Raw genomic sequence first — 72089 nt, 5'->3', positions numbered from 1 at the left:
GCAGATGCGGCAGGCAACCTTACCGGAATCCTTCAGTCCTAAAGCGTCCCCGGTGGTGCCGCTGATACAGCTTCAGCTGATCGACCCTCATCAAGGTGATACGCTGAGTGGAAAAGCGGCGATGTCAAAGGCGGTATCGGGAGCTCAGCGGGACGCGAGCGGGCTGAACGCGGAAGCCAAGCCAGCAATAGCAGACCGCGAGGACGCAAGCGTCAAAGAACTGGTTGCTGGGCAACCTCTCAATACTGCGGGAGTCTGCTCGAATCAAGCAGTACAGAGCACAGGAGCAACGGAGGTGAGCGAAGGGGGAGTAAAGAACGCCGGCAATGTTACAGAACAGCTAGAAAGGCATAATAACTTGCAGATGCTAGACGCACTATTAAGTGTGGAGATAGGGCCGCAGAATAATAAATCTTTGCAGCGCTCTGACCCGAGCTGGGGAAGTACCCAGAACCTAGGAGATCAGCAAATGCTTCAGTATGACAGACACAATGGCATAAGTGGAAGAGAAGACAGAAGCACGAGGGGAGGTTCCCCAGAATTCTTTTCAGTCAATGAGGGTTCGGACTCTACAGATATCAGTGAACATGAAACCGAAGAAGAGGGGAGCTGCGCTGATCAGACTTCCGATTCTGATACAAGTAAGGGCTCCAGGGAACTAGAGACTAAAAAGAAAAAGAGAGTTGGTAGTAAAGGAGACGGAAGAGGGTCTAGGATTAGCATGAGCAAGAAACTATCATGGGACTACTCTGCTACATCAGAGACCTATCAGGAAAATGACCAGGAGGAGGGGGAAAAGGATGGGAGGCAAAAACCCCAAACTGTAACTCTTGAAATGCTGTTTGGAACTTTGAAACAGATGCAGTCTGAGGCAAGAGCGGAAAGCCGAAGAGCAAAAAGAGACACAAAAAAACTTCAAGCTTCGCTAAGAAGAGTAAATAGAAAACAGGAAGAGGTTGAGGGGAGAGTAACACAAGTTGAGGAAAGGACTAGCAGAGTGGAAGACGAGGTATCAGAATGGCAGACTTTTAAAGAGGACCAAGGAAAAGTGGTGGAAGACCTACAATGGAAGCTAGAAAGTTTTGAAAACCGCCAAAGGAGAAATAATGTGAGACTTCTGGGATTGGAGGAAGGACGGGAGGGGCAGGATCCCAGAGGATATGTGGTCAAGATATTAGAAGAAGCCTTTCCAGAGTCAAAATGGCACTGGGATATAGAAGTTCAAAGAGCCCATAGATATCCTCTGTTCGTTAAGAAAAACCGGGGGGAGCAAGAGAATCCGCGACCAAGAGCAATGCTGGTCTTCCTAGGTAATTTCTTAGCTAGACAGGAAATAATTGATAAGGCTAGACCTGATTCCAGAAAAACAGCTGACGGTAATACATTTTTCTCTAGGCCAGATTTTTGCCATGTTACCGTGGAAAGAAGGTGGAAATTAAGGCAGATGATAGGTCCCTTCCAAAAGCAAGGTGCAGAAGCTTATCTATTGTTTCCTTAAAGGCTGAAAATAATTAGGAAAGGGTATACTAGGATGTTCACGTCTGAGATAAAAGCAGCGGAGTATCTAGCAGAAATCACGGAATTAGACAAAGGAAAGGAGAGTAGAACTAGAACTCCACCAAGAACCCCTGTAACCAGCCCACCAAAGACCCCGTAGATGGTAACATCAAGCAAAAGCATATACAGATAGGTTCAACAGATGAGAAAACAGGATAGGAGAGAGTAGCGACTCTGCAGACTACAAGGGCTACACATAGGCCAGGATTGGCCTATTTGCCTGTAGCAAGGGGGGGGGCTCTTAAAGGGAGGGGGGCAGTGGGGGGGGGGAAATAAGCACGTAGGTGGTGGACACAAGCACAGTGTATGTAGGAGAGTAAAAAAAGATGTGTGGTGCAAGTTGTACAATAGAATAGCAATAAAAAATATGGGAAAGGAAACAAAGAACCCCGCTGAATGTTGCCGGTATAGGTATTTACAGGAAGTTGGAGAAACTATGAAATATAATGACCTGTAGAATAGTTTCAATTAATATTTGTGGACTTAATGAGCTAAATAAGAGGTTAAAAACTGCTTCTTTGTTAAAATCGCTAAAACCTGACCTAGTGTGCCTTCAGGAAACACACATTGAAGGAACCAAGGCTTATTTACTGGATCCGCTTGGCTTTAATGTCTTAACAAAAACTAATCAGAACACAAAGACGAGAGGGGTGGCGATTCTGGGTAAGAGACAGGATACATTGGTCAAGAGGAAGTTGGAGGATCAGTGGGGCAGATGGGTTATAGCAGAATTAATTTACAGGGGGGAAACTATCACGCTTGTTTCGGTTTATGGGTCTACAGGAGATGATCCGGATATCTTCCAATTTTTAGACGTAGAACTTGCGCAATGGCCGGAGCCCATTATTTTCTGCGGTGACCTGAATATTCATGACGCAGATAGTAGTTTTTTAGATCCTGGAAGGAAATATACGGGGAGGAAAAAGAGGACTTATAGAGCCTTAGCGGATATGGCAAGGAATAACTCGTTGGAAGACCCATGGTTAAATTGCCATCCAAATATAGATGGGAGTACTTTTTTCTCAGCCCCTCATGAGACATTGGTCAGGCTGGATTATTTTTTAATTACAAGAGGTCTGATAGATAGAGCAAGAATAGAAAAGGAACCAAGGATCATATCAGATCACAGCCCGTTAGTTTTAACCGTAATAGTTGGGCAAAGGAGAAATAAAGAACTGAGACAATGGACTTTTGACAGAACGTTGCTCCAGGATCAGTCCTATAGGGAGAGAATGAGTAAATGGATTAATGAATACTGGGAGTTTAATAAAGGTACATCATCACCAGGGATAGTGTGGGATGCTTTTAAAGCCGGAATAAGAGGAGAAACCCTGAGCTATGCTATTAGTGCTCAAAGAATGTTGAAGGAAAAAGAGGAGCAAGATAATAAACTAATTTCAGAGGCAGAGGAAGAACTTATGACAGCCATACATACACAATCTCCAATTGAGCAGATAGTATTGAAGATAGTAGCAGCAAATAAAGAAAAGGCATATGAGCTTAGCGAAAGAGTTGGTCACATTATGGCTGTACGAGCTAGGCAAAGGGATGGGATGTCTGATATTAAGGAGATCAAAAATTGTCAGGGAACTAAGGTCAAGGATGCAGAACAGATCAGAGAGGTTTTTAAACAATTTTACACGGAGCTTTATACATCAGATGGTCACGAAAGAGAGGAGGATATAAGGGCATATTTGAGCGAGATAGAGCCCTCTGGGTTAGCAGAGGCTGATAGAAAAGGGTTGGAAGAAGTATTCCAGGTGGATGAATTGATTGAGGCTTTGAGGGATCTACCGTCTGGGAAGGCTGCAGGTCCGGACCAGATTCCGATAGAATTCTACAAGGTCTTTCAATCCTCTCTCCTAAAAGAAATGTTTGAGGTGATGTTGCTAGCACAAATGGGTGAGTCTGCTCCAGAATCTTGGGGTGGCGCAGACATTATCGTTATACCAAAAAAGGGCAAACCCAGTGATGCCCCGGGCTCTTACCGTCCCATTACTTTAATGAACGCTGATGTCAAGGTGTTCTCCAAAATTCTGGCAAAAAGGTTATCCAGGGTAATTGAATCATTGGTTATTCCTTCTCAACATGGATTTATTCCAGGTAAGGGAACAACTCAGCATACCAGACAAGTGATTACGGCATTTGATGTAGCAAGCATCCTAGAAGTCCCAATGGCAGCGGTGTTTCTTGACGCCGAAAAAGCGTTTGATAGGGTCTCTTGGAGGTACCTATGGGATGTTTTGAGTTGGCATGGTATAGGACCAGGCTTTATAAAGGCCCTGCAGACTTTATATATAAACCTGATGGCCAAGATAAGAATCAATAGAGGCTATTCAACAGCAGTTAATATCCAGAGAGGCACAAGGCAAGGATGTCCTTCTTCTTCTTTGCTCTTCGCTTTATATCTTGATCCTTATATACGCAAGTTGGAAAGTAATGAGCAGATTCCACCGTTAGTTCTCAATGGTTATAGATTTAAGTCATTAGCTTACGCGGATGACGTCGCCATCGTGACCGCAGTACCTACGGTTGCCATTAGGGCAATTGAAGATGAAGCTGAGAGATTTGGTCAGTTTTCAGGATACAGTTTGAACATTACTAAAACGCAGATCGTCAAAAACCAGTGGGTAATATGTAATGATGACAGAGTGACGGGTATGGCAACTTACTTGGGGGTACAAATCACAGCAGAAATAGATAAGATTGTTAAAAAGAACTTGGATCCTTTGATAGCTCAAGTTAAAAGAGATCTGGAAAAAATGAACAATTTGCACTTGTCACTGGTAGGCTGTACAAATATTATTAAAATGATGATTTTACCTAAATTTTTGTACGTGTTTAGGGCTGTACCCTTGTTGATTGAAGCCAGCTGGTTTAATGGTATTGAGGCTATTTGTAATAGGTTTATCTGGGCACACGGTAAGACCCGGAGGGCCTATAGGTATATGACACTTCCTAGGGAAAAAGGGGGCTGGGGTGCACCAGATTTCCGTTTATATTATATGGCTACGGTTTTGCAATATATACAAGGACTTATTGGAGGCAATGTTGATGATGTAAGAATGCATAATATGTCTACGGAGGTCTATGCTGTTGCACTAGGGGTAAATGCTCATAATTGTTTTTTAAAATGTACAGATTATAGTTACTTTAAGAGAACCAGATTTAAAACTGTTAAGGCGGCAGTCACGGTATGGAATGCTTTCTTAAAGAAAGCCAAGATGGGGAGGTATAATAGGTATGTCTCTCTGATTAACAATAGCTCATTCCCAGAGGAAATATTTGCCGATTACACAATGGCAGAGTGGGCTTTAAGGGGGATTACGCAAATAGGCGATCTATTTTCTCAGGAGGGTTTTAAGCAATTTTCAGATTTAAGAGACACATATGGTATACACAACAGGGGTTTTTTCAAGTACTTACAGATCAGAAGTTTTTTTTAAAACAAAGTGGGAGGTCCAGCAGGCTTTAACAAAATAGAAATAATGGAGAAAATAAAGCTGATGGGGGATTGCACAATTAAGTCCTTTTACGCAACCCTGCTGAAAGAAAAGCAGGACGACTTAGGCAAATTCAGTAAGAAATGGGCAGACAAACTAGGAGTTGAAAGTAACTTGTTTTTCGATTCTTTGAACTTAGGATGTACAATATTATGTGCAGCCCCGTTACAGTCCCAACATTACAAAACATTATATTTTTTGTATTTCACGCCTGCAAGGATTGCAAAATGGGGGGGGGAATACAGGAATTAACTGCCCCCGATGTAATGCGCTGGAAGCAGATAGTATACACATCTTTGCAACATGTCCCCAAATACAAACATTGATTAATGAGATTGAGGGTTTTTTGGCAAGGTCTATGGGCATTGTGATTTCTCTTACACCAGCTTGGATTATGTTAGGTGTGTCTGATCGGGAGCAGGATCAGTATGCTGAATTTCTGTTTGTAATAATGGCTGTTTATAGACTGACAATAGCCAGGGCTTGGCTAGATAAAAATCCTCCGAAACTGCAAAGTTGGTTGGCAAATACTCTGTATGCATATAATATAGAGGAAAAAATGTATGCTCGAAAAGGGAGGAGAGGAAGACGTCTGGGGAGAAGAATTTGGGAGCCATTATGTAAATGGAAAGAGTTGCAAAGAAAGGACAATTAGGCGTGGGAGTGAGAGAAAAATGTTGTACTCATTGTTATTGTCTGCGCTAGATTCCTCTGTATGTTTAAAATAAGGTGTTAAATTAAAAAAAAAAAAAAAAAAAAATGAAAACATAGACGTTGTGTTGATAAAACGCCAATGCACATAGCCTGCACGCAAGTTATGTAGCGTCCAGCCTAATAGCAAAATAGAACGTAGTTGAGACTGGCCTTGCATGACCAAATCTTGTTCCATAATGTCTATGGCAGAGGATACAATGTTGCCCAATGAATATATCCTGGATGTCAGAGTCGTTAACCCATTGTCGACTACAGCGAGAGATTTCTCTAAATTAATACTATCAATTTCTCATATTCTTTCGGCAGCGTCTGCTTGGGTAACCTTCCATATTTCATTATAAGCAGCATAGATACCGGCATATATGAAACGTTTTTGACGCAGTTTTCTTGGACCTTGCAAGAAATCCTTAAGGTCTGCGCCTTCTTTAAGTAAAGATAAGTGTTGTTTCACATCCTCTAGTGTAGATTTCTGGAGCCAATCAAGGCCCAATTTTCCTACACTGTATGTTATTACTATCCCTGAAGCTGTCTCTGAACACAGCGTGGGTCTGGCCTATTGAAAGTAAAACCCTGTATTTTGTTCAGGAATCGTTCTTGACAGATGTTTGTGTCTGTGGGCCAGAGCAACCATTTTTCCCATTCAGGATCTGATGTTGTGATGTAAAATAGTATGTACGTCGACCTCCCCCTGTGTAGTGCTATTACTTGAAGGTGCAGGTATGGACGGAGTGTTTATGTCTTTGATCTTGGCTAACCCACGGTAAGACGTTTGTTGGACAGTATCATTCAAAAACATTATTTGCTGTGGGATGATATATGCTCTAAACAAAGCTTCTATCCCCTGCACTTGCCAATCTTTTGTAACCCAGACAATTTCTGTGTCAATTGTGTCTTTTCAAAAGTCGAAACCCTGTCTAGACAGTTGGGTAATAAAGGCTGAAACGTTTTCTGGATTGGATATGTTGAACCCTGAAAAATATGGAAACTTCATTGCAAACGTTTTTGAGCAACCCTTTGGTGGTGTAGGACAATGTTCTCATTGGCTATACATAAACACATCTCTAGGTGTTGCAGATTTATGCAAGAAATGATGACCATAGTGGTTGTAACAATAAAGCTGTTCATAGTCTGATAAACCCTCTAAATAATCATGATTAGAGAATGCAGCTGATTTTCCTACATCAGACATCATGTTATTAACAGTCTCGAAGTCCCAACCATCAGAAAAGGTATTAGAGGTAATAAAGTCACTTAATGAAATTTTAAATAAGTGTGGAATCTTCAAAAGTTCCGAATGGCCGAATATGTCATATTCAGTTTTGTCCCAAACTATACCGTCTTGTATAGGAACGGCTGTGATGTTCACTGATGACAAGTCTCTTGCTTCACGATGGAATGATTTGTGTGGTTTCAGAAGCAAGTTCACTTTTTTACTGGCTGTGTCCATTTGAATATATCTTCCATTTATCAGCATACTCATAGTCATTACTAAAGCTAGCCAAAGCAGAAAGAAAAATATTTCAGAAACTATCCATAGTTCAATCCATGGTGAAACCAGATAAGTCTTTTTCAGGAAATGAACAAAGTCTTCCGCTTGTTCTGTGAAAGTTCTTTGTGCTGGCGTTATTTCAGGTTCCCTGGGATCCCCAGAAAATGCATAAAAGTTAATGAAATAGCCAGAGGCAGTTCTGTCAATTGTTGGAATTGCATCAGGATTAGTTGAAATCGATGGAACCAGTTGATCACGTGTTACATTGGTGTAGACAGGTGTATCAGGATGAACTGTTAATTATGTTTCAAGAGGAATAAATTCCATAGCATTGTTGCTATGTCCTTCATTTCTCACTTCTGATTCTTCAAAGGTGATGAGTCTTTCAGTTGGAACCTGCTGGATAGTAGCTAGAGGCGTGCGTCTGCTATTTGGTCGGAGTCCACATGGCCTACTGCTTAGAATCGGCCACATAGTGTGGTTTGATGAGGTCGATGGATACAAATCTTTTCTCCTTTTTTCCAGCAAGGGGTGGCAGAAGTACTGTTCTTGAACCGTGGATGGGTAGGACAGGGGCTGGTTGTCTGTAAGAAGGCCCAAATTCCTTCTTATCTGTGATCTTCTCTCCGACTAGATCCCCAAGCCTTGTGATCCAGACAGGCCTTGCTGGGACGGCTGGATTTCCCCCACTGGTGGTTGGCTTCAGGAACACGTTGCTTTGTTTCGATCTTAGTTCATTTAAGTCCTGTAAAACAGCCAAACGATCATTGATGTCAAAAGGTTTATTTTCCACCACTGTGCCTTTGTAATCGAGATCTGGGAGCCACATTCTTGTCCCAAACAGGAACTCATATAGAGTGAGACCCCCTAGAGAACTTCTTGGCAAATTGTTTAATGAGCGTTGGACCCCATAAAGATGTTTGACCCACCCATCACCCGAACCTAATATCCTAGCTGTTATAGACTGCTTTATGTCCCGGTTTTTCCTTTCCACAACAGAATTTCCCTCAGGATGGAATGGAAAGGAGTGCCGCAATGCTACGCCCAAACTGGCCATGGCTTCTTTGTAAGCTCGAGAGCTAAACGAGGACCCTGGTCAGAATGTAGTGTGCCTATTGCGTATGTGGCGATAAAGACTCGCAAATCTTTTATAACAGTTCTTGCGTCCGCCGAGCCCTGAGGCCACATCCATAGGAGCCTTGACTTAGTGTTTAAGGGATCGTATTTGTCCAACAGAACACCTGCGCATAGATAGTCTAATGCTTTCTAACAATGGTGTCTATAATGGGCAAACTCCTTCGTACTCTGGTGTCTGATGGCGTTCTGCATTACGCTGTCTATTGCATTCGCTGCAGTTATCGATGAAGATGTGAATCAGTGTATTCATACCAGGCCACCAGTATATCTCTTTTAATGTTAATATGTTTTAGAGATCCCTGATGTGACAGTCCCTCCTCAAGATGTGCTTCATAACTCAAAGCTGCTCTACGTTCCATGTTTGAAATTACCCTATCCCCCACTCCAGGGATTCGAGCAAATGGAACGCTGTGTGCATCAATCATATACGAGTATTTGAGTGGAAACTTTTTAGGTAACGCTGCACCGTTGCCTTTGTTTGAAGCATTTACAGCCAATAATATCGCACTGTTTTTTCTCGTTTTTGAACGAGTGATCGCAGCTACGGAAGTCGTTTGCACCCTCTTCGCGGCTTCATCAGCCAATGAATTCCCTGCAACGTGAATACCATCACGTTGATGACTCAGCCTGTGTATCACTTGTGTGCTTTGTAGTCTGTTTCGCAACTGAACTACTTGTTCCCAAAGCGTTTTATGCTTGATTGTGCCACCTTTTACATCTTTGAAACCATTTTGAAGACAATTCTGTAAATATTCATTATATGATTGAACACAGTAAAAAGAATTGCTCACAATAAGTGTGGGGAATTCGCGATCTGTATTTTCAAGTGCCATTTCGAATGCTTGTATTTCAGCTTGCTGAGCTGTACAATCTCCTAGAGATTGTGTTTTTGTGACCATTGGTTGGAAGATACCATTGCGCATACGACCTTTAACGATCACGCATGCTGCACTGTAAGCTTGCTTACTTTCCATAGCGGGTTGTGCAGATCCATCAGTATAAATTATGAATTCGTACTGGTCAAGAGGCAGAATTTTGTGGGCACACGACATTCATGTTCATATTGCAGGAATGCTTGTGTTTTTAAATAAGGATCAAAACATATTCAACATCTGTTGCAGCAAGGGAATTAACCCATTATATCAAATCTTGGATGTAAAGCTTTTGCATTAGGAATGCTCGCTTTTGTAACTGCCTCTAAGGCTGGTACTGGAGTCACGACAATTATGTGTTTCCCCTGAGCTAGAGCTCCTTCTTTTACTACGGCGGTTTGAACTGCCATCAGATTTTTTTCTGTTGATAGAAAGTGCATTTCCGCTTGAGTATACAAATGAGATTTGTATGCAATTGGTACTTTTTCACCTTCATTAAAAGTTAAGTAGGTGGATCCACATTGACCCAGAATGCTTCGGATCAGTAAATTGTGTACGTTTACGTGTGTTTGTAAGTGATTTGTTGCTAACAAGTCAGCTTGAAGTGAATGCAGGATATCTGTGTGTTCCTGTGTCCAATCTTTGATTTTGAAATCGGGTTTGATTAATTCGTAGACAGGTTTAACCCTTTCTGCGTAATTTAGAATGTAAGTTCTTCCAAAATTTAAGAAACCTAGAATTGACTGTAAGTTTTTCAGAGTTTTTAGAGGTTGGAGCAGGGCACACTTTTCTAAAAAGTTAGCTGCCAGGGTTTTACCTTCACTTGAAAGCTCATATCCTAGGAAAAGGACATTGAGGTGGGCAATTCTAGATTTCTTGAAATTGAATTTGTAGCCCTCAGAGGCGAAGCCCAATATAATGATATTTATCCTGTTCGAGTGCCTAACCAGGTCATCGTCTGTCAGATAGATGTCATCGACATATGACAATGCCTCATCATCATAAACTTGTAGTAACTCTGTTACTCTTGCTGAGAATAACCCTGGGCTGTTCTTGCACTCTTGTGGGAGTACACAAAAGTGACGGTGGGTCCCCACTATTGAGAAAACTGTTAAGTACCTACTTTCAGGTGCTATGTTTTGACAATAGAAACCATTAGAAATGTCTAATATGGTTTTATATTTTTTACGCACAATGTTATTCATTAATGCTGTACTATGTGCATTTTGCACTGCAAATGTTTTGTAACAAGTGTTCACATGTCTGTAATCCAAAACCAGATGATATGTATTGTCTGGTTTGGATACAGGAAACAAAGGATTGTTCATTGAGGAGGTGCATGTTTCAATCATCCCTTGGTATTCAAGTTGATCTAAGATCTCCCTAGCCTGTTTTTTGGCTTCTTGCTTAATTGGATACTGCCTTTGTACAGTAGTGTGGTGGTGGGCCTCAGCAAGGCCTACCAGTGCTAGGGGTTCGCCCTTCTTGCACAGAGTCCTCAGACCATAGAATAGAAGTTGGTACAGAAACTGGAATAGAAAATACAAGATTTATTAAACCTCATGAGGTGGAACTACATTCACACAGCACCCTTCGGTCATATATGAAGTAGCACACTGAATGGAAGGAGCTTGGTCCTTTTATACCCACACAGGGGCTCAAATGAAGGCGGTACAGGTAAAAAATGCTGGTTTTAGGTACATATAAGGTCATACAGAAAATGCACAGTCAACAAGTGGGAGGAGCCTACAGTTGCTAATTCTGGTGAACACATCCTGACAGTTACAGACTAACTGCAGCTGCATGGACAGCTGCAAGCTCAACTGAGCATATGCGAAGGTGGAAGATGCTAAATATAGTTTGTATTCAGGCAGATTTCAAGAGCAGTTAACAGAAATGTAGGACAGAGCACATGGCGAGCACATGGTAGCACATGGCAAACAAAATGGCTGACAGAAATACAAAATGGATTCCACAAAACGGACAAGATAGTCTCTAAATGCAAGATGGCTTCTGCTAATGCTAACCTAATCACTGCCAAATTACAACAGATGACCCTTTTAGCATTAGCTGAAGACAGTCGTTCATCTGGGGTAATCAAGATATGCATCCTGTACATTGATGCTCATCATCTCAGTGATCTCTTTATTTAACATTTGTTGTACTTTTATTTCTGCAATATTTATTTTGGCAGGTGTACAAGCAGTGATGCATATGGAGCAAAGCATAGGACCACATTGTATACATACACAGCATGTATATAGTATCATCAATACTATATACATAGATAGTCAGTAGCTTCCAACCCCAAGTGATAAAGAGTGTCCATATCCAGTTCGAGAATGTCCATGTACCAGTCTCTGGGCAAATTTCTGCAGAAATCTTATGCAGTTTAGAGATTGAATCATATACTAAAGGCGAGTGATCCGGAATGAAGACACTACTGCTGTTGCCAATGATGCGGCATGCACCACCTCGATCAGCCAGAATCACATCTAATACCATGTGATTCTGGAGTGCTACAATCCTCGCAACTTGCAGCTCCTCTGTAATGTTCCCAAGTACCATAGCTGTTTGATTGGTGACAGATTCCACAACACAAGTCAATCGCCTTATCTTTCTGCTATTCAATGCAGCACCCACAAAGAAGAACAATCCTAAGTTAAATTCGACATATTGTTGTAGAGCAGTGTCAGTTTGATCCACTTCATCAGTACTTATTGTCCTCTTATTTCTGTTCCTGGAAATGTCATTGTACAATTTGAAGTCGAGGTGATATGACGCAGGTGCCAAAAACACAGGGGGCAATAGAAAGGACACATAGCAGATTCCTGACCACCCAACAGGTAGTTGATAGTATCCCTTATTTCCACACACAAAATAAGTATTATGTGAAGACGTAAAACTGCTGTTATTAGCACCTTCAATGGTCAGAACTATTGTACGCTCACTCCTTCCTACTGGAATTCTCCCAACACTACTAATACATAAATCTGCTTTAGCTCTAGTAACAGAAATCACAAAAAGTCCATTGTTTTTAATATTTCTCATGTTCGTAAAGACATATGGTGTCGAAATATTGTCAGGTTGATACTCTTCCCATTCCCATTTAGTCACTTAAGCTTGAGGATAACCATCTGCATCTGGATAGTATACTTTATTAAGATGGAAGTTAATCCCACCTACTGAAGACTTTCCGGAAGCAAACAAAAGTGCATACTAAGCTTGACATGAACCATTATGGGAAAACGGCAGAGGAATAAAAGGTGTTCCTCCTTTCTTTTGATGTGCAGGTATCATCACACACACCCAACAGTTGGTGGTATTCGTGGCATTATGTGTATGATGCAACCTTTGAATAAAAGTGTTGTTTAAGTAGGATTGTCGATGCTTCTGCTCATGGTACGGAAGCGTGAAGTAATGATGTTCCACTGGCGCTGTAGTAGTGGCATCAAAAAGCTGTAGAGCAGGAGCCACTTTCCCAACAAACCAGGTGATTATTGCCATAACCACCAGAGCAACAACAAACCATACAGCACAAATGATTCTTTTGTTATGCATTTTAGCAATAGTGATAATTGATCTTTCTACAAACTCGTTGAAACAATCGTTGGAGCTCTTATTCCTGGGCAGCCGTTGATTTCTTCACCACGGGCCAAGATGGGTGTCACTACACTACGCAGGACTGATCCCCACCCCCTTGCCACATCGGCGTTCCATTTCACTAACCCAGGGCGGTAGCTCAACCAGTCTTATTCAGCAAAGCAGATTCTTTCCTTGGTCTCAGCTGATATCGGGATTCTCCAGCGATCGTGTTGTCCGGGAGAACTTCCGCTGATTCGTCAGGTGAGATAGCTTGACCTTTCTCCATCTCCAGAATCTCTCGATGGTCGGTCAACGCAGCAGGTTCCAGCAAGGCAGGCGACACACGTTTGCAGTGTGTGCTATGGACCCAGTTCTTCTTGTTCGTCACTCGAACTGCTGTCCTTGTTGCTAGAAGCACCTGCACCGGTCCTCGCCACCTCGGTTCTAAACTGTTCGATCTGTCAAAGACCTTGACCATCACATGGTCGCCAGGGCGGAGTTCATGGGTCTCACCTGTAGATCTGTCAAGAAGAGCTTCTCGAACCTGTTGATGAATAGAGATCAAACTGTCAGTTAACAGTGCCAAATAATCATTCATCAGAACACATGGAACATCATGTATGGGGTGTGGCTTAGGAACTCCCCAAATTTTCATTTATTTATAAAGTTTTATATAGCGCGGACATGACCCACGGTGTATCATAGCATTTTACAGTACATAGTTATCACAAGTTATACATACAATCGGGAATCGCATATAATACAAATGAGGTAGACATTGCTGTTTGATTAAAAGCGGTGGCAAGTAGGATTCAAAGAGTTAAAGGTTTAAGATGATAATTTGTTCATGAGAAACATTTTCGCTTCCTTTTTGAAGGTGGTAAAAGAAGGGATTCTGCGTAAGTCTGGGGGAAGGTTGTTCCAAATCTTCGGTGCGATACCTGAGAAAGCTCTGCACCCAGTTCTCTTTTTGTGGAAGGATTGAGGTTTTAGTAGTAGTGAGCTTGCGCTTCGCGAATGTCTACCACCTCCCGACCGTTCTAGCTTTTGGGCCAAATAGCTGGGGGTGTTGCTATGTAAGGCTTGATGTGACATGCAGGAGATCTTTAGTTGTATTCTCGACTCTTATGGTAGCCAATTCAAAGCCTTCCGGGCCAGGGTGATGTGGTTATTTCTTTTTATTCCGGAGGCCAGCCTGGCCGCAGCGTTAAGCGATGCCCTTATCGGTGCTAGTTTGTATTTTGGAAGACCGCAAAGAGTGGTGCTTCCATAGTCCAGTCTTGGTAGTACTAGGGCTTGGACCGCCATTTTTAGATCAGTCTGTGGGAGGAAGGGTTTAAGTTTCCTTAAGATACTCAGCTGAAATTTGGCTCCTTTGGTAGTATTGTGGATTTGTTCCTACATATTTAAATGTTTATCAATGGTGACTCCCAGGGATTTTGCAGAGTCTATGATGTGAGGGGTGCAATCAAAGGAAGTAAGATGCTTCAGCCATAGGTCTATCTTGGGTGCATTATTGGGAGGGGAGATGAGGAGGAACTCAGTTTTTTTGGTGTTAAGCATGAGGTGGTTGCCATTGAGCCAACTTTGGGTATTATGAAGAATGGCGTTGAGGGCGATGAAGTCATCTGGCGAGGAGATTTTCAAATAAAGTTGAGTGTCGTCCGCATATAGATGATATAGAATGTTTGCCGAGCTAAGCGCATTAGATTAAAGAGAATAAGTGATAATGTTGATCCCTGTAGGACTCCTAGTGTGACCATGGAAGGTTGAGAGAATGATTTCTTCAACTTGATTCTTTGGGTTCTGTTGCTTAGGAAGGAGGTAAACCATTGTAACACTGGACCTGTTTGGCCCATCCTTCGTTCAAGTAGAGACAGTAGATTGTCGTGTTTAACCATGTCGAAGGCGAAAGATCGGTCAAGAAGTATCAATAGGCAGGATTCATTGTGATCCAGCATTTTTAAGATGTCATCCATTATGTGGGTGAGGCCTGATTCAGTACTGTGACCTTGACGGAAACCGGATTGGTGTTTATCTAGGAGGTTGAAGTTCTCGATGTGATTGCAAAGTTGAATTTGTGAACAATTTCCCATTAACTTTGCCAGCGTGGGGATGCTGGATATAGGTCGATAGTTGTTGAGGTCTGTGGAGAGGGAGTTGGCTTTCTTTAGTATAGGTGTGACCTGCCCTATTTTCAGACAGGCTGGTATGGAACCTTACCTAAGAGAGGCGTTGACAATTTTTGCCCATAGAGGTAGAATAGAGGACTTTATCATTTTTAATACAGATGGGGGTAGGGGATCGGAGAAATGATTGGCAGGGTTGATTGCTAGCAGGATGCTATAGATTTCTTGTTCAGCGATGGGCAAGAAGGAGTGCCAGTTGGCATTGTTCTTTGGAGCTCCGGTCGGCAGGCAAAAAAGGTCCTTGATCTGTGAGTAAAGAGTTTTTCTTGGTCATTGGTCTCCCAAAGACCACTTCATATGGGGTAAGGACAGATCGTGAATGTGGCACCGATCTTATGGACAACAATGCCAAGGGTAGTTCATCTGGCCACTTCAAAGACGTGGAAGCCAGTATTTTTGCCAACTTCAATTTCAAAGTAGCGTTGTACCTCCCCACTAATCCTGCTGATTGTGGGTGGAAGACTGCATGGAATTTCTGCTTGATCCCTAATCCTTTCAGGACATGCTCAACAACTTGCCCAATAAGATGAGGTCCGTTGTCACTCCACAAAAGTTTACAAACACCATATCTAGGGAAAAACTCCTTTAGAAGCACCTTCGCTGTGGTGAGAGCAATAATATACTTTGTAGGGTATGCCTATATCCATTTACTGAAGGCACATACCACCACTAGGACGTATTTCAGATTATTGCAGCGTTCAAGTTGGATGTAATCCATCTGCAAAACTTCAAAAGGTGCGGTTGGTGTAACAAACCCTCCTGTAGGAGTCCGTGTCCCTTTACCAGGATTATACTGCCAACAGATCAAACAGGACTGTACTACTCTTTTAGCTGTGCTGGCAATTTCAGGATGCTCCCAAACTTGCGTAAGCAATTTAGTTATTGCCAGAGCTCCAACATGTGCCAGCCCATGTGCCATTTGAACCATAGGTTGTAAATAGGCTGCAGGCAATTTCCATTTATCCATGTCTTTGTTGTGCCAACAACCCTTATCGTCCAATATTCCTTCTTTAGCCCATTGCTCAAGTTCTGCTACAGAAGCAGATCTCTGTACATCTAACACTTCCTGTCTAGCATCATGCCATCGCTCAGCTTGAGACTTCACTACATACATAGAAGTAGTGCTTTGTTGCATTGCAGTCTCACGAGCTACGCGATATGCAAAGGCATTACCTTGTCCTATCTTATCAGTCACTTTCTTGTGTGCACTACACTTCACAATCGCTATCTTCTTCGGATATGTAAGTGCCGTCAAAAGGTTATGTACTAATTCTCCATGCATTATCTGCATCTCGTGGGATGTAAGAAAGCCTCTTTCATTCCAAAGCAGGCCAAAATCATGGGCCACTCCAAAAGCAGAGCGGCTATCTATATAGATGTTCACACACAAGTCAGTGCTAAGCTCACACGCTCATGTCAAAGCTATTAGCTCAGCTGCTTCAGCCGACTTCTGAGGTATGCGAGCTGTTTCCACTACTGTCTGAAGTGTCGTAATTGCATATGCAGCTGAGGTCGTGCCATCTGGTAACTTCAAACAGGACCCATCAACCCACAGTTCCCCATCTACATCTGAAAGGGGCGTATCTTGCAAATCGACGCAACCCTTTGTCTGTTCCTCAGTAAGGAATATACAATCATGAGGCTCTTTTGATTGAGATTCAGTCACAGGATATGGCAACAAAGTAGCTGGATTGAGTGTGGCACACCTCTTCAAGGTAATATGAGGTGCTAACAGTGTCAATTCATATCCTGTCAGGCGAGCACTAGTTAAGTGTTGTGTCTTAGTCTGATTCAAAAGGGCATCTACTGCATCTACTGGGGTACTAGAACCAACAGTTTGTGTGACAAAACTATCCCTTCACTCTGATGTATGGACACAGCTGTCGCTTCAACTAATCGGAAGCACCCAGGCAATGCACAAGCAACAGGATCAAGAACTGCAGAAAAATATGCACAGGGGAGATGCTTATCACTGTGTGTCTGTACTAAAATTGACAATGCACACCCATCTTTCTCGTGGACATAGAGTGTAAAATCCTTCGTGTAATCTGGTGTGCCTAACACTGGTGCAGAGCAAAGAGCTTGTCTTAACTGACAAAAAGCATTTTGGCATTCATCTGTCCATGGAAGGGGGATCATAGTGTTTTTAGTTAAAAGTGCTAGCAGGGGTTTAACAATGTGTGAAAAACCCAATATCCATTGCCTACAAAACGTAGTCAAACCAATGAATGCATGCACATCTTTCTGTGAGGAAGGTACTGGTGTGTCTAAAATTGCTTTAATGCGATCTGGTGTCAGTGCACGGCCCTCCTTAGACAGAAGGTGACCTAAGTAGGTTACCTTCGTTCTACAATATTGCAATTTTTTCTGTGATACTTTATGGTTGTGTGTAGCAAGAAAAGAAAGTAAAGACAAAGTACATTCTTCACACTGCTCAGGCGTATCGGCTGCCAACAAGATATCGTCAACATATTGTATGAGAACCACCCCTTTAGGTAAGACAAAAGAATCAAGTTGTCTCTTCAGTGCTTGGCTATAGATACTAGGGCTCTCAGTGTACCCTTGAGGAACTCTACAAAATCTGTATGATCGATTATTCAAAGTGAAACCGAACAAATATCGGCTATCAGGATGAATAGGAATCGAGAAGAAAGCCTTCTTCAAATCAATTACAGAAAATGTAGTTGCTGTTGGAGGGACCATGGTAAACAATGTCGTTATGTCAGAAACCACAGGGTACTGCGGTACTACAATCTTGTTAACTTATCTCAAATCAATGATAAATCTGTAAATCGTAGTGTCAGTATCTTTTTTCAAAATGGGAAGAATGGGACTATTGCAAAGATTGTAAGGAACTACTTCCACAACCCCCACTTTAATCAAATCATGTACACTGCGTGTGAGTGCTTCTTCTCCTTCTCAAGAAATTTTATACTGAGGCAGTCTTGGCAATGAAGCACCCTCCTTGACACTAATATGCACTGGCGGAATAACCATTTGCCCTACATCGGTGTCTGAAGAAGCCCACAAAGTACTAGGGAGTGAAGCTAATGCAATGTCCTCTTTAACAATACAGGATCTCTCAATCACAGGGTAGTTGTCATTCAAAATAACCCGTACTCCTTCCGGAGAACATCGTATCGTAACCCTGAAATATTTGAGCATATCAAGACCTACAATAATATCTGGTGTGTTTAGAGAGAGCAAAAACGGACATGGAGCAGTAAACTTATCAACATCGAATGCAAGTGGTTGTGCCAGTGGGCTACGGGAAGGTGTTCCATCGAAACCCTACTGATGTAATAGTTAAGCCAGACAGGGGAGCCCTAGGAACCAAGTGTTTAGACAAGGCTCTACGAGTAGCTCCTGTATCAACCAGAAACTGATCAGTAGAACCCAAAACATGTGCTGTAACATAGGGACCCCTCTGATCTACTGGAACTTCAACTGATTCCTTACCCCATCCTAGGCAATCCTATGCATAAGAAGAATCTTGAAAATCAGACGGCACATAGTCGGACATTTGATATTGGTTCCATCTATCAAAAATGTTAAACCCATCCTGTCCACGTGTATTAGCATCAAATCTAGCACGATCATTCATGCTTCCTCCAGGCCCTGGATATCCTGAACAATTTCTCAGTTGTCCCCGACCACGTGGACTCTGCTGAGCACGCAATACTGGACAATCATAAATCCAATGTCCACATTTCTTGCAATGCACACTGGTCAACAGACAAATTCGAACGAGTATAGGAAGGAAAGGACGAACCATAAGATCCACGTCCACCTCTATCATTACCTCTAGAAGGCTGACCATAAGCCTGAGCCAACATGACCTTTGTTTAAAACTCTTTAGTCTTTTTATCCTCATTACCCTTCACTTCAAATTCCTGGCGTTCAGAATACTGAGCCATAGTCAAAAGAGAACCCGGAGAAGAGGTAGTCCATGAACTTTCACTGGTCTTTAGGCGACTAGCTATTCCTGGCAAAAAGTTTGCGGCATATTTATCGACGAACAGATGTCTACCCGTGTCATCTGAGCCATAGTCAAAAGAGAACCCGGAGAAGAGGTAGTCCATGAACTTTCACTGGTCTTTAGGCGACTAGCTATTCCTGAATTCAAGAATTACCGCCCCATCTCGCTTCTCCCGTTTCCAGCCAAAGTCATCGAGAAGACCGTCAAATGGCAGATGGCCGCCTTCCTCGAGACGAACGGATCCCTCGACCCCTCACAGTCCGGCTTCCGAGCCAAACACAGCACCGAGACAGCCCTCATCGCCGCCACCGATGACATCCGAGCCATGATGGACAATGGAGAAACAGCGGCCCTCATCCTCCTAGACCTCTCCGCGGCATTCGACACGGTCTGCCACCGCACCCTAGTACGGCGCCTCAGCAACATCGGAATCCAGGACAAGGCGCTGGAATGGATCATCTCCTTCCTCGACGGAAGAACACAGCGAGTCCGCTTACCACCGTACAAGTCAGAGGCCTCCGAAGTCATCTGCGGCGTCCCCCAAGGATCATCCCTGAGCCCCACCCTCTTCAACGTCTACATGAGCCCCCTCGCGGCCATCGTACGCAAACACCACCTCAACATAATCTCCTACGCCGACGACACCCAGCTGATCCTCTCCCTGACCAACGACCCCGCCGCCGCCAGAGCCAACCTGCACGAAGGGATGAAAGAGGTAGCCGAGTGGATGACGACCAGCCGCCTGAAACTGAACTCGGACAAGACGGAGGTCCCCATCCTGGGCTCCTCACCCTCCGCCTGGGACGACTCCTGGTGGCCTCCCGCCCTAGGCACCGCACCCAAACCGAAAGACCATGCACGAAACCTGGGCTTCATCCTGGACTCCTCCCTCTCCATGACCAGGCAAGTCAACAGCGTCTCCTCGGCGTGCTTCAACATCCTACGCATGCTACGGAAGATCTTCTGGTGGATCCCCTCAGAGACCAGGAAGACCGTCACCCAGGCCCTCGTCACCAGCCGACTGGATTACGGCAACGCCCTCTACGCCGGGACCACCGCCAAGCTCCAGAAGAGACTCCAGCGGATCCAAAACGCCTCAGCCAGACTCATCCTCGACATCCCACGATCCAGCCACATCTCCGGACATCTGAGAGACCTTCACTGGCTCCCCGTCAACAAGAGAATCACCTTCCGCCTCCTCACCCACGCACACAAAGCCCTACACGACCAAGGCCCGAGCTACCTCAACAGCCGAGTCAACTTCTACGCTCCCAAACGCCACCTCCGTTCAGCCAACCACGCCCTCGCCGCCGTCCCCCGCATCCGAAGAGCGACTACAGGAGGAAGGTCCTTCTCCTACCTGGCCGCCAAGACCTGGAACTCCCTCCCGTCCGACCTGCGCCTGACCCAAGACCACCTCTCCTTCAGGAAGAAGCTGAAGACCTGGCTGTTCGAGCAGTAGCGGCACCCCCCCCCCCCAGCGCCTTGAGACCCTACGGGTATGTAGCGCGCTTTATAAGTGTCACTGATTGATTGATTGATTGGCAAAAAGTTTGCGGCATATTTATCGACGAACAGATGTCTACCCGTGTCATCTGTTAATGACTGGCCACTAAAATCGTGGAATGCCTCTTCAAAGCGTGTGAAGAAGTCAGAAACTGATTCACCTGCTTTTTGCTTGCAAGACCCAATCTATCTTTTTAGGGGGCATAATCGGTTTTAACTTAACTAATATACCTGCCGGAAGATTTAAAATTAACTGACACAGTTTCTGTGCAGGTTCTCTGTCTTCATCTAATTGCTCTAAATCTTTCCATAATGCTCCAAATGTCGCACGATCATCAACTTTACGCACAGTTCTCCACATATCAGGCGGTAATATTTGTCCAAAAAACAGATCAATATCAGGCAAAGTCATTGTACAAGAGCTAATAGCACCCTCAACTTCCTCATAAAAGGCTGCTGGATTCTTTCGCGGATCAGGTAATGCAGTTTAAAGGGCCATGACGTCTACTCTATTCTAAGGAGTGTAAACCCAATTATAAATAAAATAACCCTTTGCATCTGTAGAAGTCTTATCATCTCTTGTACCCATTCCTTTAGGAGGAACATATAAAGGTGCGGCTTCCCGCATGGGTTTCACATTAATTACAACATTCTTATCTGTTTAAGGAGTGGAAGTTCATTCCATGCTGATCTGGGATGTTTGTGCAGCTGCGTCTGTTGCCTTTTTCTCCTCTCGCAAACGGGCTGCTTCAACATGCAGTTTAACCAAGTGTCTGATCGTGTCAGCCATCTGGGAGAAGACAAAAAGACCTTCACGTAGTTGTTTACAATCATTTGCTACATCATCGGGCTCCATTTCTACCGAATATTTCCTGAACCGTTCAATAACCTCTGCGGCAAATGTATCGGTAAAATATATTTGCTCCCTTTCCTGCTAATCTTTTATACTATCAAAAAGTTCAGAAGCAGTGGCAGTACTACGAACGGCTTTACGCGCAACCAATCTAATTTCAGACGCACGCCCAGCAGATAATATTGAGCAAATTTCTGGAGCTTTGTCCTGGTCTGTAGGAGAGTCCTCATCCAACTCATAAGGAGCAGAAGGAAGAGTATATGGAGGTGGACAACGATCTAATAAGAGAGAATCATCTTGGGTTTTATTAAGAATATGATAAAGAGGTCTGCGAGCAGCGTATTGGCAATTTACCTGTAAATAAAGCTCCCTATCTTCCCTCTCTTTAATTTCTTTAATTTCCTTATTTTTCATTTCCAATGCTTTCGCATGAATGCTCTTACGTTGTTCTTTTTCAATCAAGGCTTGCTCACGCTTCATTCGCTCACGCACTTCTTTCTCCCACATTCGCACACAGTCAAACATATCTTGCCTAGCCTTTCGCTTAAACATTCGTTGTTCTACATACTGAATCTTTCGTAAATCAAAGGACCCATGCATAGGCAAACGCAACTCAGGATACTTATGAGTGTATTTATTCCATCACGTGCTGTACATTATAGAAGAAATACCATACTTAATATACATGTCCCTATTAGGCGTCTCCTCCGGGGGTGGGGGGGGCGGTTGTGCTTCATCGAGTCTCAAACTGATACCTCTACAAAAGCAACACATCCTACGAAGTGTGCTAAAAACAGGCATGCCAAAAATAGTTCAAAATATGCAGTATTATAATCAAAGTAGCGCTTAAGGTACTCTTTGTATGTTGCGCCGTTCAAACAAATTTAAATAGAGAAAAATCTCCTCATTACCTGCCTATATAAATTGTAAATCATATATACCTTACAAACAAATACTAATATTGGCCAATCCTTCAAATCAAAAGCCACAGTAAGTGTTACTAAACTACCTTACCAATCCAAGGCATCAAAAACCAACAGCAAGTGCCGCAGAACGACTCTTACCAATCAATTGGTGTCCAGGTTCCAACTGCCAAATTCTCAAATGGACCAAATGGTCACTGCACGGTGAATCAACAGAAGAGATCTCAGTCGAGGACCGGTACCACCTGGATGGTCAGATCAGAAAGAAAGGAAAAACGCCGTGGTTGCCAAGACTCGGGTCTCCTCAGGCAGCGATCGCGTCCAAAGCGAGATTCCAATCCTTCGTCTCGATCACTCCCTCGGGCATCCGAGTCGCCGATGAGCCCCATGTTGGAAGCGCCAATTTGTGGTGGTGGGCCTCAGCAAGGCCTACCAGGGCTAGAGGTTCTCCCTTCTCTGCACAGAGTCCTCAGACCATAGAATAGAAGTTGGCACAGAAACTAAAATAGAAAATACAAGAATTATTAAACCTCATGAGGTAGAACTGCATTCACACAGCACCCTTCGGTAATGTATGAAGTAGCATACTGAATGGAAGTAGCTTGGTCTTTTTATACCCACACAGGGGCTAAAATGAACGCGGTACAAGTACAAAATGCTAGTTTTAGGTACATATAAGGTCATACAGAAAATGCACAGTCAACAAGTGGGAGGAGCCAACAGTTGCTAATTCTGGTGAACACATCCTGACAGTTACAGACTAACAGCAGCTGCATGGACAGCTGCAAGCTCAACTGAGCATGTGCGAAGGTGGAAGATGCTAAATATAGTTTGTCTCTAGGCAGATTTCAAGAGCAGTTAACAGAAAGGTAGGACAGAGCACATGGCAAGCACATGGTAGCACAGGGCAAACAAAATGGCTGACAGAAATACAAAATGGATTCCACAAAATGGACAAGATAGTCTCTGAATGCTGGATGGCTTCTGCTAATGCTACCTAATCGCTGCCAAATTACAACAGTAGGTTGATTTTTTAACTGGATCTTGTGGTCAAGTGATTCCTCACCCATCCTAAATTATTTTTATATAATTCTGGGGCTTGGGCAACTGCCTATTTCCTGGCATAAGTATATTTTAAATGTCCTGGAACATGGTTGGAGTAGGCTGGCATAATGATGTCTTCACCATGTGGGCACTCCCTGATAAATTGTGGTGGCCAGTCCTGTTCTGCTAGTAGTATATCATAACCCTTTGAAAGTCTCTCCCAAAAGAGTGGTTTCTCTTTTCTTGGTATGTCTCCCTCCATCCGGAGTATTATTTCATATAACTTTTGTGGAGAACTAACCCTGGTATCTACAGTCTCTACTTGCATGTACTCATTCAAGTCCACTGTCTTCAGAAGTTCCTTCAGGTTCTGGCGAGCTATTGTAACTTCTGCTGCACTGTCCAGTGTTGTCTGAGCCCATCCTCTGTTCTTGAGCTGGGTTCTCAGAATTCACGGCATGTCTGAACTTCAGACCTGCTACCTTATTCTTGGAGAATTGAGGTTTTGGTTTATTTTTTTGAACGCGTTGATCGTCTTTAGACTTCACGCGTTCTTCTCTTTGGTCTGACCGCCCTCTTCTTTCAGATGTCTGTGACGATATCTGAAAGGTACGAGAGGAACGTGTATCACTATATTGATTCCTGTCAGGTTTTTTCAAATTATCTTTATTTCTGTGGTTATACCTCCTTTCAGAGGGCTCTTTTTGAGAAGACCTACCTCAGGATTGAGAACGTTTCTCTTTTGAATTTTGTTTATTAGTTTCCCACTTCTTTTTAGAAGTTGTAGGATTTTGTTTAATAAAGTCCTTTTCAGGACCTCCAGACAGTTGTGTCTTAACTGTGCAATTTTATTAACTCATCTAGTTGAGTGAGTAATTCATCGTCTGACATCTCTTCAATGTCAGGATGTGTGTAGCCGGCTAAAATCGGCCATGTTGCTCCTGGTCTACCTAGTGGACCGAGCCTAGTAATGTTTTTGAGATGTTTTAAGGCGCCTTTAAACCAGAGATCATGCTCCTGGTATGTGAGTGGAATTTGAATATCTTCGAAGGGAATATATTCCTCAGGTGGATCATCTTCTTTGTAGAAGTGAAACACTTTTGTTACTGGATTTGATTCTGGGAATCATATCCATGAATAGAATACCTCTGTCTGAAAAGATTCATGTGCCTCTAACATGAAAACTGCTCTACCACCTCTTGGTGTTAGGCCATGTTTTATAACTTTTAGAGTGATGGCTCTCCTTATATGTGGATGGATAGGAATCGCATCCTCATCGGTTTCATTAAACCCGATAGTATCTACAGCGAGATGTAATGCGTCGTCCACTGGAGCAGCCTCAGCATTAACCCCGTTATTCGGACTTTGTTTTTGAAAAATGGAGAACCAATTTCAAGGGAACAAAGATAAGGTGGACAATATTTTGGACCACTGTATCCTTCAATGTTGAACAAACCAAACAGCTAATAAATAGGATTTTCGTCCTACTCAGCTATGGCGGATATTAACCCTACCCACTCCAGATGTCTTATGGAGTGTTATGAGTAGGGGTCTCTGATAAAAGCATGACTGAGTTACTTCAGTATCTAGCGTTAAATTAGTGCCTTACCAAACCGCTGGGTGCCATATAGTGTAGTTCCTATTTCCCTTATAGGCTCTGCACATTGGAATAATATACACTATAGTTATTGCATAGGACTGAGGTCAGTATGCCTCTTTCGAGTATATTAAACTTAAATACTTTGTGTGCCAGCTAACTCAGAGGTTACTAGAAACTTCTCGAATAAACAAGAAGGGAGTAGTTTCTGACAACCGTATAAACATGACAACTTTGTTTCCCTTAGAGTCGGAACAGTTCTCAGAATTGTGGAAACAATAGATAACCATTTCACTCAGTCAATCGTGCATGCTTAGTTTCTTCAGAGTTACACAGAAATAGATAGACAGGCATTTCAATAAAAGGATTTATTGAACAGCCTTATTTCTCGTGCAAGAGATATGAGCTGTTACAATCGTAAAACAGAATGCAAGATATAAAATGTACAGCGTGAGCAGTAAGAAGAAATAATACTTCAATTGCATGGTCTTTTAGCTATGACCTATATTCATATAAACATACATAAATAACACAGACAAAAATGTGAATACTCGTCTGGTGCTTCTAAATAGTTCTACCCCAGTGTACCTAACCTAAGTGAAGTACGAGATAAGAAGTAGGTGCTGTTTTCTATATTATGGTGTATACTAAGTTTGTATGCCAAGAGTTCCTCTAGGTTCTAGTCTGCTCCATCCCTTAGAATGAGAGAGGCAGAAATCTCTTTCCAGATCTCATTTCCTAACACCCCGCGAAGGGATTCAGGACACTGGAAGCTGGATTCTCTGTGAGCAGGATGACAGCGTCTGGTCAGTGCGTCAAGTGGGGACTCAAATTCCTTCCTAACTTGCCGCGGCGAGCCGTATCGAACTGTGTAGCCAAGCCGTTGGTTTGCCATGGTAAGTGAAGGTATATTTATACCTGGAAGGTGCCTAGGAATGCTAGCATTGAGGTAAAGTCGGGCAGAGGAAGACGTCATGAATGAACCCCTAAGGAATAGTTGTTCATGCATAATAAATGAGTTCTTGGAGAAATCAATAATCCAAGCAGGGAAAGTCCCAATGGCTTAAGGGTCTGGTTTCTAAGAACTCATTGTGATGTGGGATGGACAGCTGTAGGTGACCATGCCTGTATTTGGATAGCATGGCTGATGCCTAAATAAGGACTGGGATACTATGCCTAAATAAGGACAATGTGAGTTGTGCCTATATAAGGGCATAATTCGGGAAACCTATGTACAGGTATCTAAATCGAAACACAACACCGCCATCGTATCATAATTTTACTTGCGGCCATTCCGCTGGTCGATCTGCATTTTTGGGTCTTCCCGCAGTAATTCCGGATGCCGTGGATGGATTTTCAGCTTTTCCACACATTCCCGGCGGAGTTTTGTTGAATCTGTCCACGCTGTCTGATTTTTCTAGTGGTGCATCCTAAACTGACCGCCGGGTTTTCCGCAGTACATGGGGACGTTTTTTTTCCGCTGCCACGGCAGTCGGAGTGCTTTTCCATCCACCATCGTAATCAACCCCTTAGTCTTGGAAAATTACGATTATTTTCTCTGCAGATGTTATTTCCGCTCAAGGTTCACCCACAGCCCCAAGTATAGGAGACTTCATGCATTTGAATACGAACATGTAATCAAAGAGAGAGGGTTTAATACATAGAACACAGTACATGACACTTACTCTAAAAGCCTCAGGGAAGCTGGTAACAGTTCTATTGGTGGAAAACTTTCCCCAGATGCCTAGGTCGAAAAGGATACAAAGTGGAACTGGCTGGCAAAATCACTGAATTTTTGCAAGTTGCTATCCCAAATATTTGGTATCCCACACTAACGAAAGTCTAAATATTACCTCCTGGAATACTGTGCGGAATAAAATGCCAAACCTAATGGCGAATCTCATTGCCAGTTTGAGGGCTGATATTTTTAGCCTCCATTAGACAGGTCATAACTTAGCCATTCACCTAGATAATTATTTCCAATGAATTGACCAGCTACTCCTTCAAGCAGCAGCCATGTTAGGGGGGCATTATTATTAAGGATGGCACACTACTGGTCATATGCCTACATTTTGCATGCCTCTAACTTAGTTCTTGACATAAAATACATTGGGAATGATATTGTATTCAACAGTAGTTAAAAAACATGGCTGTGATTTCTATATATGTCCTGTTTCAAAGAACAGCAAGCTGGCCAAACAATTGTTTGTGATAGTGCCCACATAATTGATAAGGAGGAGGAGTCACGTTTCTTAAATGTGGGGTATAATGCCCCACATTTAAATACTTAAATGCCGAAGTATCTAACTCAGCAGTAGAAGAGTGTGAGATTCCAAGATATTGGAAACCATGACCTTTCGGGGTCCATCCTTTCCAGAAGCAAATAAGGTTGTCTCTCAGGGAAGAATACTATTAGAATTTTGGTGTAAAAATGAATGTATCATCACAAAATGTAGAATTCCCAATGATTTTTGTCCTAAGTACACTTATAATAGTTATTCATATAGGTCAATCCTTGATTAGGTAATTACATCCTATATCTCTTTTGGGTTATTGTCTAATCAAAGAGTCATTGACAACGTCATACGCAATCACAATATAATTTTGTTAAATATAGATATATTGCATGAAGAATCATCCATGTGAAATGGTATACAACCTTTACAACGAAACTTTTACAACGAACTACCATTACAATGCAACTTTTACAACGCAAACTATTACAACGCATTGCTCTGGGGGGCGCTCTAGGATAGGGAATAGGTTAATTTACTATCCAATAACCTTCCCTAGTGTCCACGGGGACTGGAGTTGGAATAGTAAATTAAACTATTCGCTATCCAACACCCAAAAGCGCTATGCGTTGTAATGGTATGCGATGTAAAAACCGCGTTGTAAAGGTATGCGTGGTAAAAATATGCGTTGTAACGTCATATATCCATGTGAAATAACAAGGGGACTCTCCTAGAGTTGGTTAATAAGAACGGGAGGTCATATTGGGATAGAAAAAGCCTGGTTGTCATAAAGACTCCTTAATAGGGCAATCAAGGAGGTAAGGTGTCTCCGTCAACCTACTAGATACATTTTTGCAGTGGACTGGAATATTTGCCAAGCAGAAAGAAAGTAGTTCCAAGTCTAATGCTTGCAAGTTCTGCACAAAGTATCACCCCTCCAGTAATTCATATTTTACCCTCAGAGGTACAACGAGGGTCTTAAATTAGATGACAAGATCCAAATATCTATTCTACTCATCTGCAAGGGAAAAATAATTAAGATACTAAAGGAAAAAGATGAAGACATAAATTTTTAATTAAACAAAATAAAGATGCAACTGTTTATCCTGCAAAGGGCTTATCTCACACCACAGGTGATACACCGTATATACCCCAATGCCACACCAGAATGTCCTCGATGTCATACGTCGGAGGCAGACCTTAATAACATGTTCTGAACGTGCCCCGCCCTTGTGGACTTCTGGGTGGAGGTTCTACAGGGCCTCCCACACCTTTCTGAGCGTTCCACCAGGCATACCCCTGAGGCATGCCTTCATGGGCTCCTTCCGCTTCCTAAGAAGGCAAAGGTGTTACGCTTTTTTATAAATCTCATTTTCATGCCTGCCAAGAGGCTTATCACACAACGATGAAAATCAGCCAAGGCCCCACGTAGAGGGAAATGGCGGGAAGAAGTTATAAAGTGGGCTCCTGCTGAGAGGGAGGTACTGCATCAGGAAGAATATAGGGGTTGCGGAGAAAGCCAATATCCTTGGATTGTGCTCAAATGTTAGAACTTTTTAAAACACACTACACGGATGGCTCGGATGATTGATATGCTTTTGTACATGGTTATTGCCCCTTCTCTCATTCCCCCCTCCCCCCTTCCCTCTCACTTCCTCCCCCCTTGACCCCTCCTTACTCGGAGGGCTCCATGACCTGCCCTGCTCCCCCCGAGGGAAATCAGAGTGGACACATAGTTCATAGTAGAATGTTTCTTTATTGTTATTTCTTTCATTAAATCACATATTTTAGACGTTATTATAAGATAATTGGTAAGGCGATTGGATTGTGAGCACAAACTTTTTTGTACAGATATGCAGCACACATATTATTGACTCTATCTAGTCTCGCTCATAATGTCTACTCCTACAAAATTGTATACATACATTTCTATTGTGTAATGATATTCTTTACAGATTTGCTTTTGGACACGTTAATAGACCGTTCAACATTGTATCAATTACTATATGTACGTACTATTTATGCGGTCTGTGATGCTGTACTTTAGACTGTATTAAAATATAAACTTAATAAAATTCTGTGTTAAAAAAAGAAATAAAGATGAACATAAATGGATCACTCTAAGGAAGTATCAAACAACAGCGAGAAGCTCTGGTTTCTAATTCCGGAAGCCTGCGAAGCAAGCACTGAAGCAAAGTCTAACACAATCAGTAACAATAAATACATCCAGGCCTTGTTTGCCCAAAACAGCAAATCAAAGGAAGCAAGCTATCATGGAGAGTAAAGCCTGATGTTTCCAACATAGTCTTTGGGCCACCCACTGCACGTATGATTAAATCATAAATCACCAACATGCATGGCTCTGCATGGCCTAGTAAATCCAGAGCAACACATGGTAGCACCCTCAACATGCACCTCTAATGACCCCACATATTACATCACTCGTCATGTTCTATGACATCATTTATAATGTTGCTGCAACATTTGCAATTCAATCATTTATGACAACACTGTGCATGGTGAGAGTCCGAGTTATAGTTACCTTAGGGCATGAGTTATAATTACTTGCAATAACTATAACTGGTGAAATTCAGTAGTTTTGTTTATTTAAAATGGTATGTGTTAACTGATATTTTCACCTAACTATAGCGTCCCTTCAGTGCACCACAATTTCAACTTAACTGGGGAAAAGGGGTGCGGCACTGCGGGACGTTGGGAGCGGTCCTGCAGCCCAAGCCTGGAGGTGGCCTCATGTGGCCTGTGACCTCCCCTTCCCCCATCTCTTCCTGAATATTGGTGACGGCCTTTCGGGCCATGGCAGTGATCTCTGGGGCATAAAGTAGGTGCGGGCCCTGTTGGTGAGTCCCGTGACGGGGTGAAGACAGACGAGTGGGCAGCGGACCTGGGCCAGCAGGGCTGCGGTCCCTACTACAGTATGTTGCTGGCAAATATGGCGGCCTGCTGTGAGACCCTAGGGGTGAGTGTGGGTGTTGTCCTCTGTTGGCACGCAGATTGGGCATACCAGAACGGAGAGGCCGGGAGGTGCAGAGGCAGCCCTGGTGCCTCAAAGTTGAGAGCAGCATTTTGGACTCCAAGTCTTCTCCCCTCCCTCCCCGTCAATCTGTCCATTGAGGGTGACACCAGAGCACTGGAGACCCAGGGGGCCACCCCTACAGTAAGGACCTACACCCTATAGCAGACCCAGAGAGCAGAATATATGGTGAACAGATCGCTTTGACTAGTGTAGGAGAGCAGAGGCCTGCACCTGCCCATCAAGACTGACCGGATAGAGGTGGAGAGGGTCCCTGAGGCACTACACCCGAGGACCTGGAAAAGTGCCGAAGGCAGTATTCACCACGAGGGGTCAGGGAAGACGGAGGTCCCTGAAATGACTAAGGGCCTCCCACAGAAGCCCACTCAACAAACCAATTTAGATAAATTTGCAGTGAAAATGTCGATGTCTGGGCTGAGGGCCTGGAAGACCAAGGCGTCTGCCTCACCAGGGGACCATCAGAAGGAAGGAGAACCTCCATACGAACAATAATGGTGGCCAGTCAAGAACTCAGGGGCTCAATAGCTCCCATAGAACCTAAGCTGGATACAGTGACGGCAGAGGTCAACCTGCTTCAAGCAGACTTCCCCAAGATATCCAAAAGGCTAACCATTACAGAACTGCAAATGGACGGGCTGCTTTCCACAACGAAGCGCCTGGAGGAACAGGTACAGAACCTAATGAAACAAAGTGGGATCTTTTCAGCCAGCCTGGAGAACCAGGGAGGGAGGTCGAGATGCAACAACATCAGATGTTGGGGGTCCCGGAGGGTTCAGAACGCCCCAGTGTGGACTTGTTTCTGGAGAACTTGATCCTAAACTAGCCTAAACTGAAACATTTGTCAAATGTTTTCCCTGTGGAGAGGGCCCATAGGGCACATGGTCCTCTGCCAAAATCAGGGGCCCCCCTTACATGATCATTGCCCGAATATTGAATTATAGTGACTGAGATGCAATCCTACAGGCTGCCAGGACACATGGAGACCTACGCATCGACAGCGCGGTGATCCGCTTCTTCCCAGACTTTACCCTGCAGTTTCAGCGCCAGCAAAGAAGCGTTGATGAGGTTAAGAAATCTCTACGTGCAAAGGGCCTGAAATACATGATGCTCTACCCTTCCAAGCTCCAAGTGATCATAGATGGGTAGACATTATATTTTGTCACTCCAGAAGAAGCATGGGGCTAGCTGGAAGGGTGGAGAGTGGTTGGCAAGGGGACTGCGGGCAACAGGTGGAGGGACAAGCTCAGGTGCCCAGGAAAGAAGAGGGCTGCTCCCCCCAAACTGCCTCAGAGATCTGCATCCCCTTGGGAGGAACACATGAGAATCTATAGTGAGAAATAAGTGGGGGAGAGATGGTTACTGGGTCCGGGGTGAGGGGGTGGGATATGCCAGGTGAAAAGATTCATTTCTTTTTTTAAACAAGTCTTTATTGAAACATTTTATGATTTTTCACCCTTAGTTTTACATAAAATCCAGAAAAAAACCAAAGCAGAGATGAACTCCGCCCCCCTCCCCCCAGGCATGAGTATATACAAAATAAAACACGGTAAATGATATATGACATTTTTGTGTCCATATTGTGACAATCATTATATTCTTTTCCTGTACACATTTAAAACATTTTTATTTTGACATAAGTAAGTTATATTATCACACCAGATTCTGTATCCAACGTCTCAGTGGGTCCCACATTTCCAGCCCCATTCTTTGTCTCCTTCTACCCTTCCTCCGATATATAGCTGTTTCTAAATTATATGTGGCCAAGAGTCTCGCCCGCCATTGTTGAATAGCAGGAGGATTGGGGTCTAACCAAGCTGTGGCCAGGCATATTCTAAATACTGCCATAGCAATAAACATGAGCCCTTGAATTTCTTTTGGACGTGTATCTCCATCTAGACCAAGTATTAATTCTGCTGTCGTGGTTTCGATTTTTGTATTAAGAATTTTGGACAGAAAGGTGGAAATTTCCCTGCGGACTGTGCCCAATGTAATACATGTAGCAAATATGTGTACGATGTCTGCCTCATACTGCATACAGCGTGGGCATTCCATGCCTCTACCCATCTCCCATTTAGCGATCTTCTTTGGGGTATAGTATAACTGGAAATACGTTTTTTAATATTGGGCTTGGAGATTAGCCGACATTAGCCATAGTTGGGATGCCTTAAGTGATTTCTCGCAAGTTTCTTCCGCCACATCCAATTTATCATGCCAATTTGCTATAGATTTTTTCAATGTCGTCTGATAGTGCGGATGTTAGAATATCGTATATTACACCAATCTTTACAGTGGTAATTAGATTTATTGTTTCAATTATATGTTGTTTTCTAAACTTGGATGAGCCTCCCCCTTTTTTCATTAAGAAGTCTCTAATTTGTAAAAATTTAAAGAAATCTCTTTGGTTTAGTCCAAATTCTAATTTTAGTTACTCGAATGACTTGAATCCTGTATTGGAGTAAAAATTGCCACACTGGGTAATCCCTGCCCTTTGCCACCTTATCATGCATGCGTCTCTAATTGTTTCTTGGAGATTGGTATTTCCCACTAAAGTTGTATAATAGGAGAATCTCCCAATGCCCAAGAGTTTTCGAACATTGTTCCATGCCGAATATACACCCCTAAGGGTTTTAAATAGTACTTTTTTAAAGTAGCAATTATAGGTTAGTCGCCAGAGATGTTCTTTAGCTTCATTGCCTAAAATTAATTCCTGTGGTGTTGGGATCGCTCCCTCGTGTTCTGTGGTCTTTTTTGGGGTGAGCAATATATTGCTATACTTTATTATCGTGGCCCACCAATACACTTTGAGATTGGGTAGTGCGAGGCCGCCTCTGTCTTTTGGGAGTGTAATGTATTTGAGTGCTCTACGCGTTTTTTTGTAATTCCATATAAACTGAGAGAATAGGTTATCTATGTCCTTATATATTTGTGGGATGAAATCTAAACATATGGTCCTAAAAAAGTATAAAACTTTAGGAACATATAACATTTTTATGGCATTGCACCGTCCCACTAGGGTCAGATGAAGATTGTCAATTCTACGGAGGTTTTTCCTGTTTGTTTTATAAGAGGTTCCAAGTTAAGTTTGACCAGATTATCTAGGTCTGATGTTATGTTCACTCCTAGGTACTTGGCGTTGGTAACTACCCGGTCTTCCTGATATGTGATCTTGCTATTAACAACTATCTGGGTTTTTCCCTGGTTAAGCTTGTACCCTGAAACCTCCCCAAATTGTCTGGCTTCTTCTTCCATCGCTTTCACTGCTTCGCTGGAATCTCCTGTGACTATTGCTATGTCGTCCGCATAGGCTAGGGTCTTAGTATTACCGTTGATGGTTTTGATTGGTGATATTGCCAGATTTCATTCTAGTCTAAGAATAAAAGGGTTAATAAAGATTGTGAATAATAGTGGAGAGCACGGACACCCCTGTCTCGTCCCTCTGGTTACTCTAATATTCCCAGACATCTCCCCGTTTTTCATGATCACCGCTTCTGGATTTGTATAAAACATACCGGTAGCTTTAATGAATTGGTCACCAATACCACTTTTTGACATTGCTGTCCAAAGATACTGCCAGGAGACCCTATCAAAGGCCTTCTCGGCCTCTAGAAGTATCAAGGCCATAGGGTCTCCTGCCACTTCTGATATATTGAAAAGTGTGAGGACCCTCTGGATATGGTCAGTGGTGGATCGACCCGGAATGAAACCATGTTGGCGTGGCGAAGTAATTTTATGTATATATTGCGCCAATCTGGTTGCCAGTAGTTTCGAATAGATTTTAGAATCGCAGTTAATTAGTGTGATAGGGCAATAAGATCCCAGTTGTGTAGGGTCTTTGTTTTTTTCGGGAATACTACAATTTTTGCCCTAGCCCATGAGCCTGGTGGCTTTCCCCCCAAGAAAATATGTGTCATTAATGTTGTTATAATCCCCTTCAACGGTTTATGAAATTTAGCATAAAATTCCACTGGGATCCCGTCCAGCCCGGCTGCTTTCCCGGGGGCTAGACTATTAATTGATAGCAAGATTTTGCCCCATTCTGGACTTATCGCCAAGCTTTCTTGGTCTTCCTCCGATAGTCGGGGTATAACAGACTGCTCTATATACTCCTCTATTTTTCTTTGATTTTTATCAGTTTCCTTGTATAGATCTTGATAGTAATCTTGAAACGCCCTTCTTCTCCCTATTGGGTTTTGTATAAGACCTTTTTTGGGGTCGTTAATTTCTTTCATTGTATTGGCCATATTTTCTTGTCTTGTTCGTACCGCCAAGTGATGCCCTACTTGTTCGCTAAGTTCATATATTCTTTCTTTGTTCACTATAGCTTTATCGACTGCCTTTTTAGTAAATATATCGGCCACATTGTTTCTTGCGATAGCCACAGTGCCCAGTGTTTCATCGATGTTGTGCCCCTCTTGTACTGCCCTCATAAGGTCTTCCTCGGCCATTACTAATCTCTTCTGTAACGTTTTAATTTCCTGTTTTGCCGCACGGTTAGGATTAAGGGAGAATCTTAAGGTCTCCCCCCTAATTCTTGCTTTGAAGGTATCCCAGACTATTTCGATTGGTGCACTCCCCATGTTATCCTCTAGGAACTCTGGGATCCATTTGTTTAAATATTGACAGTACTTTTCATTTAGAAGTAAGGCCCTCGCGAAAGTCCATAAATTCTGACTATGGTCTAGTCCTTCGATATCAATGCTGAGTATCAGTGGATTGTGGTCAGATAAGACTCGGGGAAGTTTCTCTATTATGCATTTTGATAAGATTGTATGGGAGATGAATATATAATGTAGCCTGGCCAGTTTAGTGTGTGGGTGGGACAAAAATGTAGAACCCGGATCGCTGGGGTGTTTTGCTTGCCAACAGTACCTAGGCCATGTGTGGTGCATAATTCTTGGAGTATGCTAAATGCTCTGGGTTTCCTTCCTTTATATGTGAAGTCTGGCCTTGATTGTCAGTCCGAGGGTAGATTCAGGGTACAATCGCCAAACATGATAAACGAGGGTGACTAGTGAGCTCATTCGTTTAAGACAAATATCAATAAGTCTGGGTCATCTGTTAGTGTCCCATATATGGAACATATTGTTGCTTTCTTTCCCTGGCCATATTGGCATTCTGTTATTGCCCAGCGCCCTAATTTATCGGCTGTAGACCCGATGAACTGAAGCCCCCCTCCGATTGCCAGGATGGCTACCCCCCTTGTCTTTGTCGCCTGTGTTGTTGATATGATCAGTCTGTATCCCATGTTTTTTAGCAGTTGTTGCTGCGACCCTTCCACATGTGTCTCCTGCATGCATATAATCTTAGGACCCATTTCCTTGAGGCCAATTGCCACCCTTTGTCTTTTTTTCACGTCATTAAGGCCACAGATATTGATCGTTAAAATCCTTAACTTAGCCATTTTTTGCATAATTCTGATTCATCCTTACACCAAATTTTGTCTTATGTTCTTCGTTTCTGTTTGTAAGATTATAGCATGATTGTGTCATTTTCTTTTTTAGTTTGAATCCTGATGCGACTATGATTACCCATGTTGTGTTTTGCTTGTGTTCTCTTCCCTCCCCTCCCACCCTTTCCCTCCCCCCCTTACCACCCCTTAAGGCATCCTGAATCCCGGGGAATCCAGGTGTGGGCGTCAGTCTAATCAGTGTGACCCAGCCCGCCCCGCCCCTCGCACCCCGTGTGCCAGACATATAATACGAATAGGAGTGTGATCTAAATACATCAGCAGTCTATAAATAGGAAAAGATTCAAATGACAGAGTGGTAGTAATACATCACTGGTGGATGTGGGGGGGACTGTGCTGGGGGGCCGGAGACGGTCGGGGCTAGCTCCTCAGTTTGAGGGGATTGTCTTTTAACTATAAAAAAAAGTTCTTATCCAACAGGTAGTAAACCGGGTGGCTTCATCACATCTCGCCATTGTATGCTGAGTTTTTGGTGACAGGCACTTTGCATGTTTGTGAAGTGGGAAGTTTGAATTCCACTGAGCAGGGTCGCGGGAGTTGATGAAACTACCATTTACACTAGTTAGAACTAAGGTTCACCACACTCTGCCTGTTGCAAGTGCACTGTAAGACATGGATAAGACTAGGTATAAAGGGTCTGTTGGGGTGGCGTGGGGGGGCTCAGAACTTCATCTAGAGGTACACCACTTAGACGGTACAGAAGATTGCCTCATATGAGACAACGCTGAGCTTGAAAATCTGGTCCTGGAATGTAAATGGCCTGGGGAGCAGTATTAAGCGTACACTGATCCTGCAACATTTAAAATGTCATGGCCCAGACATAATACTAATACAAGAAACACACTTGAGAGGCCATCACATTAAGGCATTAGAATGAATAGGCTATATTCTAAAGGGTCACCCAGGTTACACCTCAGACTAGTGGGGGTAGGAATCCTGATTAAAATATTGCTACCCTTTATCTCCCGAAAAGTGTGGAGCGATGACAATGGACATTATGTAGCTCTTAACGGGACCTGGAATGGAGTAGATCTTAACATTTGCTCCGTTTATGCCCTGCCTGAACTCCTGTCCCTGAACCTTCCAGATATGGGAGTTCTACCATTCAGACTACCCACAAGAATACTCCTGGTAGGGATCGACTTTAATGTGGTGCTTGATCCCCAAATGGACAGAACCAGTACAGGAGCAGGAGGATAGGGAGGGGTACAAGACTCTCACAGTTTACAGCAATGGGCATGTCAAACCTCTGGAGGGAGTTAAACCCACACACTCGGCAGTGCACATATTTCTCAACACCACACGGCAGTCTATCCAGAATTGAGTACTTGTTTACTCTTTGGGTACCAACTGCCATGATTCAGGGGAGCAGGACAGTTGGCTAGAGGAATATCGGACCATTCCCTGGTGAAGGGCCAACTACAAGGCCCAATGATAGATCAACAATGCCCACCCAGGTTGGATGCCTGGTACTTCAAAGCCAAATGCACAAGAGATAACATATGCAAGGCAGCAAACTTGTATTTTCAAGAAAACCAGGTGTCTGTGGACTTGGCACGGACTCTATGGGAGGCTTTCAAAAAAGTGCTGAGAGGGTGCACTCAAACGATAATAGGGGGGTCAGAAAAAAGACTCCTGACAGCAATGTGCCAAACTGGGAAAGGAGATCCTAGAAATAGAGGGTAAAGTGCAAGACACAAGTCAAGAAAGATACAGACACCAGTTGCAGCTCTACCAACAGGAGTTGAGAGCATTGATGGAGGGCCTAGTGCTTAAACACGCTTTGGCAAAGCAGCAGCATCTTTACATCATCAGAGGTAAGTCAGCCAAGCTCTTAGTGTGGCTGGAGTCACGCGACAGGGAGAGGTCCTGGGTACTTGAAGGGAAGGACGCAAATGGGACGGTTAATTCTACCAATGTGGGAATAGCTGAGGTCTTTGCTTCTTACTATGAGGCTTTGTATGCCTCCCAGACCTCAATAACCAATTTGGACTGTGTGGACTTCCTGAAGGACGTGGCACTCCGACCGCTAACTGAGGAGGAGGTGGCAGCCCTAGAAGTTGGCTTGTCCAAGGAAGACTTGCAAGTTGCATTGAGGGAGATGCAGTTGTCTAAGTCACAAGGACTTACTGGTTTGTCGATTGAGCAATATAAAGGCCTAGCAGGATTGGTGACCAAAGCAATGCTTGAGATGTACTAGGAAGCGCTCCTCAAGGGTTGCCTCCCAGTGGAACAGAGGATGGCAACGATAGTGATCATACTAAAAGATGGGAAGCCACCAACTGAATCCGATTCGTATATACCATTTCTCTGCTTATCGTGGAAATTAAGGTGTTGGCCAAAAGTTCGGCCACCAGACTGCGAATGACTCTCCCCGATAATACACCTCAACCAGTTGGGATTTGATCTCTGAATGAGCACATGGCTTAACTTAAGACGCCTCTATGTTAAACTACATCTAACTGGACCCTGCACAGATACACAAACGGTGGCGATGGTTTTAGACGTGAAAATGGCATTTGACTCAGTGGAATGGGATTACATGTTTGCAGTCTTGGAAAGATTTGGTTGGCCCCAAGTTCAGAGCCTGGGTCAGACTACTTTACACGGCCCCTAAGGCCAGAGTAAATGGAACAACTTCAGGCAGTTTCAAGCTTCATAGGGGCACCAGACAGGGCTGCCCAGTATCGCCAATGCTGTTCTCTGGCCTTCGAACCCCTAGTGGCAGGAATCTGCCGAAACCTAATAATCTGAGTCATACCTGCACCAGGAGAGTGGGAAGAAATAATCTCCCTGTATGCCAATGCTGTGCTACTGTACATGGCACGACCCAAGTACTCCATAAATAGAATAATCCAAAACGTCTGAATATTCAGGGAATACTCTGGCTACACAATCAACAGGGCTAGATCAGTGATTTACCCCTTATCGGGGGAGGCCCTTGCTTGCCACATGACTGCTTGGCCCCAGTGTGCTCAAACGGGTTAAAATACTTAGGAATATATCTAACGCGTGACCCACGCAAATTCCTTAGGCAGAAACTCAACCCACAACTCAAAAGACATAAAAACAGATGCAAAGCACTGGGAATCATTTCCATTCATGTTGATGGGCAGAGCCTCCAAATATAAGATGATGCCCCTCCCAAGGTTACTCTATGTAAGGCAGAATACCCCATACAAGATTCTACCAGCGTTTTTACAGGAATTCACCAGACAGTTTGTAAATATATGTGGAAAGGGGTAGCTCCATGAATTGTGCTGGCTAAACTACAGAAGGGGGTGTGTGATGGAGGAATAGCGCTTCCTGATGTCCAAAAATATTACTGGGCCTCACAATTTCTGATAATAACCACTGGGTATTCACAGACCACGAGGATCCTGCATATAGAGTAGACAGAGGGTGAATGGTCTGGGGGGATGGGAGAGACTACTGCATGGTAAGATGGGCTGGGACGACTGGCCACAACATACAGAGGTCGTAGTACATACATGGCACAAAGCTACCACATTTCTGGTCTGGAGAGGTAAACCAGACTCTGCTGTGGTACAGTGCACTCCTGCCTCAGGTAACAGGATTGGGTGGATTCCATAAATGGAGACTTATTGGCATAGAACACCTGGGTGATGTCTGGAGGAACCGTACATGCATACACTTTCATGATCTGCAAAAAGAATTTGTTTAGTTGATTCGGAATGATTCTGACACACTCAGCTGGGACACTCACTACACTGCCACTTGCCAATGGGGGAGCATCTGCCTGATGCCTTGCCACTAGAGGGCAGTTTCTTAACAGAGGCACTGTCACAGAAGGGAGAACCTCTAATCTGTATGAAATTAACCAACAATTCCCCCAAACTACTAGGCCCCCTCAGGCAGACATGGAAGGGCGATCTGGGGAAAACACTAGATGATGGGAGGCTGGATGGATGGAGGGAGACCCCCAGGCCGCTCGGGGAGATCTCCATCAGAGTGAGAGTCCGATTGGTCTAACTGAAGATCCTCCATAGATCTTATAATGCACAGGTCCTTCTCCACAAAAGGGGGAGAGCGTATTCCCCAATGTGTGGATGGTGTGGTGGGGGTGAGGGGTCCTTCTATCATACGTTATGGGACTGTAGAAAAATTCAATATTACTGGGCCCAAATCATGTCGATAATGGCGAGGGTAATGGGAGTGGAGATCCCGGTGGAGCCTGAATTTCTCCTGCAGGGAATAAAAGGGGACCATGACTGGCCTAATACATGAGAAATTTGGCTTAGATTAGCAGTGGGGTTGCAAAACGTAATATTGCAGGACATGGAGTGCGACAGTTACCGAATATGTCAGTGATTGGGAAGACAAATCTGGATTGGTTTCAGAGGGCTGAACAAGTGGTCTATTCAGCTAGAGGATGCCCCAAGAAGTGGGAGAAAGTGTTGGTGGATTTGAGTGCTTACAGGGGTTAGGGACAGGGGAATGGTACAGCCGTAAAAGCTCCTTGATAATCTGTATGGATCATGTACGATATGTGGAACTGTGATGCCAAGAGAATACACATGTGTAATACACATGTGTATTGACCTAATTATGCTACTCAGAACGATATGTGAAGCCTGCTGTTTGTTTATCAATAAAAATAATTTAAAATCAAAGAAATGAATAAAATACCAGGAATAAACAACAATGTTTATATTAAAAATCATTTCTACAGTTATTCTTTTATAGTCTAATTTTTACGCATGGACTGATTTTTCTCAAACTTATGAATCATGAAACGGGTCAGATGTGATGAAACCTTTGACGTGAAATAATAAATCAGCTATTGAAGTTTGGAAAAGGTGACAAAGTTTGCAAACTCATAACATTTGCTACCTTAGACAAACTCTCAATGCGACATTTCCATGTTATGTTGTTATGGTATGTTATGTTATGTTATGTTATGTTACGTATGGTATGCTATGTTGTTATGTTACGTGACGTTGCGTTATGTTATTTTATGTTAGTGGATTCGGAGAGAGCAGCTTATAACCTGTGAGGGTATCCAGGCGCTAGGAGGGTGTTATCTGAGTCTGGCTGAGGATGATGGAGGTACTAGTGTACCAGTTGCCAAACTAGTTCTTTGGCTTCTTTTGGAATTCCAATGTGGAGGTCCGAATCTGGAGGGGTAGGATGTTTCAGGAATTCGCAGTAAGGTGGGAGAAGGATCGTCCTCCAGCTCTGCTTCTACATACTTGGGGTGCGTGGGCAAGTGATCAAGAGGCCGAGCTAAGATGGCTGGAAGGTTGATGGAAATGGAGGTGGTGGTTGGGGTAGAAGGGCCCGGTGTTGTGCAGTGCCTTGAATTCATACATGACTGTTAGACCTGGCATCCATGGCTTGGTTTCCTCTGACCTTTTAATTCAGACCCCTGGTGTTTGCTGTCTTTAGGGCTCTGGTTACATTACAACTGCTAACCAGTGCTAAAAAGCATGTGCTCTTTGCTTTAAACATCGTAACATTGGCTTATCCACAGTTGGCATAAGTAATGTACTTATAAGTCCCTAGTAAAGTGCACTACATGTGCCCAGCGCCTGTAAATTAAATGCTAATAGTGGGCCTGTAATACTGATTGTGCCACCCACTTCAGTAGCCTTTTGGACATGTTTCAGGATTGCCATTGTAAAGCCATTGTGTGCAGTTGTAAACTGCCATGTTGACCTGGCAGTTAACCCTCTTGCCAGACCTTCATTTTTAAAACATTTAAGTCACCCCTAAGGTAGGCCCAGGGCAGCCCAAAGGCAGGGTGCAATATGTTTTAAAAGCAGGACATGTACTTCTAAATTTTACATGTCCTAATATTAAAAACGCTTACAAACATTTTCCACTACTGCAAGGCTGATCTCTCCTATAGGTTAACATTATTTTTACCTTATAACTTCTTATATGTGTAAATTCACATTGGGAAGAGATGGGACCTAAAAGGTTGATATCTCTTTTAGGAAGGTGGGAATCTGTTGCAGTACCCCCCCCCCCCCACTTTTTGCCGGGCTACTGATGCACTTTTTTTTGGTGTGCCCTGGGTCCCTGCCAATCAAGTTTGCAGGGCCTTTGTTCTTTCCCCAAAACGAATCCAATTGGTATCTCTGGCCACAGGTCAGCCCGGGTAGATGGTACCACAGGTACCAAGGGCACTGTGACCAGGGAAGACCTCTAAGGGCTGCAGCACTTATTGTGCCACCCTTAAAAGCCCAGTACCTTAACACACACGCACACTGCCTTTGCAGGCTGCATGTTGTGGTGCATGTGAGAAGTTAGCCTGGTATATGATGTCCACTATCCTAGTGGGCACCTTGCACCAGTACAAACGACCCTTATAGATGGTAGGTTGTAAAGTCAACCTTATAGAAAGCCATGCTAGTGGTAGCTGTGGAGAGCAGCCTTCAGGCTCAGACTTAGAGGCGAGTTAAGCAAGTTGTTTTACCAATTATTATCTCTTGAATGATCAAATGAAAGCAAACCACACGAGGTATATGTCAAATATATATGTATTTAACTAAACACAACCCCTCTGGTCTCTTTATGAGGTCAGAGGTAAAAGTACAATACAAGGGTTTTAATTAGCATACAGTAAGTTGCAGAATATACGTTTTGCCTAGGAGCCTCACAAACCATATACTAAAATAGTGGTATGAGAACCACGTGAGAGTTAGAAGGCAGGCCTAGGACCTGTAGAACCGCTGGATGCAGGAGGCCCACGGGGGACACTTGCAGTGTCTAAACACAGCAGCGGATCACCATTGACTTCCTAGGGAGAACAAACAAGTTACAATTTTAAAGATTAAGGGCACCTAGAGGTGAACCACGACAGAACCCTTTTAGACTTAGACACTTCAAGAGTCAATACCCACGGGAGCACTCGAGTTATCTCACCCACGGAAGCCAGGTGTATAGGTGTCTTTTGATGTCGGGTTTCGTCGTCGAGTCCAATGGAGAGCTGCGAAGAAATGCTGCAGGCGACCAGAGAAAAAGTGTCCGGGTGGATCCAAGGGTGGATCGGAGATGTGAAGAACCTGAAAGCAGAGGGGACAGAGACTGGGTCACTAGCCAGTGACCAGGATGGTGAGGAGAAGAGCCAGCCGATGTCGGGTGATTTCAGGTAAAAGAGGTGAAGCTTGACTCTTCAGCCACGAGGACCAGGAGGTGTCAACGATGACCAGGAGCTGAATTCGAGCTGTCCCACAAAGGATGTAGAGTGCTGCAGAGTCAGAATCTGGATTGGATCCAACAAGCCTTGGCAACAGCAACCCACGCAAGATGTTGAGATTGACTTCGGTTAAGACCAGTAAGATCTGAGGGACTCCTACTTTGGAGAGGAGTGAGAGCCCATCTGGAGCAACCAGAAAAACTCAAGAAATCAAAGATGACCCTTCGTGGGGGCTTGCTAGCCAACAAACTAGGAACCGCAAAGGGGCCTTAAGCGGAAATGCATAAAGCGGACCCACGGGACACTCAGGGAGTGTAGGACTCTGAGCTTCGGTGCAAAAGGTGCTCGGAGCAGGGTCTTCAAATACCCCAATGCAAAACTTTGGGACACTTTGGAAAGTAGGTGCAGTTGCAAAAATGCAGGATATCCAAGAGTTCTGGTCCCACGTCTCTCGTGTCCGCTACAGGTCTCAGCTTTGATGGAATCGCAGGTCAGCATCAGAGATGTCTGGAAGTCTGTGTCCTATGTCACAGATTCTTCAGGATGGAGCCTCAAAAATGCAGACTGGCAAAGATGCTTTTCTTGCCTGTTTGAACAGGGTGGTCACTCCTTGACCACAAGAGAGATTTCTTCCATCTTCCAGTCAATATGGAATGTCAAAGGTCCAAGATATATGTTGCAGAGTTTCATACAGGGTAATCTAAAGTCCTAGGGACTGGGCTCCTCTTCTTATAGTAAGTTTCGGGGTTGGACTAACTCTAGGGTCCCACCTATGGGAGGACCAGGGGAGAGGGTGGTTACACCCCTTCCCCTTTGTCCGGTTTCGCACCAGAGCTGGGGCAGAGTGCCCCAGCAACCGGTATGAACTGGGAAATGCATGGAGAACCTTGTATGCCCCAGGCAGTGTCTGAAAATCATTCACTGTAATGCAACCCACCCTGCCCCAATACACTAAAGCCTGTCTGGGGAGGTGCTAGCACCTCCCTGGACAGGAAACCTATTGTCCAGGCCTCCCCTGATGGAGTCTCGTCCAGCAGCAGGAGGGCAGACTCAAGTCTGTGGCAGCAGCATCCATTTTGTGATGCTGAGGCTCTTTTAAACTTTAACCGGGTTTACCAGTAACTACATGTCTTCTCCCTCTAGAAGGGTTGAATGCTATCCCCGCCGCCAGGTCTGGCGGGGGGTAGTATTTCAAAGTGTTTGACACCTTACACAACATGTTTTGATAAAGCCAAACCAAAGTTAGCATTAACCGCGAGGATTATAATTAGGCTGTGGGGTTTTAGGTTTAAACCTATAATAACGGATAAAACCCCACTGAAAGAAAAATAGCCCTCAGTGGTAAAAACATATAAACACTGAAAAAACACCTGGACAACCACAAACTAAATGCCATTCAAAGAAAGGAAAAAGAGAGTGGAAGTCACGCTTTTCTTCCTAAAGGGGTCAATACAATGTAACTTTGTTATACAAGTAGCAGTAAGAAAGACTGGCTAACATTATTCTGCTTGAGTTTTGTTCTTTAGGGATGCCACTAAAATATTGTTTCTTCTTCCTTTTACTTTTTCAGTTTTGTGGTCTTTGGTCCAAAGATGCAGGGTTTAGTTTCATGTTTTAGGTCTAGTTTAATTATTTTATAAACTATAGAGAATCAGGAAATATCAAACTCATATTTGATACTTTGGCTGCATTTGATTCTTTCACCGATAGGTAAAATGGCTGGTTTCATAAAAGTAAAAACCCTTGATACATCAGACCATAGTTTCTAGTGGGTCAGTATTGATAGTAGGTGAATTGCCAACACCTCAGGCTTTAAACATTCAATGCAAGGTATAGTGACAAGTATATATATCACCAAGCATCTGGGATAGTGGTGAAAATATGACACCAGACTTTTGGAAAACATGGAACACAGTGTCACTTGTAATGCTCTGCAAAAAAGGTTCTTTCCAAGTTCAACAAAGATTGGAGTGATATTGTTTGTATTTGCAGTGATTCAGCTACGTATATAAAAAAGTTGTGTGATGACCTGTCAAAATTGATACCCGAGCTGAAGTGATTCCCTGTAGTAGATCCTTGCCACTTGTTAGATGGTATGCTGAAAGCATCTTTGCAAACTTAAGAGTCAATGAGGGATGCTATTGACTTTTTAGTCCATTCTGGTGCACTGGTTTCTAATCCACAGGAACTAAAACCCATATATTTATCATTTCGTGCTTTATGTGGCATCAAAGAAAGAGTACCACCAGAAAAAAAGCTCAAAGAGCGATTTCTGTGGGATGATTCACTATCAAAGAGAAGAAAGTCCTTCTTTGCTTATTAATAACCCCTCACTCACCGACCTGGTCGGTGACATGCTTCATCATCGGGGCCACGTTGATGGCCGAGTGCCATCAAGGTGTGCTTCAACACCTGAACTACAGTGGAGCTGGTATGTGAGTGATGAATGTGAAAAAAGAAGTAAGTGAGTTAAAAATTGTCCTGGTATGACTTATATGAAAAAACTTTATTCTTAAGACTACTGGACAATTGTAAAATATAAGTGTCGATACAGTTAAAGGTATATTTATGACCAAATGTATCTGGAGAGTATGTGGCGGGTCTACATGTTTCAAACCGTAATAGGAATTACCGGTTTTTCTTCAGGACCAGATCAAGGAAATGGGTGGTCAGGGTACACTAACACCCTGCCGTGCCTGCATTTCCTTGTGCCTCGGCAACAAAATTCGTGATGCCAGGCGAAAAAACAAATAAAGGTATAACCCGGTGGTGGTTTACCTAAAAAGACCTGTGCAGAGAAAAATAATAATCACAAACAAACTCGTTACAAGCCTGCAACGTAGTGAAGTGACGGAGTCTCATGTCTTCGTGTCTCTTGAATCATCCCATACTTAGATTATATGGTTGTACTATAGTGCAGTATTTCAGGGGTGCACAGTGCAGCTCAGAGAGTATCGTAATTGATTCTTGGCGCAGAAGAACCCTCAATATCTACCTTGCACACCTATCAATTGTAGTGTGCTATTTGTGGTAGTGATACTACATTCTTTATTCATTCACACGCATCCCAATACTATCGGTGCATGGCTATACAGCACTCACGACATTTTAGGTGAGGGGCATAGCGATGTGATAACTGTTTCTTAATTTAACATATAACAATACCAGACAAACACAACATCGAACACAAAGTAAAAGATGCTTACTCCTAATGAAGGGTCATAGGGCAGCACGGGATGAGGGAGGGGAGGCCTGGGTTAGAAACATATTCTGTAAGGTAAGGCATACAGAGCGTTAGAGTTAATGCCGCTTGCCCGTTGAGGAGAATTAGGGGGACGCGAAAAAAGGGCCGAGTCACGAGGCATAAAGGTCCATGTAGCCCCGGGGTACGGCGAGTCTCTACTTACAGTTTCGCAGGTCTAAGGCAGCAGTGTACCTATGCGGCCCCTCCACGCGCCCGTGACCGGGGTGAAGACGGGCCCGGAGATAAGAGGGCCGCCATCGCGGATGTTGGGGGCGTGGCCAGCCTCGCGTGGTGACGTCACGCCGTTTACTACGGAGGCCTAACGGGGACATGAGTTTCCATAGTTACATCGCCCGCTTTCTGGTGTTTGCAAAACAATACTAGAGAGAGCGTCAAATCACCTGCAATCTGGTGTTTACAAAGATACGGGGAGAGCGTTAAAATTAATTGGTGCAAAGGGAGATGGTCAGAGGGTGGTAGACAATAAAATAGGTGGTTGTTATTCCAGAGATATGTCTACTATTTCAGCGATATGTCTACTATTTCAAAAGGAGCATAATCAATAACGACTTGTCCTGACTAAGGGTGATCAGGCAAGAATTGTTATACAAGGGAAAGGGCTGCTGAGTGGAAGGCTGGGAAAAGAACTAAAGGGAATAAGCAGCCTGGGGTGTCACAAAGGGCCTGGGGCACTGAAGGCATAAGTGAAGGCCTATCGATGATTACAGAACATTGGCCCATTGTATATTATCGTTAAGACCATTAATATGTGTGGACAGTCTGTACACCCATCTTTGTTCTTTTTCATAAAGACGCTTCTGCAGGTTTGGCCCAGTTGGCAGTTGTTCGATGACAGTCCAAACCATGTCGTTTGGCGTGTGATTCTTCTCCAGGAAATGGTCAGTTAATCTTGTTGCGCTTTTTCTGCAGCGGATGGTACTGTGATGTTCGCAGATCCGTTGCTTTATCTTCCTGGTGGTCATTCCAATATATTGTTTCTTGCAAGTACATTCAATCAAGTAGACAACATTGCAGCTATTGCAGTTTGTGTGTGCAATTTGTCTCCATTCTTTACCTTCTTCCAGGTTCAGTGTCTTTGTATTCCTCGTAAGGTGGCAAACACAGCACTTGCCGCAACGATAGTGACCATTCACATTGGGGAGACCCCAGATCTCAGTAATAGATTGGGTGATTGGGACTGTCTTTATTTTGGGTCTGGTTTTTACCAAAGTGTCCTTCAGACTCTGTGACTTTTTGAAGGAAAAAAGAGGTTTCTCCCAGTGTAGATTTCCAGAATTTAAGATCGCCCAGTGTTTATTTATACTCCTTGTCACCTGGTTGGATATTGCGCTATATGTGGTCACGCAAGTCAGAGGTATGGAGCTGTTAACTCTTGATCTTTCTTCCAGGAGTACCTCTCTTGGTTGATTCCTAGCCCTTTTCTGGCATTTCTTTATGATCTTGTTGGGATATCCACGATTCTGCAATTTCTCTGATAGATCAGTGGCTTGTTCCTTATATTCAGATAGTTTACTACAGTTCCTTCTCAATCTGAGGAACTGTCCGTATGGGAGATTTTCCCTGAGTGGACGCGGGTGAAAGCTCTCAAATCTTAAAAGGTTGTTTTTAGCAGTTGGTTTGTAATGAGTACGGGTCTCCAAACGGTTGTTCTCCTTGCTAATCACCACATCAAGGAACACAATTTTCTCCTTGTCATAGCAGTTGGTAAATCTCAAGTTGCCATCGCAGGTGTTAATCCAGGAGATGAACAGATCCAATTGCTCCGTGGGTCCCTGCCAAATTGCTAGGACGTCGTCGATATACCGCTTCCAAAATATCAGGTTTTTGCGAAAGGGGTTGGTGTCACTGAGGATAAATTTCTGTTCAAAGTCATGGACATAGAGTCCGGCCACGCTAGGGGCAAAAACACTTCCCATTGATGTACCCCCTGTCTGTAGATAGAGGGTGCCTTCAAATTCAAAGTAGTTACATTTCAGAGCCAGTTTTGCACATTCCAAGATGAAGGCTCTTGGTGTATTGTGTGGCCATTCAGTGTTTGTCAGGGTGTCCTCAAGGACTCGGATGGTGTCATCCTGAGGTATATTTGTATAAAGGCTTTCTATGTCGAAGCTCAGAAGTATTGACTGCTCGTCTACCCTTAGGTTTTGTAGTAGGTTTAGTAGGCTTTTGGTATCTTGTAAGTAAGTTACTGTATTTTGAACAATGGTTTTCAAGAAAAAGTCGCAAAATCTTGATAGAGGTTCCAGTAAAGATCCAATACCTGATACGATTGGGCGTCCAGGTGGTGGTAGTCTACCCTTATGCATTTTTGGAAGGATATAGAAATAGGGAATTTTCCCTTCAGTAGTGCATAGATAGTCCGCTTCCTGTTTTGATATCTTGCCAGTAGCTTCTGCAGATTCTACTAGTTGTACGATTTCTGATTTCAGATCACTAGTAGGATCCGATTCCAACCTCTGGTAATGTCTGTTGTTGCTCAAGAGTCTAAGGCATTCTTCACGATATGTTGTTACGTCCATAATCACCAGACCTCCGCCCTTGTCTGCAGGTTTTATTATTATAGTCTCACAGGTACGCAAGTCACTAAGAGCTCTGTTTTCAACATTGCTCATGTTTTGAAATTTTGTAGTGTTCTGCATCTTTTCGACATCGTTATAAACAGCCTGTTCAAAAGTGATTAGTTCAACAGGAGTGGTGTGTGTGGGTGGCGTGAAGGTAGATTTCACTCTCAGACCGGTTTCATTTTCAATCTCATTCTTTCTAGGAGGGCCCTGTTTTTCAAAAAAGGATTTCAGTCTTAACTTTCTGACACCTATATATATATATATATATATATATATATATATATATATATATATATATATATATATATATATATATATATATATATATATATATATATAATACAAAACTGCCCAAACAGTGAAGACGCCACACCACTGAGAGTTAAACGCCTGGAAGCAGGAAAAGTTTGGGAGCAGAGAGGCCACACAAACTGCAACTCCAACAACGTAGTTTATTTGATAGTCTGCCCATGTGGCCTCAAATACGTGGGCATGACATCGAGAAAGATCAAACTGCAGATAGGAGAGCACCGTAGCAATATCCGGTGCCGGAAGAATACTACTAAACTAACGAGACACTTCCTGGAAGCCAATCATACACCGAATGATGTCAGTTGGACAATTATTGAACAGTTGAAAAATGGTTCAGAAGCACAACTTTTTGAAAAAGAACAACGGTGGATATACCGTCTATCTACGCATAATGTGGGCGTAAATGATGCAATATCGTGGGGTTCTATCCTCAACAAAAGATGAAATAGTATTGATTATGGGTTGCCTAATTTGGGTTTGTGGCGGAAAACAGCATCTAGTGAGCTGTAGTCCCATATGACATGAGATTTCACTTGCACCACATTTGATACTAGGATGTAACACTACCTGAATGAGTTAAATTTAGAGATAATTGAACCCTTCCTCTCAAAAATATAAACGATTTTCGTTTATTCATCTTTTTGCTTTCCATAAAAATAATTTTTCTTTCACATTCGCTGACTAGATTTACAGAGTTCAACAAAACGGGATAAATTTAGCTCATAGAAATGCATTATACATCCACGATGATGTTCAATCATTGTGTGATTGTAGAGTGTGTTTTTAATAAAGCTATTTTGACCGCGGGAGGTCACATGGTGCCGACAGAGTGAGGTTCACTTTAAGATTTTAGATAGTTGCGATCCCGTGATCACGACGTCCTAACGTTACAAAACGTCTATTCCGTAAACAACTAGCCACCATTCGGGGCATGGATGTGCACTTCGTAGGTCTAAAGCGGGGAGACGTCCGTTTGACAGTGAGTACAACGTTAGAGTCAGAGAGTTGGACGGGGTACGAGCACTATATATATAACATTTTTTCCGAGCAAGTCAAGATTACCGGTTTCTTTGGGGTTAATTTATCGGACAATGCTCGCTTGTTCGGCTGTTTCCCCTACCCTTAATCTTTTAATTTTAATTTTAATTACGGGCACTGAAGATATAACATCCCTTTTTTTTTTTTTTCCAGTTTGTTCATTCTAAATTTCCAACCCTTTTTCTAGCTTGCAACGGCCATGAAGAATACCCCTGCCATGTACCCATGAGGTATTTACAACAAGCCTGATAAGTAAGTGGCATATTACTAAAGCACGATGTTTGTGTTCCGGGAGAATTTAGCTGATAATGAATGCAATTACGATACCCCATATAAAATGGCCTTTCCTCACTTCCTCGTAATGATGGCTTTTTAGACAGCTGGCACATTCGTAGGTCTGATTTTAACTGTTACACTAGCACGAAAGTTGCGTGCTTAGTGTAGTTTCTTTGACCATAAAGGTGGGAATGCACCCAGTATGTTCACAGATGGTGGACAGTCAAGACTTTTTCACATATAGATTAATGTGTGAATGTTATATTCCACAAAAAAATACAGGTCACGTTATGGCATTTAAACAGTGGTTCTATCAGTCCTATGACGCTGTTTGAATATGCAGTTTTTTAGAACATGGGAGAGTTCAGGTTTATGTGAAAGAATACTAGAAGCATGGCGAGTACGAAGTGATGATGTATGGGAGTCTAAAACCATGATGCAGTTTTTGTTATCATTGATATGAACTCTGTCCCATACAGCAGTTTTGTCACACTTCACTCTGGCCTTTCTGTTATTAGAAATGTGTTTCTCTTTACAGATACGGATGTATTAACAACAACCAAAGAAACTCATGGAGGAGTAACCGTGAGTGGGTGATCTAACCCCCCCCCCCCTTTTTCTAGATGATAGCGAGGATTGGATACACGTTAGAGTGTGTCCTTTTTCTCTGCTATTAAACAAAAGAATTTCCTCTTTTTTAAGAGTTTACTTTTTGGGTCCTGATGAATGCTTGAGTGACTGTGGCTCATTTGTAAGCAGAAACATGTTGACCATATTTTAATTTTTTTCATTGAAAGGACACTAGGTTTTCATTGTCATTTCCTTAATATGTCTGCTCTTTTCACATGCTTTTAATGGAAGCAGGCTATCCTTCTATTAAAATTGATATATGGAACTGCCGATCTTCCTTTTAACTTTGCACTTGCACTGTGGGCCCTAATGGGGGTCCCCCCTCTTTTTTCTGTTTTCATACTTGGAAAATCCAATGATGAAAATTAACACCTACTTGTTTGGTGTTTGAGGGTTTTCTTCTCACTATTGATCTCTCCTCCTTTAATTTTTACTTTCTCTCCCCTCATTTTTCCCTCTTGGTAAGATTCTTTCCTTTGGGGGTTCAGTTGGGGTAAGAGTGTGCTTTTATGGATATTGTTGGCGCTCTTTCATTGTTTTGATTAGAGGTAGATGACAGACAATCCATCAGGAGCAGCTGATATGCACTCAAAATAGTCCCGCTTCCGTGGGCGTATGCATGCAAAGCATGCTGGTACTTTGAGTTCCTGTATGTTATTACCACAGTGGGCGTCTTTTCATCACTCGCGTTAATCCCAAGTGTTATCCCAGTGGGTTGAGAGGGGGCTGAAAACGATCGTAGAGCCATATTCAAAGTCAATTCACACGGCACCCCCAGCTTCAACGAGTTCGCAAGTACGAACCGAAGATCTGCATGCCAACAGCGGGGCGTCCTCGCGACCAGGCCGGCTGCATAAATCCAATACAAAACTGCCCAAACAGTGAAGACGCCACACCACTGAGAGTTAAACGCCTTTAATGAATTGCTGTAGCTCGACGGGCTAACAAGCTCGCTCCCAGTGTTCATAAGCAGCCCAACGCGTTTCGAGCACTACGGTGCTCTTGTTCACGGGCAATGGCAGAGGTAGATGACAGACAATCCATCAGGAGCAGCTGATATGCACTCAGAATAGTCCCGCCTCCGTGGGCGTATGCATGCAAAGCATGCTGGTACTTTGAGTTCCTGTATGTTATTACCACAGTGGGCGTCTTTTCATCACTCACATTAATCTCAAGTGTTACCCCAGTGGGTTGAGAGGGGGCTGAAAACCATCGTAGAGCCATATTCAAAGTCAATTCACACGGCACTCCCAGCTTCAACGAGTTCGCAAGTACGAACCGAAGATCTGCATGCCAACAGCGGGGCGTCCTCGCGACAAGGCCGGCCGCATAAATCCAATACAAAACTGCCCAAACAGTGAAGACGCCACACCACTGAGAGTTGGCATGGATGTGCACTTCGTAGGTCTAAAGCGGGGAGACGTCCGTTTGACATTGAGTACAACGTTAGAGTCAGAGAGTTGGACGGGGTACGAGCACTATATATATATAACATTTTTTCCGAGCAAGTCAAGATTACCGGTTTCTTTGGGGTTAATTTATCGGACAATGCTTGCTTGTTCGGCTGTTTCCCCTACCCTTAATCTTTTAATTTTAATTTTAATTACGGGCACTGAAGATATAACATCCCTTTGGGGTTTTTTACCCAGTTTGTTCATTCTAAATTTCCAACCCTTTTTCTAGCTTGCAACGGCCATGAAGAATACCCCTGCCATGTACCCATGAGGTATTTACAACAAGCCTGATAAGTAAGTGGCATATTACTAAAGCACGATGTTTGTGTTCCGGGAGCATTTAGCTGATAATGAATGCAATTACGATACCCCATATAAAATGGCCTTTCCTCACTTCCTCGTAATGATGGCTTTTTAGACAGCTGACACATTCGTAGGTCTGATTTTACCTGTTACACTAGCACGAAAGTTGCGTGCTTAGTATAGTTACTTTGACAATAAAGGTGGGAATGCACCCAGTATGTTCACAGATGGTGGACAGAGTCAAGACTTTTTCACATATAGATTAATGTGTGAATGTTATATTCCACAAAAAAATACAGGTCACTTTATGGCATTTAAACAGTGGTTCCATCAGTCCTGTGACGCTGTTTGAATGTGCAGTTTTTTAGAACATGGGAGAGTTCAGGTTTATGTGAGAGAATACTAGAAGCATGGCGAGTACGAAGTGATGATGTATGGGAGTCTAAAACCATGATGCAGTTTTTGGTATCATTGATATGAACTCTGTCCCATACAGCAGTTTTGTCACACTTCACTCTGGCCTTTCTGTTATTAGAAATGTGTTTCTCTTTACAGATACGGATGTATTATCAACAACCAATGAAACTCATGGAGGAGTAACCGTGAGTGGGTGATCTAACCACACCCCCCTTTTTTCTAGATGATAGCGAGGATTGGATACACGTTAGAGTGTGTCCTTTTTCTCTGCTATTAAACAAAAGAATTTCCTCTTTTTTAAGAGTTTACTTTTTGGGTCCTGATGAATGCTTGAGTGACTGTGGCTCATTTGTAAGCAGAAACATGTTGACCATATTTTAATATTTTTTCATTGAAAGGACACTAGGTTTTCATTGTCATTTCCTTAATATGTCTGCTCTTTTCACATGCTTTTAATGGAAGCAGGCTATCCTTCTATTAAAATTGATATATGGAACTGCCGATCTTCCTTTTAACTTTGCACTTGCACTGTGGGCCCTAATGGGGGTCCCCCCTCTTTTTTCTGTTTTCATACTTGGAAAATCCAATGATGAAAATTAACACCTACTTGTTTGGTGTTTGAGGGTTTTCTTCTCACTATTCATCTCTCCTCCTTTAATTTTTACTTTCTCTCCCCTCATTTTTCCCTCTTGGTAAGATTCTTTCCTTTGGGGGTTCAGTTGGGGTAAGAGTGTGCTTTTATGGATATTGTTGGCGCTCTTTCATTGTTTTGATTAGAGGTAGATGACAGACAATCCATCAGGAGCAGCTGATATGCACTCAAAATAGTCCCGCCTCCGTGGGCGTATGCATGCAAAGCATGCTGGTACTTTGAGTTCCTGTATGGTATTACCACAGTGGGCGTCTTTTCATCACTCGCGTTAATCCCAAGTGTTATCCCAGTGGGTTGAGAGGGGGCTGAAAACGATTGTAGAGCCATATTCAAAGTCAATTCACAAGGCACCCCCAGCTTCAACGAGTTCGCAAGTACGAACCGAAGATCTGCATGCCAACAGCGGGGCGTCCTCGCGACCAGGCCGGCTGCATAAATCCAATACAAAACTGTCCAAACAGTGAAGACGCCACACCACTGAGAGTTAAACGCCTTTAATGAATTGCTGTAGCTCGACGGGGTAACAAGCTCGCTCCCAGTGTTCATAAGCAGCCCAACGCGTTTCGAGCACTACGGTGCTCTTGTTCACGGGCAATGGCAGAGGTAGATGACAGACAATCCATCAGGAGCAGCTGATATGCACTCAAAATAGTCCCGCCTCCGTGGGCGTATGCATGCAAAGCATGCTGGTACTTTGAGTTCCTGTATGTTATTACCACAGTGGGCGTCTTTTCATCACTCGCATTAATCTCAAGTGTTACCCCAGTGGGTTGAGAGGGGGCTGAAAACCATCGTAGAGCCATATTCAAAGTCAATTAACACGGCACTCCCAGCTTCAACGAGTTCGCAAGTACGAACCGAAGATCTGCATGCCAACAGCGGGGCGTCCTCGCGACAAGGCCGGCCGCATAAATCCAATACAAAACTGCCCAAACAGTGAAGACGCCACACCACTGAGAGTTGGCATGGATGTGCACTTCGTAGGTCTAAAGCGGGGAGACGTCCGTTTGACATTGAGCACAACGTTAGAGTCAGAGAGTTGGACGGGGTACGAGCACTATATATATATATATAAAAAAAATTCCGAGCAAGTCAAGATTACCGGTTTCTTTGGGGTTCATTTATCGGACAATGCTTGCTTGTTCGGCTGTTTCCCCTACCCTTAATCTTTTAATTTAAATTTTAATTACGGGCACTGAAGATATAACATCCCTTTGGGGTTTTTTACCCAGTTTGTTCATTCTAAATTTCCAACCCTTTTTCTAGCTTGCAACGGCCATGAAGAATACCCCTGCCATGTACCCATGAGGTATTTACAACAAGCCTGATAAGTAAGTGGCATATTACTAAAGCACGATGTTTGTGTTCCGGGAGCATTTAGCTGATAATGAATGCAATTACGATACCCCATATAAAATGGCCTTTCCTCACTTCCTCGTAATGATGGCTTTTTAGAAAGCTGACACATTCGTAGGTCTGATTTTACCTGTTACACTAGCACGAAAGTTGCGTGCTTAGTGTAGTTACTTTGACCATAAAGGTGGGAATGCACCCAGTATGTTCACAGATGGTGGACAGAGTCAAGACTTTTTCACATATAGATTAATGTGTGAATGTTATATTCCACAAAAAAATACAGGTCACTTTATGGCATTTAAACAGTGGTTCCATCAGTCCTGTGACGCTGTTTGAATGTGCAGTTTTTTAGAACATGGGAGAGTTCAGGTTTATGTGAGAGAATACTAGAAGCATGGCGAGTACGAAGTGATGATGTATGGGAGTCTAAAACCATGATGCAGTTTTTGGTATCATTGATATGAACTCTGTCCCATACAGCAGTTTTGTCACACTTCACTCTGGCCTTTCTGTTATTAGAAATGTGTTTCTCTTTACAGATACGGATGTATTATCAACAACCAAAGAAACTCATGGAGGAGTAACCGTGAGTGGGTGATCTAACCACACCCCCCTTTTTTCTAGATGATAGCGAGGATTGGATACACGTTAGAGTGTGTCCTTTTTCTCTGCTATTAAACAAAAGAATTTCCTCTTTTTTAAGAGTTTAGTTTTTGGGTCCTGATGAATGCTTGAGTGACTGTGGCTCATTTGTAAGCAGAAACATGTTGACCATATTTAAATTTTTTTCATTGAAAGGACACCAGGTTTTCATTGTCATTTCCTTGATATGTCCGCTCTTTTCACATGCTTCTAATGGAAGCAGGCTATCCTTCTATTAAAATTGATATATGGAACTGCCGATCTTCCTTTTAACTTTGCACTTGCACTGTGGGCCCTAATGGGGGTCCCCCCTCTTTTTTCTGTTTTCATACTTGGAAAACCCAATGATGAAAATTAACACCTATTTGTTTGGTGTTTGAGTGTTTTTCTTCTCACTATTGATCTCTCCTCCTTTAATTTTTACTTTCTCTCCCCTCATTTTTCCCTCTTGGTAAGATTCTTTCCTTTGGGGGTTCAGTTGGGGTAAGAGTGTGCTTTTATGGATATTGTTGGCGCTCTTTCATTGTTTGATTAGAGGTAGATGACAGACAATCCATCAGGAGCAGCTGATATGCACTCAAAATAGTCCCGCCTCCGTGGGCGTATGCATGCAAAGCTGCTGGTACTTTGAGTTCCTGTATGTTATTACCACAGTGGGCGTCTTTTCATCCCTCGCGTTAATCCCAAGTGTTACCCCTGTGGGTTGAGAGGGGGCTGAAAACCATCGTAGAGCCATATTCAAAGTCAATTCACACGGCACTCCCAGCTTCAACGAGTTCGCAAGTACGAACCGAAGAACTGCATGCCAACAGCGGGGCGTCCTCGTGACCAGGCCGGCTGCATAAATCCAATACAAAACTGCCCAAACAGTGAAGACGCCACACCACTGAGAGTTAAACCCCTTTAATGAATTGCTGTAGCTCCACGGGGTAACAAGCTCGCTCTTAGTGTTCATAAGCAACCCAACGCGTTTCGAGCACTACGGTGCTCTTGTTCACGGGCAATGGCAGAGGTAGATGACAGACAATCCATCAGGAGCAGCTGATATGCACTCAAAATAGTCCCGCCTCCGTGGGCGTATGTATGCAAAGCATGCTGGTACTTTGAGTTCCTGTATGTTATTACCACAGTGGGCGTCTTTTCATCACTCGCATTAATCTCAAGTGTTACCCCAGTGGGTTGAGAGGGGGCTGAAAACCATCGTAGAGCCATATTCAAAGTCAATTCACACGGCACTCCCAGCTTCAACGAGTTCGCAAGTACGAACCGAAGATCTGCATGCCAACAGCGGGGCGTCCTCGCGACCAGGCCAGCCGCATAAATCCAATACAAAACTGCCCAAACAGTGAAGATGCCACACCACTGAGAGTTAAACGCCTTTAATGAATTGCTGTAGCTTGACGGGGTAACAAGCTCGCTCCCAGTGTTCATAAGCAGCCCAACGCGTTTCGAGCACTACGGTGCTCTTGTTCACGGGCAATGGCAGAGGTAGATGACAGACAATCCATCAGGAGCAGCTGATATGCACTCAAAATAGTCCCGCCTCCGTGGGCGTATGCATGCAAAGCATGCTGGTACTTTGTGTTCCTGTATGTTATTACCACAGTGGGCGTCTTTTCATCACTCGCGTTAATCCCAAGTGTTACCCCAGTGGGTTGAGATGGGGCTGAAAACCATCGTAGAGCCATATTCAAAGTCAATTCACACGGCACTCCCAGCTTCAACGAGTTTGCAAGTACGAACCGAAGATCTGCATGCCAACAGCGGGGCGTCCTCGCGACCAGGCCGGCCGCATAAATCCAATGCAAAACTGCCCAAACAGTGAAGACGCCACACCACTGAGAGATAAACGCCTTTAATGAATTGATGTAGCTTGACGGGGTAACAAGCTCGCTCCCAGTGTTCATAAGCAGCCCAACGCGTTTCGAGCACTATGGTGCTCTTGTTCACAGGCAATGGCAGAGGTAGAAAAAATAATAATAATAAAAATAATAGTCCCGCCTCCGTGCTTGGAACGCGTTGGGCTGCTTATGAACACTGGGAGCGAGCTTGTTACTCCGTCGAAACCGCTTACCCTCGTGTGTGAAGGATTCGGGGGTCCAGATGAATAGGTAGAGTTAAGGCTCCCGAAATCAGGAGAACCTGTGGAAAAAGGGGGATATCAGCAGAGGTTCAGCAGAACTAGCCAAAAGGGCTCACCTAAGGTGCGGCAGAAGGAACTTGGAGAGCGCTTACCTGTGTGTTCGCCCATACCCATAACACGATCACTATTGTGCCCTTAGGTCTGGCACTTATCAGGTTCCTTTCCCTCCAGGTATTTCTCTTTCCCTCCATTCCGTCGAATCGACAGTAGCGGCGTTACCGGATGGGACGCACAGCTTGCCATATGAACTCTTATCATTGGATTCCTACGGCGCCACCAGACGGGACGTCCGACTTGCCTAACACCTTTAGGTAAGCACCCGATGCTTCTGCCGCCCGGTAAGCTTTCTGCGGCTACTTGACCTCCTCCATCACAATAGGTGACCGTTAACACAGGTCTTAAGCCATGGCTCGCCACCACCCAGTCAGGCCTCGTTATCTCACTGGCTCCTCTTGGTTCCCCGTTACAGCCATCCCGTGGACTCCTTCATGCCGATTTTAATTCCTCGCCGTCAGCACTTCACTTGCTTCACTCACTGCCTACCCTAGCGCACGTCCAACATAGTACTGCATACACCGGTGGATATCATAAGCACCTATTCTGAGAATGAAAGTCACCAGTTACGGCGCTCACCTGCACGTATGGCAGTCTCCCGCCTTATGACATGGCGTGTACATTCTTTATGCTATGCACTGTTAGGTGAATTGTGAATTTTAAACAAATGTCCTTTGTGTCTTTTTGTTTCCCCAATTATTCACAGGCTTGCATATCAGGCAATACATTGGTTGTCCTGATAATGATCCTTAATCTTAACAGGATCGAAACGCCGTCGACAGTATATGTAGTTTAAACACTAGTTCCCCACTGTGTGACAGAATTTTGTTTTTACTACACGAGTAAAAACAGTTTGATTCTTCACATTATGTACTAGCTTCTCACAAATTGTAAAATTGCCTGATAAACCTCCTACCGTGTAAATTGTTTGTCTAGCCTTGTTGTGTGTTTTGGATACAGGACTGTGTCCCACTATATACATGTCTTTGACATTTTTTTCTAATTGTGTCATTGATTAAATCCAGGGTCCGGCTGGACACCTTACCTATTATAGCGCAGATTGTGTCCTATAATCATTTAAATGTTTGTACATTCCCTTCTTGCCAAGAACCTGTGTTGACTGTTATGCCTTCACTTCCAAGACTGCTTCTCAAGTGAACACCGGAATTGTTCAAACTGCAGCTTCTGGCTCCGGCCAGATACAACAAATCCAGCCCACTCTGCACCCGTGGAACCTGGCCTGAGCTCGAGTGGAAAAATGCAACGAGGAGGTACCCCCGGCAATCTACACCCGAGATCCGGCAACCCCTGACCTGCCTAAAGCCTCCAGCCGAATCCTGCAGCCTAAATCCAGAAGGCCCCCCTGACTGCGACCTGGAGCTGGCAAGAAGATCCGACCTCAAAAGGCACCCCTGCACCCGACGCCCCACGGCCGTGTGTGCCCAAGCCAACAGTGCCTAACCAACCCTTAACTTCCCAACTTACCTCTCGAAGGTGTGGTCACACCCAGAAGTCCTTCGTCACCCTGCCTGAAGTACTTTTGCAAACTGGAGGTTCTCCATTGAAAACAACAGGGCACCCTACATTAACCACATCGATGCTATGCATTTTCCCCTCCTGTGCTGAGATGTACTTATTCCAATGTTTCATGACGAGCTGGGCTCGTCATGAGCGTGCGAGGAGGCTACCTCATGACGAGCCCAGCTCGTCATGAGCGTGGAAGGGGTTAAAAGAGTACCCTGCACCCAGCCGCCCTAGTGCCGCTGAGGGAGCACCTTTGGAGCTAATTTGGTTCCCTATTTGCCCTGACCTAAACCCTAGGAGCTTTGTTCCCTCAGCCGTGTGGCCTGCTTGCCAGCAGCCATCAACCAGAGGCCCCCTATCCTCCATAGGATACCATTGGGTCTAAACACTCTGCTCCCGGCCATCCTAGTGTCGCTGAGGGTGAAACAAAAGTGCATCACTGACCCTGGGGGACCCCTGAGTCAAACCCCAGAACCTTTACTCCCACAGACGATTACTTATCTGTGAACTGATAACCTCTTTTTCCTCCATATCATTGACAACTTTCTTCCAAAAAGTTTCTAAATGTGGAGTTTTAAAATCTAAAAATATTCTTTAAAAATTGCACAAATAACCAAAACTTAATTACTCACCTGTTTACAGGAAATGTCCCAGTGCTGAATCCAGGCATCCAGCGCTGAGTAAGAAAAGTAATGTACAAAGTAACTTACCTGCAATTTACTGAAAAAGCCTACTCATTTCAATGCACCGTTTTTCTTCGAAAAAAGTGTGGAGTTTTTAAATCTAAAGATATTCTTTAAAAATCCTGTGAATAACCAAAAGGTATTTACTTACCTGTGTGCAGGAAATGTCCCAGTGCTGAATCTAGGTATCCAGCACTGAGTAGCGAGAAATGTAACTTACCTTCAATTTACTGAAAAAGCCTATTCCTTCCAATGTACTGTGTTTGCTAAGTGTTGCAACCTACTGCATTCCCTGTAAATCAAACAAAGTACAATTTCCATTGCATTTTCAAACTGTTCTACAATCAGCAACGTATTCCTTTTAAGTATTTTATGCTTACCTGTGCCAGGCTTATTTGGTTCTAAAATAAAAACAACAGTATATTTTTTACACAAAAACAATTGGCCTAGAGTTCAGTTCTTGAGTGTGTGAATTCATTTCCTGACTGAGTGTGTAAATCAAATGCTTAACACTGTCCTCTGATACTGCCTTACTGCTTGACCACTCTACCACAAATATAGACTAAGGTTCTATCTAACTTTAATCTCTGCCTACCTCTGGGGTCACCTGGACTCTACACATACTATACCTCATTTTGGTGTAGTATATATAGAGCCAGTTTCCTACATCTATGGATTCACAATTTAAAATCCAAACTTATGGTGAAGTTAGATTTTAAAATGTAATTCTGAAAATACCACATTAAGAAAGTTGACATTTTCTTTCCTCAACCATTTGGTGCCTTTTGCTTGTCTCTGAATACACGTCTGGGGTGGGTGACAGCTAGGCTTTGTGAATTCCCATTAGTCAGCCACACACAAACTGAGTTTAGGTGTGACTGATGGGCCATCCACATCCTGATGGGTCATCCTACGCAGGATTGGAGGGAGGAGCTGACACATACACTTGAATAGGCTGAGTCCCGTCTCTACACAAAGGACTGCATAACCCCGTGTAGTGAATCGAGAGCCAGGGCGGGAAGGTCAGGGACTGTGTGCACTTCAAAGGCCTGCCTTTTAAATCTTTCCCACTTCAAGGGCCCAACTGGATATAGGTACTGGAGCTTTGAAACCACCAGTACACTTCTGGACCTGTGAATTCTCTGTCAGGAAGTAAAGACTGCTGTGCTGCAAGGGGAGAATGCAACTCTGCTAGACTGCCACTCTGCTGAACGCCTGCTCTGCTGTGCTGACCTACGCCCTCCTTGCCTGGGAGTGAGAGGAGCTAGATCTACATTTCTCCAACCCAGAAGTTGAGTGAATCCAACGGCTTTCTGGCTTGCCTCCTGATTGAAGTCACAGGGACATAAAAGATTTTCAACTCTTCTGCTATGGCACATGAACTCTGTCATGTGAGAGTCTTTCCCTGCCTAGTGGTGCCAATCCAGTCCTGGACCCTTGTAAGGGAGTATAAAGTGCTGATCCAATTAAAACCCATGCATCAATGTTGTTGTTTGGTTTGCACATCTTCTTCAACAGTGACACATCGGCGCTGCTGCGAGCTCTGCCAAAAACGCATCTCTACTGCTGCGAAGATCAAGTGCAGTACATCTCCGCTGACGCATCACAGCTGCTGCAAGGATCCTAGACACACGGCATTGCAATGGCGCGGGCATCACATCCGTTCCCAAATTATCTTCTACTTTGCACAGGTCAGAGCGGACTCATCCATGGATCGACGCTGATGCATCACCTTCTTTTCTCCTCGCTTCTTGTCCTCGGCATCGGCACAGCTGCGAACCAAGGCTCTGTTTCAGTGGGCCAAGGCTGGACCCTGCATCCAGCCCACACTCCATCATGGTTGGCCTGAACTTTTAGATTTGACCCAGTCTAGCACAACCAGATAGTTCCGGTTGGTGCTTTTTAGCACTACATTTCAGAATATTCTTTAAAATTCATAACTCCGGATATACTAATTGACTTTTTTTGTTTTGGTCCGGTTTTGTTCAATAAATTAAGCTCTGTTTTTCTAACCAGGTATGGTATCTTTTTGTCTTATGTTGTCATTGCTTTACTGTTTGAAGTGTTGCACAAATATTTTACACATTGCCTCCAAATTTAAGCCTGACTGCTCTGTGCCAAGCTACCAGGGGTGAGTGCAGGTTAATTTAGCGTGTGTATCTGACTTTCACTGACTAGTATTGTGGTTCCTGCTTGGGCAGGGTGCATACCTCTGCTAACCAGAAACCCAACAGTGACGAGCTTGCACTGGCATCAATTTGGGGCCAGGAGCCAGTGCAGCTGCCTGGGAGGGGGTGATGTGGCTGTGAGGATGGATGTCAAGAATCAGCATGAAGGATGTTCTGGCATCGGCGTTCTAGATCGTCTGGAGTCTTTGGAGGAGAAAATATTAAACATTATTAAAAATATTATTGTGGGAGAACTTTAAAAAAGAAATTACTGCGGGAGAGTTAATTTGCAAAAAGCAGATTTTGCGAGTTTGCCTCTACCAAATCTTCAGGAGTTTACCCTCACTTTTTAAAAAACATCTACAACTTCGTCCACCTCTTGACCCTTCTCAACATTGAAGAATCATTAATCACATTCAATTCTGAAATACTCCGTAGCCTCTAAATGGCGGCAACTTCTTCGGCTTTGGGCAATGTTATGTACACCAGGATAGCGCATAAAAAGTATATTTGTAGACACGTCTAAAACAATCTTCCTGTTTCGTTCAGTGTTACTTCTCAGTTTAGGTGTATTCTTAAAAGCATGATAAACATGTAAGTGAACTTAGTTATATTCAATAACTATAAGTTAAATGCTCTTTAATTATATACAACACGACTTAAAAAGAAGAACCAGGTCCCTCTTGGCACTAAAAAAGCATCAAAACATTAGAAAAAAGCAAGCCAATCCCCTATTAATAGGAGAGCAATTAATACTTTAAACCATTGCGCGATGAACATGTTTTTTTAAAGACCCGCTTAGACTTTATCTCGAAAGAAATATCTGAATGATTGATGCTCAACGGCTGCTTTCAAATATTAGTTTCCTCGTTTGATCTGTTTGAACTGTTGCTTCTTGTTCTGTGCTATTGTGTCACTTCAAAGGTTTTAACCCTTCTTGATTTCTTTTGGAGATTAAAAAAACTTCTCTGGGAAGCTTAAAGGGTAATTTAAAGAGCAGGTGCCATGCATTTTGATCCCTTTTTCTGCCGCATTAAGGTTTATTCCAGGATACTACACTTTACTGAAAATGTAACAAGCAAGACAGAAATATTAACAGATGGAGAAGTAGTATATCAAATTCCGGAACAGACACTATTGAATCCTGTATTGCTTAGACGGTTCTTCAAACTTTAATATTTAAATGTAACCTTTCTTTCAGATTAGGCAAGATTGCGCACTTAGAGTTAATGTCATACACAGGCACAACCATGATTACTCACACATTCTCTCACACACACACACAAGCGGAATTAGAGGGAGCAGCATACCCAGTTTAGAAATTGCCTACTACATTTCTCACCCTAGGATCATATCTCAGTACATCTCTGATATGACCTTCTTAGTTGTAACACTTTGCCCGGATTTACAACATTTTTGAGCAGGGGCTTATGGTACGCCATCATACTCTGAACTAAGAAGTGTTAAAAAGAGAGAAAAACAGTGCAGTAAGCCTAAAAAACATTCCATCACAATGCATTATCAGTCCATAAGCCAGCTACCTCTACTATCACTCAGAGGGCCTCATTTATGAGTTTTTGCCATACGGCAGCACCGCAGGCCTTCATGCTGCGCTGCCATATGGCAAAAAAAAGGGCAAGAATGTGCCGCATCTATCAGATACAGCGCTTTCTTGTCCTTTTCCCCTGGGCTGGTGCACTATGGGCTGCTGTGCGCCAATGCAGGCACCTTTGCACCACGGCGCAATGGGTGCCAACATTGCGGGGATGATTACTTTGTGCAGGAAAGGAAACCTCCCTGCACAAAAACAATCACAAGAGACTTTTTCCTCTTTCTATGTGTGCTGCAAAATGCAGCTCACCTAGAAAAAGGAAAAACAAGGAGAAATAAAGATATTATGGCCGGGATGCCCGCCACCCCCTCCCAACACATATCCCCAAGGATGGGAAGTCGGACAATAGTTGAACTTTTGGAAGACGGGAGGTAGTTACCCTCCCGGCCGTATTTATTAAAATATGAAACAAAATTTAAAACATTAAATAAAAGTTTCATCATTATTCATTATGTACAATTTGACCTTTATTACATTTCGATGCAGTCATGTACTTTTGGCTAACATCCTGAAAATGCATACACTCTAATTCAAATTGTACATCCTAGCATTAAGGGCCAACGGCAAGGTCTTAACCGGTGTCAGATCCCTACTACCAAACTCTCGCCCTCACCGTGTGAGCGGCGCATGCGCAGAGGGCTCTACCCTCATTGCCAACTGTAACTTCCCTTGTCCTGGTGGGGGCCCCCTTTCTACTCGACGCCATCTTAAGGGTCGTCCGAGTTCCCGTATGAGGTCTCTGTAGGAAGGACAGCGTGGACTCTCCCCCCCACCCCATACTCTCTATTCGCCGTCGCGGATATCCGGCCCCCGGGAAATTAGTCAGGAGGGGCATTTAACCGCCTCCCCCCCTGGGAGGGGCCCATGGCCATCTCCCCCTAGGCGCCCCATCCTTAGTGGGTGCCGCCTCCCCATGGAAGGGGCCAATGGCCGTCTTCCCCCGGGCGCTCCCATCCATTGTGGGTGGCGCCCCACTCTAGGGACCTTTAAATTACTGCTCACCGATCATGACCTTACCGCCCGACAAATAAATACGACAGTTGTTTACCTACTAAAAAGAAAATTTTCACATCATCTTACTGTTAACACTGATCTTTCCTGCAAGAAGAAATTTCTCCAATGCAAACCAAATCTTTATTCTCAAAGTTCCTTCATTCACTCTACCAAAGAAAAAAGGCCTATACTTTCACCACCCAGAAAACTTTATTTTCTCCCAAACTTTTGCTATCAGGGACTGGTGGGTGGGTCAAAATTGCTGCTTGTTCCGTCGAGGGCTCACGAGCAACGAGTGGGTGCAGCCTTCCGATCCGAGGAACAAGAGGACGATCTTCTGGATTCCCGCTCTTTTATCCTTCTGCGGGAGGGCGTGTACCCGTCCCCGATACGCCTACTGGGCGTGGTCTTCCTTCGAGGTGTCTAGGACAACCCCTCTCGGGCGGGGGAAGGCGCCCCTGGCTATGCCGCTTTGGGCATACCAGCCAGGCCACGCCCACCCCGCCCAAAATGGTTTCCCGGGAGGTTCGGGCCCCATCCATACGTTCGGGGGGACCGAGCGGTCGCCCCTTTCCATATGGCCGGGATGCCCGCCACCCCCTCCCAACACATATCCCCAAGGATGGGAAGTCGGACAATAGTTGAACTTTTGGAAGACGGGAGGGAGTTACCCTCCCGGCCGTATTTATTAAAATATGAAACAAAATTTAAAACATTAAATAAAAGTTTCATCATTATTCATTATGTACAATTTGACCTTTATTACATTTCGATGCAGTCATGTACTTTTGGCTAACATCCTGAAAATGCATACACTCTAATTCAAATTGTACATCCTAGCATTAAGGGCCAACGGCAAGGTCTTAACCGGTGTCAGATCCCTACTACCAAACTCTCGCCCTCACCGTGTGAGCGGCGCATGCGCAGAGGGCTCTACCCTCATTGCCAACTGTAACTTCCCTTGTCGTGGTGGGGGCCCCCTTTCTACTCAACGCCATCTTAAGGGTTGTCCGAGTTCCCGTATGAGGTCTCTGTAGGAAGGACAGCGTGGACTCTCCCCCCCACCCCATACTCTCTATCCGCCGTCGCGGATATCCGGCCCCCGGGAAATTAGTCAGGAGGGGCATTTAACCGCCTCCCCCCCTGGGAGGGGCCCATGGCCATCTCCCCCTAGGCGCCCCATCCTTAGTGGGTGCCGCCTCCCCATGGAAGGGGCCAATGGCCGTCTTCCCCCGGGCGCTCCCATCCATTGTGGGTGGCGCCCCACTCTAGGGACCTTTAAATTACTGCTCACCGATCATGACCTTACCTCCACAGACCGGATAGTTGACCGACTATCCGGTCCCCCCAACTCCTCCTATAGGTCATGCTTCCTCAAACCTCTCAGCCATGCTACAAAATCTCCTATTAGTAAATCATTCCCCTCCCCGGACAGGTGAACCCCATCGTTCAGATACATATGGTCACCCCGGATACACCCATGAGGAATGACATGCAACTGTGCAGAACGGAACAGTCTATCAATCTTATTATTGACCCGTTTAACTGAATGGTTCAGAGCTGATACCGAAAGACCCCCTGCCACCTCCATCTAGGAATCATGTGGGACCAGGCAATCGTGCACCCCGGGACTCTTTTAGCCAACCAGCTAACAGCCGACAAGATTCGTTCAAGTAACACTCGTCTGCCTAGTGTCACCAAATCGTTGCCACCCAGGTGTACTATGACTACAGATGGCGGTGACCTATGCCGCCCTAAAAGTCCCTCGAAAAATGACTCAAATTGGTCAAAAACGAGCCCACCTTTCCCATGGAAAGCCACTCTGAACCCGTATTCCCCAGGTGCGTGAATCGCGTCACCTTCCTTGAATACGTCACCGGCGCGCCTCACGTATGAGTGGCCCACGACCCATACCATCCTCTCCCCAGTCGGTGATCTCTGACCGCTGGTCTCTCGATGTAGGCTCGACCTCCAATTCCGCCCTGCCTGGCAGGCCCGCGAAACTGCAAAGTAAACAAAAGACAGAAAACGTGAGTGCATGTCAATTGATCACTTACAACATGTGCAATCGCACATACCTCTTGAAGCAATTCGAGGACCAACGGCCTAATTGTTTCACTTCCTCGGCACTCTGACCCCTGGCTGTAGCCTCAGTAGCAGCCCCTATCCTAAAGGAGTGGGTCCCAAAATCGCACGGGTCCATGCCCGCGTCAGCAATTGCCAGTGCCAGCACCCTCTGAAACTGAAATCTCGTCAGTGGGGTGCCATCCTTGTGTCGGAGCAAGCTCCCCCCCAGGCGGCCACTCTTAGCTCCAAATAGTCTTCCACACACTTCAACGGGCAGACGGGGGACCCACGCTTGCGCTGCCCGACCACACTATCTCCCATAGCCCCCTGGTCGGTCTTGGACCTGGCTATCATGATTACCATAGAATCACCCCTTATCTGGACGTGATCCCTGCATAAACCTCCCTCCATCTCTCTCTTGTTCCTTGCGACAAGCTCGCTCACCCTCATTGCCCCATGGAATGCCAATGTGAACGCTGCCCGGAACAGAACTGCTTCGTAATGGGAGGAACACGTCTCGTCCAGCTTTGCTAAAAGCAGAGACACTCTGTCTAAGCCAATCGGGTGCCTCGTATCTCTCTTGCAACCCTCAAGGCGCTGCCAGCCGCGAAGGGCTTTCCTCACCAAAAAAGAACCTGTAGGGTCTTTTATGCAGTGTACCTGGGCCATGAAAGAAATGGCCGCCCTATGCCTACCGGCCGTTGCCACTGATCGGCCCTCCCTGTGTAGTGCAACCAGGTACCCCAGGAAGGATTCCTCCTGACCCCAATGCAGACTCCCTACAGGACCCAAATACGTGCAATAGGAACGAAATGCTCCTTCGTATGCTTTCCTTGTCCTGGGGGCTAGACTCGCTGCCACGAGGTCTTGTAATCCGAAGCACCGATTAGCCACATTGCTTCTGGGAATGGTGCTGCCTCTAGGTCTGCTGTGGGCAGATAACCCCTGAATGCCTGCATATGTGAACGAGAGAGTGCATCAGCCGCATGATTCAGTACACCTGGCACATGTTTCGCCCTGAACAGTACATTCAATCTCATGCACAGCAGCACAATCTCTTACAACAATCTCAAAATCATTTTGCAGCGTGCTGCCTCTTGGTTAATGCAATCTACGACAGTCATATTGTCGGACCAAAACACCACTGAGCGGCCCCTGAAATCGTCAGCCCATGTCATCAGAGCAACCCAGATGGGAAATAACTCCAGGAACCCAATGTTACCTGTGAGGCCGTCGGAGTGCCACCATGTTGGCCATGTTTGTGCCGACCATCGATCACCTAAGATGGCGCCAAAACCCACGCTCCCTGCCGAGTCGGTCCATAGACCTAATTCCTCCGATGACTTTGGCGGGGAGCTCCAAACGACTCGACCGTTGAAGTCCGCCAGAAATGCCAACCAAATACGCATATCCTGGCGAACCTCTCCAGACAGTCTCGTACGGTGGTGAGCCTCTTTGAGACCACCCATAGCCTGCGCGATAGAGCGCGAAAACGGGCGGGCCATAGGAATCACCCTCAAGGCAAAATTAAGCTGACCCACTGTTCGTTGTAACTGGTGCAGGGTCACTTTCTCCCCACCCAGGCATTGCATCAAGGAAGCCCGGAACTTGGTCACTTTGTCTACTGGTAGTCGGAAACACCCCTCCACAGAATCGAGCTCAATACCCAGAAACTCCAGTGAAGTAGATGGTCCGACCGTCTTACCTGGTGCCAATGGGACACCGAATTCAGTCATGAGGATGCAGAAATCATACAGCGCCTGTGCGCAATTCATATCTCCGGCTGCCCCCAAAAACAGAAAATCATCCAGATAATGCATAACATGTCTATGCCCTGTGGCCTCTGTAAATGCCCATTCCAAAAAATAGCTAAACATCTCAAAATATGCACATGAAATGGAACAACCCATGGGCATGCATTTATCCATGTAATAATTTCCCTGAAATGCAAAACCTAGCAGGCGCTGATCCTGCGGGTGCACCGGAAGCAACCGGAATGCTGATTCGATATCACATTTCGCCATCAGCGCCCCAGGGCCTAGGTGGTTCAATATGGCCACGGCATCGTCGAAAGATGCGTATCGTACCGAACAAACTTCTGGGTCTATGGCATCATTCACCGAGGAACCCCTAGGAGCAGAAAGGTTATGTATGAGTCTAAACTCCCCCGGATCTTTCTTCGGGACAACCCCTAACGGGGAACATATGAAATCGGCAACCGGCGGGCAGGAAAAGGGGCCAGCCACTCGTCCTAAACTGACTTCCTTTGCTATTTTCTTTTCTGCCACGCTTGGGTTGTGCCGTACCGATAACTGGTTTCTACAAAAAGAATTCCCCCGAACTTCCCCCACCGGGATGTGGAAGCCATGTAGGAATCTCTTCCTCAACCTCCCAGCGGACACATGATCAGGATATTTGTTTAACCACGGAATCATAACCATGAGATCAACGGGTGTAGGCAATCGGTTACAAAGGTCCACCTCACTCCTGCTTAGGTCCTCCTTTTCCACCCGTCCCACCATTCTTTGATCTACATGCACTTTCCGGGTGTGAGGAATTCCCACAGCCGGCACACACATGCTTAAACTTGAATGTCCCCTGCGGTCTGTTACAATTGCCTCGATTGAAGCCCCAACAGACCCCCCCCCTTGTCCGCCCTTCCCGCCAAGTCTAGGCTGATAGCCCCCACCTGTGCCTGCTCGAAAGGGCACCCCGGGCTTTTGGCGGACAACTCCGGACCCGCTCCCCCCTGGCGAGGACGTACCTGTCGCCCCTGGCAGGAGTTGCTTGTGCCATGACACCGAGTCCAAACAATCCCAAGACAGAGAAGCATCATATTCCTTTGCTTTACGGAACTTCATGTCATAACCTTTCCATTCTTCCCCCTCATACATTGAATAAAAATCCATAATGCGATTCTGGTAGCAAACCAACTCAGTCATAACATCAGGTTTACGTTCCCCCATAACTGCGGTAAATATAGAGAAGGCCTTAACCCAGTTCGTCACTGTCGCTTCCACCCTGAACTTGGCCATCTTGGCGCGCCATACACTAGGGTGCCACAAATCTTTCTGCGTTTTAGCATACTCCATCTCACGATGGTCCGTTAACAATGAAAACATGTTAACATACTTGTCTCCCCATATTAACTCTTTCGTGGCCAAGGGAACGTGCTGTGCAACTTTTTCCCGCCTTGAGGGTATCGAGCCCTCCCCCACACCATTGGCAATGCGAGCTTACCCGGATCGGCTATTGTTGCCGCCGCCTTCTCTTGACCAGCTGCTGGTACTCCTGGCGCCACCTGTGGGGGAACAAGGGGAACACTCGCCGTCGCGACATCTCTCGATTGCCGCAACTGCTTCATTAACACTCTGGCCTCTTCGGCCGGATCTCCCGGGGTCGCCGTGCCCCCCACCTTTGTTTTAAGCCATGCCGTCAACTGTGCGGCCAATTCTGGGGGCATTTCATCATCCTCGGTCGAGGTGATCACCACTGGGATAGGCTGACCTAAAACAGGTTCCGGAACAGGTTACCAGCCGGTACTAGGGGGACGATGGGTGGCACCTCCGGTGCCGGGACCCCCCCCGAGACTGCCCTTTCTTTGACCCGCTTCCCTCTTAACCCGGGCCTATTACCTTTTTCGGCTGACCTGGGTCGTTCATTGCAGCCAATTGCTTCTTTACCTCCGCCAAACCTCTACAGAGCGATTGGACTTGACCGAGCTTTCGGTCCATACAAGCCATCCGGTTCGACAATAGGCGTAACATCTTCTCCGTCTCGGAACCCTTTCCTGTTTGCTTGTTAGGCATGGTTTCGAGTCCTCCGCCTTTGGTCGATCCACGAGGTCCTGAAATCCGTGTCGAAACTGAAAGAGAAAAAACAGGATTACCACGTTCAAAATTGCTGCTTGTTCCGTCGAGGGCTCACGAGCAACGAGTGGGTGCAGCCTTCCGATCCGAGGAACAAGAGGACAATCTTCTGGATTCCCGCTCTTTTATCCTTCTGCGGGAGGGCGTGTACCCGTCCCCGATACGCCTACTGGGCGTGGTCTTCCTTCGAGGTGTCTAGGACAACCCCTCTCAGGCGGGGGAAGGCGCCCCTGGCTACGCCGCTTTGGGCATACCAGCCAGGCCACGCCCACCCCGCCCAAAATGGTCTCCCGGGAGGTTCGGGCCCCCATCCATACGTTCGGGGGGACCGAGCTGTCGCCCCTTTCCATTCTCCATGTTGCTCCGAGGTGTAAGCTTTTGGCGCTGCCTTAGAGTTACGATTTCTCGTAAATTTGAGGCAGTGTCAAAAAGCCATGGATATTGCTGGGAACGCCCCCAGCAACACCCAGTGCACACCCCTTTAACGCAGGAAACAGGGTTAAAGGGAATAATATTTACAAGGCAGGATTCCGCCAAAAAAGTGCTTAATGCTGCCTGGTAAATATGGCGGAGGCTCTTGCCCCACCGAAGCATCACAAAAAGTGACCCAACGGCAGCACAAGGGGCTTATAAATAAGCCCCATTGACTTTATGATTGTCTCTGACTGTGTACAGCGCTTCGGTGCCTTATAGCTATATTCACACTTAAGAAATCACACATACGTACATATATACACAAGTCAGTGGAAAATGCAGTGCTGATCAACTTTCTCACACATAAGTATTTTACTTTAAAAGTTGAAGTAAGGGCAGTGCTAAATTGCCTTCAATTGCATGATCCAAACCCAAGACAGTTTCTGTAAAGGGGCATAATTGCAGGAACTGCACAAACCCTGAGGGCCTAATTTAGGAGGTTTTGCGTTAGGGCAGTGCCGTAGGCTTTCCTGCTTTGCTGCCCAACGGCAAAAGAAAAAGGCAGGAATGTGCCTTATCTATCAGATACTGCACATTCCTGCCCTTTTCCCCTGTGCCGGCACACCATGGGCTGCCGTGCGACAACGAAGGTACCTTTGCAAAATGGTGCATGGGTGCCTGCGTTGCGGGGATGATTATTTTTGTGCAGGAAGGGAAACCTTCCAGTGCAAAAACAATCACAAGAGGCTTTTTTCTACTGCACACATGGAAAAAGGAAAAATGAGGA

This window comes from Lissotriton helveticus, chromosome 5_1 (genome assembly GCF_964261635.1).
Source record: "Lissotriton helveticus chromosome 5_1, aLisHel1.1, whole genome shotgun sequence".
Classification (NCBI taxonomy): Eukaryota; Metazoa; Chordata; class Amphibia; order Caudata; family Salamandridae; genus Lissotriton; species Lissotriton helveticus.
This window is presented reverse-complemented; position numbering follows the sequence as displayed.